Here is a 72,089-nt window from a genome sequence, read left to right as displayed (position 1 = left end):
CAGACGATTGTTTTTTTCTATAGGTTTTTAAACCATCAGATAATTTTAAAACAAGTTCCTAGTTTTTTGACTGATGGATAAAAATACTATGGGGCCCACACACGATAGGTTAGTCTAATGAAAAAGGTCCATCAGACGAACTGATCGTGTGTACGCAGCATTACTTGTTAACCAGAGAACTGTCAATTAAAAAGGTGTCACACAAAAGGCCTTCTATTCATCATGAAATAAAGACGAGTTTGAAACAATAAAAATATCTACTATTTGTTTTCAAAAAACATTATTTGAAGATATTTACATGCAAAAAAAGAAGAGGTGCCTCTCTGGGGTCTATTTAATGACTGGAGACAACTCCGCAGGAAAGAATACAGAACCTTACAGAATACAGACACCAAGGGAACTGTGGAAGACCGGTCATGTGGAGGACGTGGAATCTGAAAAAACTGATTAAGGTAAAATACTAGATTGGCAGATAAACAATTCAAACTTCTTTCATAAACCGTTCCACCTTTTATAATAAATGCCAATATTTTCACCTTTGTCTGCCTCGTCTGAAAGGACATTGAGCAAATAATTGCTTACAGGTACTATAAAAAAGATACCAGTAATTTATTCAGCTTTGAATTAAGTTGTGGCTTTTGAGAGTGAGGCCCCATACACACGAGAGGATTTATCCGCAGATACGGTCCAGCGGACCGTATCCGCGGATAAATCCTCTCGAGGATTTCAGAGGATTTCAATGCGATGGCGTGTACACACCATCGCATTGAAATCCGCGCTGAAATCCTCTGCCGATGACGTGTCGCGCCGTCGCCGCTATTATGACGCGGCGACGGGCGCGACGCTGTCATATAAGGAATTCCACGCATGCGTCAAATCATTACGACGCATGCGGGGAATCCCTTTAGACGGATGGATCCGGTAAGTCTGTACAGACGAGCGGATCCATCCGTTGGAATGGATTCCAGCAGATGGATTTGTTGTGCATGTCAGCAAATATCCATCTGCTGGAAATCCATCCCAGGGGAGATTTCTCTGCGGATAAATATCCGTTGGCGTGTACACACCATAGGATCTATCCGCAGAAACCCATTTGATGGGATTTATCTGCGGATAGATTCTATGGTGTGTATGGGGCCTAAGGAGACAAGTCCAAATATAAACTAGTCCAAATATAAACTAATCTGTGAACTATTAAGACTTTTAAAGAATGGCATTTTAAAATATCACAACAAACTACAACAACATTTTAAAAGGAACTCGTTGATGTGATTTAACTTGCTGTTGAAAAACAAATCATAGATAAGGACACAACCACTCTTCTTAGGCCCCGTCCAGACGACCGAACATGTTTGCTGAAACTGGTCCGCGGACCAGTTTCAGCAGACATGTTCGGTCGTCTGTACAGCCGAGCGGACAGGATTCCAGCGTACATTTGCCTGCCAGACCGTTTTCGAGCAGGCAAATGTTTCTAAACTTGCTTAGAAACATGCCCGCTGGAATCCTGTCCGTCGGACATGTTCGGTCGTCTGTACAGACTTACCGTACATGTCCGAGCGGCCGCCATCCCTCGCATGCGTCGAATGACTTTGACGCATGCGTGGAAGCATTGAACTGCCAGGGCCGCGCACGTCGCCGCGTCATTGTCGCGGCGACGGCGCGGCCTCGTCGCCACGTATCGTGTACGTGCGGATTTCTGTATGATGGTGTGTACAGCCATCATACAGAAATCCCCGGGCGGGCATGTACGCTAATAACGGTCCGGTGGACCGTTTTCATCGTACATGTTTGCCCGTCTGTACGAGGCCTTAAAGGTGATAGTCCAACATTGTCTAGGTTTTATGCTCTGCTCAAGGTACACAAATCGGTAACCAATCCACAGGAAGGCCAGTTACAGTATGTCAGGCTGTGAATCCCTTACTAAAAGTCAGTCAGTATTTAGATATTTTCTTAAACAGCATGTATGACATTACCCTCATATATCATGGATACTCCCCATTTTCTCCAGTTGTTTCAAAATGTAAGTGCTTTGCGAGAGACACTTATGGTGTCTCTGGATGCCAAATTATTTCTCAATCATACATAATGGCACACAGATGCAGTATTCAGGTATTTCGGGTTATGCTGCCTATATAAAAATTGAACACTGACCAACAAGACCTGTAGGGACAACCCAGTATAACCTTTGCTACTCACTGCGTGTCTCTGTTTTTGCTAGTTTCCTTAGGAGAATGCACACCTTCCTTTTGCTTTGAGAGAAGCAAACCATTTCCTATTTCTCTTTTGATTTATATCAAGATTGTTTATCTACTATCAATATTCTTTAGTTGCTGCAGAGCCACTATGTAGATCTAAGGACTCATCTGGCTTCTGGCAGGCAGTCAATGGGCTCATTTGGATCTTCTGTCTCAAGGGCCAGTTTACCACTCTACTTCTTGATCACTGGCTATAACAAGCCCAGTTCATGAGGGACAGATACATATTGGATTCTGTCATCTCTACACTCTTCAAGGCTGTGAAATCAATGGTTCACAAAGTCTATCATTGCACTGGAATAAAAGTTCAATCCCAGGAACTTATTGGTGGGACACATCCTGTCTTTTATCCAGTCTGATCTGGATCAATGTTTGGTTTGGGTCTCAAACAGGCAGCCCTCCAGCTATTGCGAACCTACAAGTCCCATGAGGCATTGCAAGGCAGTGGAAAGCATGACTCCCACAGGCAGAGGCATAATGGGACTTGTAGTTTTTCAACAGCTGGAGGGCCACCAGTTTGAGACCCCTGCTCTAGAGTAACATTTTGGCCTTTGCAGATCAGACTGAGACTGAGACTTATTGCCCTTCATTTCTTAGTGAAGCCCTTCATAGAGATTGTCACTTGCTGCCCCTGTATGTTCCCCAATGTCTCCATGGGATCTCAGCCTGGCTCTGTCAGTTCTTCAAAAACCTTTGAAGATATTAAGGATGCCCCTTTTGCCGCGTACACACTATCAGTCCATCCGATGAGAACGGACCGATGGACCATTTTCATCGGTTAACCGATGAAGCTGACTGATGGTCCGTCACGCCTACACACCATCAGTTAAAAAACCGATCGTGTCAGAATGCGGTGACGTAAAACACAACGACGTGCTGAAAAAAATGAAGTTCAATGCTTCCAAGCATGCGTCGACTTGATTCTGAGCATGCGTGGATTTTTAACCAATGGTCGTGCCTACTAACGATCGGTTTTGTCCTATCGGTTAGGAATCCATTGGTTATTTTAAAACAAGTTGCCTTTTTTTTAACCGATGGTTAACTAACCGATGGCGCCCACACACGATCGGTTTTGACCGATGAAAACGGTCCATCAGACCATTCTCATCGGTTTAATCGATTGTGTGTATGCAGCATTAGTCTTTCCTTACGCACAAGATGCCGTTCTTGTTGCCATAATTTTTTCTCTTGGTTGGTGGCCTTAACCTGTAAAGAAACTTTTCTTGTGACAAGGTTGTTTTGAGGCCCAGGAACTAATTTCTTCCCAGGGTTCTATTGTCCACCTTGCCCAGAAAATTATTCTACCATCTTCTGTTCTGCTCTAAAACATGCTTAAGAGATTTTTCTTCATTGTCTGAATGTGGCACATGCTATTCAAGTCTATCTCTCAGCTACAGCTTTATGTTTGTTGTTTCTGAAGGCCCATACAGGACAGCCAGCATCTCTTTACTAGGTGGATTAAACAGGTTGTCATTCAAGCTTATGACCTCAAAAAACAGCCAGATCAGTTAGTGCAGATTGCAAGACTGACATCTGGGCTTCCGTTCACTTTTTTCTTAAGTTATATTCAGGTCTCTGCTAATGCTGGTTTTGGTAGTAAGGTTCTTCGGGCAGCTCTGTTAGCTTTTGAGCTTCCTCTTGGTTCTAAGGAGGCAGTTAGTCTTCATTTACTCTGTTACCTACCCCTCACTTGGAATATTATGTTCTTGAATACCTCTTTCTTTGTCTCATAATGCACATGCTTAAGAATAGGATTTTTGACTTACAATAAAATCTTTTACTTGGAGTGCATTATGGAACACAGACTCCTCTCTCCTGTTTCTCATTTCTACTACTATTGCTTGCTACAAACCTGGGGCATACTGAGAGTGAGAGGGGTTATACTGGGCTGTCCTTATAGCTGTTTTTTGCCAGTGTCCAATATGCCAAAGGCTGCAGTATAACCTTAACCTCCTTAGCGGTATTCCTGAGTGTGGCTCTGGGTGAATTTTCAGTACCAAAAGCTGTAACCCCTAGCCACAATCAGGATCACATCACAGGATCCATGTACAGCTCGATTCACAGTGCCGAGCTTCATTTCCTGCGAGCGTTGTGACGCATGGGGACGGACCTTGGCGCCAAATTCAAAAAGTAAGAAAACACAGTAAACATACAGTACATTGTAATCTTACAGATTACAGTACTGTTTAAAAAAAGTGTCACATCCCCTTTGTCCCTAGTGGTCTGCCTGGAAACTGGAGATTGTCCATAGCAACCAAAAAGTGTCTCCTTATGTCAAAAGTGGTTTTAGACCAGCTAGAAAACAGCGATAATAAATTAGAATCACTTGCAGAATTAGGCGATAGCGATTTGTGGGAAATTCATCATCAAACACTGAAAGCGACAATTCTGTAACTGAGCAAATTTCAGTGTTTTTGATTTGATTACATTATTGAATAATTTTTATTATTATTATATTATTATTTGTTATAATTATTTATAATTGTTTAAGTGAGTTATTTCTAAGAATTAAAGGCCTACAATAAAAACGCCAAATTCCCATGCAAAACATTGTACAGCTTTCAGCATAAAAAATCTGACATAATCATACCGCCAGGGAGGTTAAGAATCTGAATACTTCTCCTGTATCCTATAATCTAGTCCATGAAAGGGATTTTTATGGTACGTCAAAAATCTTGTTATATAGAGGGGTTGAAGCAGAATATCTTCAGCAGTGTTGACTTGTCCATATTCTTGTGCACAGGCACATGTACATAGTTTGTGACCTGTTTTTGGAGGGTCATTAAATCTAGAGGATTTTATGAAAATCTTGAACACCAATAAGGACAATTTAGGATTTACAATGATATGAGATAAACGATGTCTGATCTCTTTAGATGTAGTTGTGGCAAAAGAACCATAGACCGATTCCTACTTCACTGTACCACAAACTAAAGGCATTTAATACACTCCCACAGACAAAAGGTTTTCATCCACTAGCCCCCCCCCCCCAAAAGGCATTTCCATTGGTCAATACCAAAGGGTTTCTAGAAATTGCTCAAAGGACAGCATATTTGAAATGGAATATGGAAGGAAAGATATTACAAGTAGGATTCAAAGAAATCAGTTATAAAGATAAAGACTTAAAGCAATACTGAACGTCCGATTTATTTTTTTATATATATAAAAATAACAATCATATCTATACTTACCTGCTCTGTGTAATGGTTTTGCACAGAATAGCCGGACCCTCTTCTTCTGGGGTCCCATATCGTTGCTCTAGGTCCCTCTTCTTCATTGGGTGCTTTCCCTGGAGGCACCCATGCAGGCTTGCTGCAGAGTCTTGCTGCTGCGTCCATTGACACAGACAGCTGGACTCAGACCTGCCCCCCACTCCTGTGTCACAGCTTTTGATTGACAGCAGCAGGTGCTAATGGCCAATCTGTCCAATAAGGAGAGTGACAGTGGCTGGAGACGCTGTGCTCGTGCATATCGCTGGATCAGATCGGGCTCAGGTAAGAAAAAGGGGGGGGTCTGGGAAGGCAGGTGCAGCACAGAAGGTTTTTCATCCTAATGCATTAAATGCATAAATGTGAAACACCTTAAAGCTTTACAACCACCAGAAGAGCCTATCAGAAAACTAAAAAATGAGACACAGATGTAAATCTGACGGTCTTGTTTGAAAGAACAAATAAACCCCTAGTTTCTTTATTACTAGGTTTTTGGGACAGTCTAACTTCTTTTAAATAATTTTTAGTCAGCATTGGCATTGGTTCATGAAGTTACTGTAATTCTACTCCTAATTCCTTTAATTATTGTTTAAGGCAATACAAATAAATTGAGGGAAGACATGCCTCAATTGAACTGATATAACGTAGTGGTCATCTCCCTATGTAAAACTATGTAAATTTTTCTTTGCCTTTTTAATGAGACCCTTTGCAGTAGTTTATGTGACATGTATTATTATTTGCATTTACAACCTGTGCTATGACCTTCAATGGTCCCAGGATTGATTTATCTTTTAATTCAAAGGTGCAATTACAATTTGAGAATGCACTATCTTTTGTAATAAATAGTTCCTATTGATATAGGAGGCACTTGGTGTTTCTTGGCCGATCTGTAGCAGTAAATCTGTTATAGGGCTGTTGTGAAGTGGTTAAAGCCCCCCTGCACACACTTTAATTCAAACAAATAGGGTGAGCATGTGTATACAAACACAAACCATGTAACACATGTTTGAGAACAATAATTCTATGGCCATAATAAAAACCTCAAAAGGCATCACCATGGACAATTTTAGGTTCCATAGTTTTTTTGTGATTTCACAGGCATGCCCAATTTTAACATGTTTAGTATCTATTCATATAATAGTATCTATTTAGTATAATACTGTGTTTGTTTGCACTAAAAATAATTCTAGTGTATTTGTTGTCTAAAAATATGTGTTTGATAAATAGCTGGGCCTATATAGGATAACATAAAAAAATTGCAACTACCAGCATTTTAACCACTTTACAACCGGAGGCCGTCTTTTAACGGCCTCTGCTTTGTGCGGCTTTGTGCGGTGATATCTGAATGATATCTGAATGACGTTTTGACGTCACCGCATCACGTGATCAGACCCGGAAGATACTGGCTGCACGTTCTGGAAGCCGGCTGGCTCGATATTCAAATGCTCCTTGATTTTATGGATGATGTCTGGGAAGCATAGAGATGACTGGTGACCAGATGGTCGCCAGTCATATCTATGACCGTCGGAGGCCCGGGCGCGACGTTATGACATCACGCCCGGTACCCGCAAGTAAACAAAGCTGCAATTGCGGCTGTCGGCATGTGATCGGTGAATTTTTTTTCACCGATTTCATGCTTGTAAGCCTGGAAGAGAGATGTGGGGTCTTATTGACCCCATATCTCTCCATAAAGAGGACCTGTCACAGTGATTCCTATTACAAGAGATGTTTACATTCCTTGTAATAGGAATAAAAGTGATCAAAAAAATAAAATGTAAAAAAAAGTGTAACAATAAAAAAAGAAGTAAAATAATACATATTACATATGTAAACGCCGTTCAAACCCCACATGTGAGGTATCGTCGCGTGCGACAGTTCTAGCACTAGACCTCCTCTGTAACTCGAAAATATTAACCTGTTAAAAAATTTTAAGCGTCGCCTATGGAGATTTTTAAGTACCGAAGTTTGAAGCCATTCCATGAGTGTGCACAATTTTAAAATGTGACATGTTAGGTATCTATTTACTCGGCGTAACATCATCTTTCACATTATACAAAAAAATTGGGCTAACTTTACTGTTTTGTTAATTTTTAATTCATGAAACTGTTTTTTTCCCTAAAAAAAGGCGTTTGAAAAATTATTGAGCAAATACCGTGCGAGAAAAAAAGTTGCAATGACCGCCATTTTATTCCCTAGGGTGTCTGTTAAAAAAATATATATAATGTTTGGGGGTTCTGATCAATTTTCTAGCAAAAAAAATGTGATTTTTACATGAAGGAGAGTGCCAAAGGAAGTGCCAAAATAGGCCCGGTTGTCAAGTGGTTAATCTCAGGTTCTCTTCTTTTAAAAAAAAATATATATAATATAACATAACTTGCAAAAAATAATGCAGATTTAAGCATGTGTGCGACAAGTTTACAAATTCCCCAGATAGTCAAGTGGTTAAAGCACATCTAAACTTCAAAACAAAAATGTATTATATTGCAACTTACCAGTTATAGTAACTGGTGACTGTGTCAGTTTTCTTTTTTCATTCTAAGACCATTTTTAGAATGTACAGCAAATACATGTTAATCTTGCCAGAAATGTGGTGTCATTCTCACTTCCTGTGGACTCAAAATATTGCACAAAAACCTTATCTTTCTTGTGAAAACGAGTAATCCTATCAATTCACCATGTACAGTAATCAGGATGAACAAAGGCAGCCATATTTGAAATCCAGCCTTCATGATAACCATGACTGTCCCCATAGGTGCAGCGGAGAAAAAAAACATAGATATGAAGGGATAGAAAGTGTGGTATTCACAGAATCACCAAGTGAAAAAAAAAGGAATTAACCTTTAAAATTATAAAATAAATAACAAATAAATAAATAAATTACAATTAATGCAGCCATTAAAGTGTAACTCCACTTCTTTTGAGAAAAAAAGTACATTACAAGGATTTTGACAATCTTTGTTGCAGATTCCTACATTTTGTTATTCTGAAGAAATCCCTGTGTGTTTCTATGTGTCCATGGGCAGAAGTGAGACCAATAGGAGTGGTTTCTAAAATATCAACCAGCTACAGCACCTGCAAAGCTCGAATGAGGAAAATTGCATCCCTTTAGACATGATTTCCTATTGGGAGTATCTTATCAAAAATTTAATTTTTATTGTAGGGAATGCCTGAAATCGGACTTGTATCTTAGTGCAGACTTCTGGGGAAATCTGTGAGCCAATCACACAAGCAGGAAATTATGTTTGTGGGGGGCAGTATGCACACATTCTGTGTACAGAACACTTCCAGTTAGCCATATTGCATTAGATTTTACAGACAATTACAGAACTTCAGATTGAAAAGGAGAGGTAATTTTTAATAACATTCAATTACAATATGACTTGTATCACAATTGTATACGCTATATCATTTTTTTCTTTATTTGCTATTTTTTCACCCCACTAAAGTGGAGTTACCCTTTAAGTCTAAAAACTAGTAAGCTACAATATAAAAAATTGTAGTTTTGGGGTTTAGATACATTTTCATGTTATATAACCTTTATTTTATTTTTTTGTGTGTTACCGATGTACTTACTTTGCCTCTGAGTTTCTCAAAAAGAACTGAAACGAATTAAAAAGACATGGTGTGATATCACAAGATACTACCGGTAATTGTCTAGAACAGAACAAAATTTGAGCCATTAGCTACACCCCAGTTATTATCATTGAAAAGTATAATTAATAACCTCATCTTTGGCATACTCAATGTGAGTATGGGTTAATTATATTTCCATTACATATAGAGTTATCCTTCACAGAGCTTTGGCCTCCCTAGGTGTGGTTCAAAGGAAAAAGAGGGCCAACCATTAATCCCCTAACAGTGAAAGATAATGTCATCAAGTATGTGTTTATTTCTAAACTACACATTACTGAATCAGTCTGTGTGGTTAGTTTGGAAAGCAAACTGAGAAAACTGGTTGGCCAACACCAACAATGATTCAGCCTTTTAACTTGTGCCAGGGCACCTGGACTCCCATCATATGTGCTGATATTTTTTTTAGTATTCCAACATACATCATGTATTTATTTGTGGTATTTCTATCATGTCAGCTATGTGGAACCTTATGTTTCAGGATTTTTCAGTATAAAGCAGTGTTAGTGGCTTCCATGAAATACTGGCACCTCATCACCAGAGATGAAGAATTTTGCCTAGACAGGTTTTGCATTTCATGCAGCTCTACTGTTTACCTTCCTTCCTTGAAGAGATTGGAACATGATTCTGCCTATAAACTGGATTTTTGTACTTACCTGTAAAATCCATTTCTTGGAGTACATCACAGGTGTGAAATGAAGACAAGGTTGCAGCCTTGCGTACCTGTTGCACTAAGGCCTGATGATGGATTGCCAAATAAATACCTACAATCCTAATAGAGTGAGCTGCCACACAAAAAGGGAAGGACCCTTCAAGCCATAGGCTTGAGAAATCTGCTGCTGAATCCACTGACAAACAATTGACTTGACACACCTGTGTATTAGACAGCTAACCCTTTCTTGGACCTTCTGGAAGGGTAAATAGCAAGTCTGATCGCCTAAGTAGGAAGCACTAATAGAAGACTTCGGATCAGCTCAAATGGTGGCTTCTGCAAGACTGACAAAACCAATTTGAGGTCTCACAGGGGTAATGGAGACCTAATTGGAGGAACCATATATGAGAATCCTTGAATAAATGCTTGTACCAGAGGATGGGAAGCAATTGGCCTCTGGAAAAAAAATGACAAAGTCAAAACCTGGTACTTCTGCAGCCCAAGGAGCTCAAAGGATCTCTGGCCCACTTTGCTTCACCTGTAACATCTTCACCAGTCCCCACTGCTGTTTTACCTGAGAGAAGGAGCTATTACAAGGTCTACAACCCCTGGGAGACCTGGAGTCATCCTTACACAGAGGAAGAGGAGGGGGGGGGACAAACAGTGACAAAGAGACCCCAAACGCTCACCATCCTATCGGCCCCCAGAAGCGAGCAGAGAGTAAGGAAATCCAGCAGCCTTGGCTGCACCCTAGGCCTTGTTCACCTAGCACGGTAGCGTCGCTCCTGCTTAGAGCTATCAATCAGATACAGGCTTTCAGTGCAGTTACACCAACCTTTTATCGATGGACAATCCTTTCAACCGATAACATTTAAATATTAGATAAAATTGCCTCAATTCACAAAGCTTCAACATGAGACAAAGGATTTTTTATTTTAGCCTTGCAACTGTAATTCCAAAATCCCATTGTACTCAGCTTTCACTCTTTAAAAATAGATGCTTTTTATGTTGTGTTAGTTTTGTGACGTGAGCCTTATGTCTCAAGCCCTGTTAAGTTGTAGGACATTTAACTAAAGATTAAGCATCTCTTTAATTTAGATTTTATGGCTGTATATTTTAATAAATGTTTAATCGTGCAAACAACTGGGAATAAACAAACAGACATTCACTGATGCATGTTAATAAATGAATATATGTCCTAAACTAACCTCTGATCAAATAATATCCTGGACATTATCCATATCAAGACACATACAACAGATTATTCTGTGTTATATTAATTGTACAACAAAATATGCATAGGGCTAAACATCTCTGACCTTTTTTGCTCGGTATGTATATACTGTCTACTTTCACATACCACATGACAGTATCTTGGCTGAGTCTTGTCACTCTCTCATATGGGGAATGTCTAATGTTTATGATACCTTAAAGTTTTTCTTGGCTGTTATAATTACAAGTTTCTACCTTCATGGAATATTAGGAAAAATACAGATTTAAATGTAGTTTACTAAGAATATGGAAAATTACCATTGTTTGGCAGTGTGTAGTAATGTTATATGTTGTACATTCCCCCTTTAGCCGCAGTGGTTTACCAAAACTATTTCTTCTGCTACCTTAAAGTATGTGTACGATTTCTGAGCTACAAAAATCATCTATGGTGTCACATGACTGAATGTGACATAATGAATTCTGATACAGCTTCTAGTTTGGATAGGTAAAACAACGGTTTGTTTCCATAAGGCTTCTAGTTGTTTTGATAGATTAATTTAATTTCTCTCATGATTTTAATGCCTATCCAAAAGCAATGATTGATACAAAACTGTCCAAAGATTATTGCTGACTAAACTAAATATTCAATAGGATGTATATTCCAAATTACACATATGCATGAATTTTGTACCAGAAATGAGAAAATGTAATCATGGGTTGGTTATTGACACTACTAAGCCACTGTTCAAATTACTGTATTATAAGCCAGTTGTGTCACCATCAGCCTAATTATTGGATATTTTTATGATGTTACTGGCAGCAAAATACATTTTTAGCCACCCACTATACAGTAGCACACTGGGAAACATTTTCATTTTACACTGTATCTTCAACTTGTAACATATCATGCAGTCCATGATTTTGGCGACCTAAATCAGTGGTATCCAAAATGCAGCCTGCGGGCCGGATGTGGCCCTTTGCTTGCCTTTATCCGGCCCTCGGGGAACCATACCATCCACTGACACAATAACAGGGCACCATTCCTCGATCAGACACCAATGATGGGGCACTATTCCTCCCACTGACACCACTGATGGGGCACTATTCTTCCCACTGACACCAACAATGAGGCCCTATTCCTTCTACTAACACCAATGATGGGACACTATTCCTTCCACTGACACCAATGTTGGGACACTATTCCTCCCACTGACACCAGTGATGGGACACTATTCCTTCCACTGACACCAGTGATGGGACACTATTCCTCTCACTGACACCAATGATCGGACACTATTCCTCCCACTGACACCAATGATGGGACACTATTTCTTTCACTGACACCAATGATGGAACACTATTCCTTTCACTGACATCAATGATTGGACACTATTGATCTTTTATTGAAAAGAATCAAGCAACCAATTTTATACAAAAGTAAAAAACAAAACTATAGTACAAAACTTCAAACATAAATCCAAGGAATACACATCCAGGTTCAGAATATATACAATATATACAATATACACCACTACCAAAACATTACTACAAAACTATTTACACAAAGCAGCAGAGAGGGCCTAAGAGGCACAACCCGTCACCTATGTACGCAGCCATTTATCAAAAATGTATCAAAAATAATAATCTAGGGTGATAAGAGACAGACAGCCACACCCGGGAAAGAGACTCCTGGCAGTCAGGGAGGCTTGAAACCCCTCCACGCCTTCAGCCAAGCCCCCTGACCCCGCTTGTCTCTCTCAAGCCCCCGAATCTTCCCCACCTCATGCACAATGTCATACACCACCACCTCAACAGGAAGGATTTTTTGCCGAATGCTGACCTGACACCGTGCGTTCCAGGTGAAATAACGGACCACTAGGCTAACTAAAAAAAGTGTATCCAAACAAAAACCTCCACCGGTACTGAATGCTCCGTACACCCACTCGGCATAACCCAGCCTGGAGAGGAAAGGAACACCGAGGGCCCGCCCCACCTGTTTGTACACTTCTATGTTAAAAGGGCAACGAAGCAGAAAATGGTCCATAGTCTCCTCCTCACCTGCACACTCCTCCCGAGGACAGCTACGATCCACCCCACTGCGGAATTTCAAATTGCCCCGAACATAGAGCCTCCCATGGAAGCACAACCAGGCCAGATCCCTAAATTTAGGAGGTATTCTATCCAAATTAATTAGTCTCAACCCCACCCTCAAAACTGGGCCTGGGCAATCCCTTAAGGCCAGTGGGTCATGAAAGACTTCGCTCAAGACTCGACTCATAAGGTCTTTCCTCGGAACCGATCTGAGATCTTCAGCCGACAATCGCCACTGCCGCAGTAACTTCAGGCACTGAGCTACATAGGCTGGTAGCTGACCACGATGACCCCTGCGATTCTTCACTTGGCCACCTTCTTCCCAAAGTCGCAGAAAAGGCCTAAACCAAGATCTAAATATGCCTGCCCATCCAGGAGGTTCCACTGCAAGCATACTACCAATGTTAAACTTGAGAAATAGCAGTGAAAAGAAAAGAACTGGGTTGACCATACCTAAGCCACCCTCCCTCCTGGATAGGTAGGTGACATTCCTCTTGATGGGGTTCAGTCTGTTCCCCCACAGCATCTGGAAAAACACACTACTGACCCTAGCATAGAGAGACACTGGCAAGATGCAGACAAAGCTGACATACAAGAAGATCGGAATCAGGTAGGTCTTAATCAGATCAACCCTTTCCCTCATAGATAACTTCCATCTCTTCCAGTTGACCACCTTAGCATTGGCAATTTCCAGTCTGCCTTCCCAGTTTTTGAGGCCATAATCGCCGGGTCCAAATTCAATGCCTAGTATCTTAATTCTTTCCCGGGGCACTGGAAAGGTGTCCGGGAGATCAAACCCCTCACCTTCCTTTCCCATCCAGAAAACGTCGCTCTTTTCCTGATTGATCTTGGAGCCTGATGCTTCAGAATACCGTGATGTCAGAGAGGCCACCTCCTCCGCCTCATCCGTCCCAGTGACAATCACCGATACATCGTCCGCATAAGCAACAACCCTCAATGGCGGCTCACCCGGGAGCCCCACTGGTACCCCACACAACATGCCGCTCTCTAGCCTCCTGATGAAGGGGTCGATTGCAAACACATAGAGCAGGGGACTCAGGGGACAACCCTGGCGCACCCCGGAGCCAACCTCAAAGGACTGCCCAACCCAACCATTAACAAGAGGGAAGCTTTCTGCCCCCTTCTACAAGACTTTCAGCCAATCAACAAAACCACCCGGCAGACCGTACTTACTAAGGAGCAACCACAGGTACTCATGGTTAACACGATCAAAAGCCTTTGCCTGATCCAATGTCAGCAAGTACTTTCCCCAGCCTGCAGCCCTGCACCGCTCCAAGGCCTCCCGGACAGCTAACACGGCTGTGAAGGTGCTCCTACCCTGGACCGAACAGTGCTGATGGCGAGAAAGCAAAGACTCTGCTACTGACGACAGGCGCCAGAAAAATATCTTCGCCAGTATCTTTCTATCGACATTAAGAAGGCTGATGGGGCGCCAATTCTCAATCATCGAAGGATCTTTACCCTTTGACAGAAGAATCACAGCCGAGTGCCTCATGGAAGGGGATAGCACCCCCTCAGCAAGACAACTGTTAAAAACCTCTACCAAATGTGGGGCCAGAATAGACTTAAAGGCTTTGTAGAACTCAGCCGTCAAGCCATCCGGTCCGGGTGACTTTTTGATGGCAAGCTGTTCAATTGCCCTCATCACCTCTTCAAACGTGATCTCCTCTGTCAAATTCATCAATGGAACATCTCCACCATTTAGACCCGGAGTAGAGTCCAAAAAGCTTTCCATCTTGTCACGGTCAAGCTCTTTCCTTCCAAGAAGGTCGGCATAAAAGGACCTCACGACCTCCAGAATCCCTGACCTGGACTTTGTCACGGAACCTGTACTGTCCTTAAGGCCAACGACCGCTTTAACAGCTACACCTTGTTTGCAGTTCTGGTAAGGGTCAGGCGAGTGGTACTTCCCATAGTCCCTCTCCAGAACCAAAGAGGCATGCCGGTCATATTGACACTTCCTGAGAAGGAGTTTCACTTCGGAGATTGCCCCAGGATCTCCTCCTCTCGAGACAAGAATATCCAGCTTCCTCCGCAAACGTTGGTAGGTCATGTATTTATTAAACTGTGTTCTATTGACTAGGCCCCTGAAGAATCCAGCGATCCTCTTTTTGGTCAGCTCCCACCACTCAGCCTTGCTGCTACAAAAGTCCAGGAGGGTCACCTGTGCCTGAAAGAATTCCTCAAAGGATTGTCTAACATGTTCTTCCTTGAGTAGAGTCGAATTCAATCTCCAGATGCCCTTTCCTCTCTGAGGGGCGTCTGAAGCATTCAGGGCCACAGATAGCATACAGTGATCAGAGAACTCTACTGCCTGCACCACTGGGGGTGAGAAAGCAGAGGCCTCCTTCAAAAAAAACCTGTCTATCCTACTCTGACTATTACCACGATGAAAGGTGAACCCGGTGTCATCCGGGAGGTGCGCAATGTGCACATCCACAAGACCAGCATCCCTAACCATACTATTTAAAAAAACGCTATCATATCCCAGCCTGTCCTTGAAGTCCTTCCTGTCCTTGGGCCTAATTACTGTATTAAAGTCACCTCCAAAGACCACTTGCCGGGATGTAAAAAGAAATGGCTTGATCCTTGTAAAAAGGCATTTCCTGTCCCACTTTGTGTGCGGCCCATAGATATTAATTAGGCGCAGGTCCTGCCCTCCCACAAGGACGTCTAAGACCATACATCTCCCAATCTCCACCTCAATAACCCGCCGGACAGTTACCATGCCGGTTTTAAACAACACCGCCACACCGCCGTAAGGCTCGGCCGCAAGAGACCAGTAAGATGGACCATACCTCCACTCTCTCTTGGCCATATGAATATCTGCCAAGGAGGTGAGCCTAGTCTCTTGCAAAAATAAAATTTCAGCATCTAATTGGCTGAACAAAAAGAAGGCCATAGAACGAGCTCTCACTGACTTAATGCTGGCGACATTTATTGTCGCCACTTTTAACGGAGGGGGAACCGCCATTTGGGTTATTGGGTGGATTGCTTCTTAGCTCCCCTCTGCTGCTCATCACCAGAAGCCTCCCTCTTTCTTGAGGCCGCCTCCAACTCCATCTCTGACTCAGAGCTCAGCTCTGAAGAAGCGCCAGATGACGAAATGTCCCACCTAGAGGACCTACGACGGGTGGAGACATGCACCGGAGCTTCCTGTCCCCGTTCCGTCCTCACCGCTTGCTTCTTCCGCCGCCCAACCTTCCTTCTCTCCTCCAGGTACTTGAGGTCAGCCTCAGAGATGCCCTCATCCCTTGTTTTTTTCTTTGAAGCGACCTTTTTAGTACCCGCTACCACTCCTGGTGGGGGGGGGTAAATCCGACTTAACAGGGATAGACTTCTGGGGGGTAACTGACTCAGGGGGCACAGACTTGGAAGGTTCTGACACAAGAGGAGCGGGTACAGTAGGCTGGGGGGACACAGATACAGATACAGAAGGAGTACTTACAGACACAGAAGGGGTGGTCACAGGAACTGGGGAGGGAACTGGGGAGGAAACTGGGGAGAATGTCATTGTCATTTTTTAAACGTGTCTCTTGCTGCATTGCAGCCTCAGCAGGAACATTATTACTGCATACATTCTGATTATTAGTCACATTATCAGTCATTGATGGTACATACATAGTCTTATCCACAACATGGGGCTTAGCTGGCTTCACTTTATCAGGTACATCATCTGCAATATCTTCATCATTGAAAACCATCTGATCCCCCTGCACAGGAGACTCCATTACCTGGATCACCCTCAGCATGCCTCCTGAGTCCTGGGAAGGCATTGGGGTGCTTACCTCTCCCTGGGGGGGCAGGGGGTCAGAACTGGGGGTCTCCTCCTCCTCCACCTCCATCTTTGTCACCTTTGCAAACCTCTTGTCGTTGGAGAACTTTTCCTTGAAAGGACCATCCCTTCCTTCCATTATGGCCACGATGGTCTCTTGATGGTCCACACGGACCTTGGCCAATTGGATCTCTGGATCCATGGATCCGCGTTTCTGACTATGCAAGCCTTCACGTTGCCTTCTCAGGCGCTTCAGCTCCGCACGTAGCTTGTACAGCTTGTCCCTCTCCCGGTTTAGGACTTTTATCCCGGCCACCACTCGCTCCCGAATGGCCTCCGAGCCTTCATCCACACCAGGGGCAGAGAGATCACCAGCTGAGGCTTGTAGAGGGGCAGACATGCCAGGAGATGGCCCAGGAGATGGCTGAGAGCCTCCAGCAGGGGAGGCCCCACTGCCCTCCATAGCTTCCCCAGAAAGGGGCCAGGAGAGCTGGGATAGATTTCCAGGCAACTCCCTTCTCACACAGCAGCTTCTCACACACCTTCCTCCTCACACACCTGTGCTCCAATGGTGGGTGGGGCACTATTCCTCCCACTGACACCAATGATGGGACACTATTCCTTCCACTGACACCAGTGATGGGACACTATTCCTTCCACTGACACCAGTGATGGGACACTATTCCTCCCACTGACACCAATGATCGGACACTATTCCTTCCACTGACACCAATGATGGGACACTATTCCTCTCACTGACACCAATGATCGGACACTATTCCTCCCACTGACACCAATGATGGGACACTATTTCTTTCACTGACACCAATGATGGAACACTATTCCTTTCACTGACATCAATGATTGGACACTATTCCTTCCACTGACACCAATGATGGGGCCCTATTCCTCCCAATGACAGCAATGATGAGGCCCTATTCCTCCCACTGACACCAATGATGGGGCCATATTCCTTCCACTAAAACCAATGGTGGGACACTGGGGTTGATTTACTAAAGGCAAATCCACTGTGCACTACAAGTGCGCCTCCAAGTGCACTGCAAGTGCACTTGGAAGTGCAGTCGCTGTAGATCCGAGGGGAAGATCTGAAATGAGGGGAAGCTGTGCTGATTTCTATCATCCAATCATGTGCAGACAAAAATGCTGTTTTTTTATTGTCCTTGCATGTCCCCCTCAGATCTACAATGACTGCACTTCCAAGTGCACTTGCAGTGCACAGTGGATTTGCCTTTAGTAAATAACCCCCCACTGTTTGCTCTCGGCAACACTGCAGTGTTTTCTAATCCCATTGGCCACAAATTTGCCCCTTTAAAGCCTCAATGACAGTAAACTGGCCCTTAGTTTAGAAAGTTTGGAGACCCCTGAGCTAAATGAATGTGATTGTTTCACATAATTGTATCAATAAATATGTTTATAGCCATGTTTATAGCCACGGATCGGCTGCACAGACCAGGCTGTCAACAATGCTGCAGCCATCCACACACATCCGGTGCTGCAGTTTTTCTTTCCTTCCCCAGCCACCAGGAAGCAGAGGAATGACTGTAAAAGAGAGAGACAGAACATTGAACAACTGCAGGGCTGTGTGCAGCCACAGAGAGAGCTAGAGTAGAGCCATGTCCACTAGCAGGAAAAGCAGAGGAAGCTCTAATGGAATGCCATTTACCCTGGGAGAGGACGAACCCTGGACAAACCCAGAACTTCTGTAGGAGACTGAGCTTTGAAATGCAGAGCTTTTTGACTACATGTCCCAGCAAGACCAGCGATCTGCAAAGGAGTAAAAGGAGGAGAGTTCCTGAGCTTGAGGCAGTCATGCAAAGGATGGTGTGGAGTACACAGTGAATCAGGATGTCTACTGAAAAAATGAACGCAGTGTCGGAAATACGGAGAGGTTTGGCCACTGACATCTGCAGGTCTGTGGAATAGTCATCATTGAGTCTGGTGTGGCTGCTAAGTCTGTAAGTAATCACCATCATTAAGGTCTGTGGTCTGCCAGGTCTGTGGAGAGGATGTCATTACTGAGTTGTGTTAACATTGTGCAGCCAGATGTAGGGCGGAAGGAGGCAAGTCCCCAACTATGACCTGTTTGGGATTCATTTTGAGAATCTATAACCCCTTTTGTGGGACTTGCGTGCGTTGAGCACTCCGATGCCATACATTTGGGCCCCAACATACACCAACTCACTGGCCAGAAGGAGGGGATTTGACAGAGACTAAGGCCCCATACACACAATAGAATCCATCCGCAGATAAATCCCAGCAAATGGGTTTCTGCGGATAGATCCTATGGTGTGTACACGCCAGCGGATCTGTTTCCGCGGAGAAATCTCCTCTGGGATGGATTCCAGCAGATCGGATATTTGCTGACATGCACAACAAATCCATCTGCTGGAATCCATTCCAACGGATGGATCCGCTCGTCTGTACAGACTCACCGGATCCATCCGTCCAAAGGGATTCCCCGCACGCGTCGTAATGATTTGACGCATTCGTGGAATTCCTTATATGACAGCGTCGCGCCCGTCGCCGCGTCATAATCGCGGCGACGGCGCGACACGTCATCGCCAGAGGATTTCCGCGCGGATTTCAATGCGATGGTGTGTACACTCCATCGCATAGAAATCTGCGGAAATCTTTGAGAGGATTTATCCGTGGAAACGGTCCGCTGGACCGTATCCGCGGATAAATTCTCTCGTGTGTATGGGGCCTAACGGAATAGATATGTGCAAAATAATTTTGTTCCAAATTTGGACAACATTTTGTTATTGAGAGATTCGAATGTATCTGAATTCCCAAATCACAACGGTAACAAATTTCAATGGATCCAAAATAAATTATAACAAAACGAATTATCTGAAATTGAATCCTAAAATGAATTTGAATTTGAAATGGAAACATATTGCAATAAATGCAGTAAGATATAAAATGTAAATAAGATGATTCCTACTTAGGTTGCTTTAGAGAACAGAATAAAAACAGAAGATAATAGACAATACAAGAATAGAATAGAATAACGCAGAATATAATATAATAAACTAGAATAGAAAATAAAGGAACAGGTTATAATTTTATTTAGAACAAAATATATTCTACTATATTTGCTATTTTTTTCAATTCTATTTGATATTTTATATTCTATTCCTTTCTCTTTTATTCAATATTTTCTATCCTATTGTATATATTATATTCTATACAATATTTTCTATTCTATTCAACTCAATATTTTTTTCTAGTCTATATTTTCTATTCCATTCTATCATATATTTTCTATTCTGTTCTATTTGATATTTTCTATTCTAATCTATTCTTCATTTTCTATTCTATTCTCTTCTATTATTTTCTATTTTATAAGGCAGCCTAAGTAAGAATCATCATCTTATTTCACTTTTATAACTTACTGTATTTATTGCAATATGGTTTAATTTCAAATTCAAATGCATTTACAAATTCAAATTCATATGTATTCTTCTACATATGTTTGGTAAAGAAAATCACAATAAGCATATATTAATTGGTTTGCGCAAAAGTTATAGCATCTACAAAATAGAGCAGGGATATGCAATTAGCGGACCTCCAGCTGTTGCCAAACTACAAGTCCCATGAGGCATAGCGAGACTCTGACAGCATCAAGCATGATACCCAGAGGCAGAGGCATGATGGGACTTGTAGTTTGGCAACAGCTGGAGGTCCGCTAATTGCATATCCCTGAAATAGAGGATAGATTTATGTCATTTTTATTATTTATTTACTTTTTACTAGTAATGGCGGCGATCAGCAATTTTTAGCGGGACTGCCACATTGCAGCGGACAGATCGGAAACTTTTGACACTTTTTTGGGATCAGTGACATTTATACAGTGATCAGAGTTGAAAATAGCCACTCATTACTGTATAAATGTCACTGGCAGGAAAGGGGTTAAAACTAGGGGATGATCAAGGGGTTAAGTGTTCCCTGGGGAGGTGTTTCTTACTGTGGGGGGATAAGACAGACTGAAGGGGGAGAGAGATCGCTGTTCCTGATCACTAGGAACAGCAGATCTGTCAGAACAGGGATCTGTTTGTTTACATACACAGATCCCTGTTCTGGTTCTCTGTGGAGCGATCACGGTTGGCCGGCAGACATCGCGGCCGACGGCCATGCTCAACGTCTCCGTAATTGCGCTGGCGTCAAGATCGTGCCATGCCCTCTTTTGCTCCTAAAGCAGCCGACTTGCACCTATGGCGATCCATGCAATCGTGCCAGCCTGCCGCAGTATAATGACGGTGGCTGATCGGCAAGCGGTTAAGCGTGTATAATTTGTGTGTTTATTTTAAGTGTGTTACTAAAATCACAGGGCCAGATCCACAAATAGCGTTAGTTAGTGCCCGATCCACAAAGCACTTACCTAGAAATTTGCAGCTGTGTAACTTAAATCTGTCCGGCACAAGGCGTGCCCAATCTAATGGGGCGAGTTCCATTTAAATTAGGTGCGCTCCCGCGCCAGACGTACTGCGCATTCTCCCGACGCGATTTTCCCAACGTGCTTTGCGCGAAGTTACGTTGCGCCGAGTTTTGAGAATCGCGACGGGTGTAAAAGAAAAAAAAAGAGTTTCGGCGGAAAAAAAAAAATTTAAAAAAAAATTTGACAGCGACGCGGGAAAGAAGGGTATACTTTTACATGGTGTACTAAGTTTACACTTTGTAAAAGCAGCCCTAATTTTGCGACGGCAAACTAACACTTACAGAAAAAAAACGAAGGGAAAAAGCTTTGTGGATCTCCGTAAGTGGTAATTTGCATACCCGACGCGGAATTTCGACGAGAAATGCCCCCAGCGGCGGCCGAGGTACTGCATCCTAAGATCCGACAGTGTAAAACTATTACACCTGCCGGATCTTAGGAATAGGTATCTTTAGATACGCCTAATTAGATACCTAATCTTAGGTAATAGGTAATAGGTAATAGGTATCAGTAGGTATCAGTAGATACGCCTGCGTATCCCTTTTGTGGATATGGCCCAGAGTGTATATATGGGCATGTCTGTTCTGCAGTGGTTACCAGGCTGCCTTCAAACTGATCCGCAAGTGCAGCGCAGTGTTACCTCCACTGAACTATAGACTTTGGCCCGGATTCACGTAGAATCGCGTATCTTTGTGCGGGCGTAACGTATCCTATTTACGTTACGCCTCTGCAACTTTTACAGGCAAGTGCCGTATTCTCAAACGAAAGTTGCGTCGGTGTAGCGTAAATAGGCCGGCGTAAGCCTGCCTAATTCAAATGTGGTAGATGTGGGTGTGTGTTATGTAAATTTTATGTGACCCCACGTAAATGACGCTTTTTACGAACGGCGCATGCGCCGTCCGTGAAAGTATCCCAGTGCGCATGCTCCAAATTAACCTGCAAGAAGCCAATGCTTTCAACGTGAAAGTAAATGACGCCCAGCCCTATTCGCGAACGACTTACGCAAACGACGTAAAATTTTCTAAATTCAACGCGGGAACGACGTCCATACTTAACATTGGTATGCCTCACCTATGCCTCATATAGCAGGGGTAACTTTACGCTGGGAAAAGCCTAACGTAAACGGCGTATCTGTACTGCGTCGGCCGGGCGTACGTTCGTGAATTGGCGTATCTAGCTGATTTACATATTTCTAGGCATAAATCAGCGTACACGCCCCTAGTGGCCAGCGTAAATATGCAGTTAAGATACGACGGCGTAAGAGACTTACGCCGGTTGGATCTAATACAAATCTATGCGTAACTGATTCTAAGAATCAGGCGCATAGATACGACGGCTCGGACTCAGAGTTACGACGGCGTATCTGGAGATACGCCGGCGTAACTCGTACGTGAACCCGGGCCTTTGTTTTTACCTGCGGGTTTGGTGCCTTGTAAAAAGTGCATCACACCTGCAGACTAAAGGGCCCATAGAGTGGGCTGTGTCCATGTCCGCTCTGCATATGGGGTGTGGACACAGACCTGTCATCCGTCTGCTCCGCTCATTGTGACCCACGACCGGTGACCCTCGCTCTTCAAAAAGTTGGGCACCCCTGTTTTGAACCTTCCCTTGAGCACAGTAGTTGCTACTAGGTCCAGAGTCAAATGATTTCTAAAAACAATAGAATTTGTGCATCCCTCATTTTCATATCATCATAGTTATAATAGAGGTGTATGAATGACAGAAATACAATACTTGCAAAGGAAGTGTTAATCATTTTTTGATTTTTATCCATGGGATTGTAATTACTGATATTGGAGAAAGACACAGAGAGCATAAGATCCCTTTCTTTTGGCAGTAATTACTAAAGCAGCTGTTGTTGTGAACAAAAAAAACACTATGCTAACTTTGTCTTGAGGTAAATAAAATAAAAAAAAACATTTTTATTGTCAATCTAAGACATGTGTTCCTTCTTTTTTTAGGCTTATATATTCTTTTACCCTACTTTGTATTTTTACTTTATACAAATCATTGTTTTTAGGAATTTAGAATGACATGGCTCAGCTATGACTGACTTAAAGGAGTTGTATAGAATTTTTTTTTCACCTTAATGCAATCTATGCCTTAAGGTGAAAACACATTGGATGCTGCCCCCCCAAGCCCCCATTATACTTACCTGACCCTTCGAAAGTCCCGCGCGGTCCTGAGATGCTCTTCGCAGCTCAGCCTGGCCGCTGATTGGCTAGAGCGGATGGATTGAGAGCAGTGCAGCCATTGATAACATTTTTATCTTTAAGGCCTCGTACAGACGACCGGACAGTCCGCTGAAAACGGTCCGCCGGACCGTTTTCAGCGGACATGTCCGGCCGGAGATTTCTGTATGATGGTTGTACACACCATCATACAGAAATCCGTGCGTACACGATACGCGGTGACGAGGCCGCGCCGTCGCCGCGACGATGACGCGGCGACGTGCGCGGCCTTGGAAGTTCAATGCTTCCACGCATGCGTCAAAGTGATTCGACGCATGCGAGGGATGGCGGCCGCTCGGACATGTACGGCGAGTCTGTACAGACGACCGAACATGTCCGATGGACAGGATTCCAGCGGACATGTTTCTTAGCATGCTAAGAAACATTTGTCCGCTGCAAAACGGTCGGCTGGACAAATGTCCGCTGGAAACCTGTCCGGTTGGCCGTACACACGACCGAACATGTGTGCTGAAACTGGTCCGCGGACCAGTTTCAGCAGACATGTTCGGTCGTGTGTACGGGGCCTAAGAGCTCCTCTGGGTTCTAATGCTATCTTTTTGACTAAGCTGGAACTGGGTTCTAAGAACAACAGGGTTATATGAACTCACATAGAAGACTGACAATTACGTTTCCAAGTGCTGGTTAATCACCTCCAGTCAGAATGTTGTTTTACCAACATTTAGGACATCGTAATTGTTTTTTCTGAAATCACACAATATTTCACCCAAGTCCATTCCATTACCTAATGTACTCTAGTTCTTTCACTTCACTGTCTCAACAAAAATGTCTTTGTGCATAAGCCCAATCCGTATAACAGCTGTTTTTCAGCATTCAGCATTAATTGTTAAGGCAAATCAATCAGAAGCTTGTATGATGCAATTTTAATTCAAGTTATTAATCATTTAAGCATTGTAGCTGTTAAAAAGGGAGATTATTTTCTTTCCAGAATTGTCAGAGGACTACTCGAGCCCTCTGCTGTTTTCTTTCACCGTATCTGAGGTTGTAAACGCATTCTTTGAGAAATATAGCTAGTATATTGTGGACTGAATTCAGTACTCCATGGTACGAGCCCTCCAAAGAGGCAGATGAGGGACCCCAGGAATTCACAAAATCATTGTAAATGGGAAATCCATACAAGACATAGCATTCCCAACAGCCTGAGCCAATCTCATCTAGAAATATTTGGCAAGCAGCTTCATGCTTTAATTTCTTGAACTTTGTTAGTATAAAGCACATTTGTTTAAAGAGGAAATAATAAAGAAATTACTCTTTAAACAAGTTCATAGACTTTTTAACAACTTCAGCCCCGGAAGGATTGCGATACTGCGTCGCTTTAACTGACAATTGCACGGGCGTCGGACATTGTATCAAAACAAAATTGATGTCCTTTGTTCTTTTTTTTTCACAAATAGAGATTTCTTTTGGTGGTATTTGATCACCTCTGCCGTTTTTATTTTTTGAGTTATAAACAAAAAAAGTGATACAATTTCGATTTTTTTTTTTTTTTTACTTTCTGCTATAATTCATATCCAAAATAAAATATATAAGTGTAGCGCCTGTGTAATTTATGGTATCGGTGCTAGTTAAATTTAGAAGTAGATCAGAGTGTAGTTAAACTCTGATCCAGATTGTTAAGTGCAAAACAGGGTCTCTGTCTCAGCTGGGCTGTGCTGTGGGCTATTCTGTTGCGCTGGGGTGTTCTTCCAACCCCGGTGCTGCAGGTGGCAGCAGTGGAGTCAAGGTTTGGGTGCTCTTTCCCAGCAGCCAATCAGGAGGGTTTGACCTCGCTGTGCATGCTGGGGAGAGTTATCTTTCTGAGGCTCACCGAGGAGGGTCTGTGGCAGAGACTTTTCCCCAATTTCAAGTTCACCAAGGAGGGTCTGTGGCAGAGACTTTATCCTACAATTGTCCGAGTGATACTCCGGCTGCCAGGTCAGTGAGAGAGGCCTGTCAGGGTACACTAAACCCACTCACGCAGGAGTGGCGCAGAGAAGTGTTACGCTTGGGAGCAGGACTGTTTCCCTATCATCACGCCTGAATCTGCTGTTCTCTCTTCTTCTCCAACTTTACTTTCCTCACCACAAGTTTTATTGTTTTTACCTGGCTGGGTAATAAAGAGCACATCAAAGAACACCTGTTGCGGACATTCCTTTACTTCTACCAAATGCAATAAGCATCATTCACCCCTAGGAATTCGGGGGAGCCATGAGGTAAATGTGCCACCCAAAACAACCAGCAGTTCGTCAGGGGGTAATGCTACATAAGAAAACAAACATATTCAACAGTTTAGGCCAAAATGTATTCTTCTACATATTTTTGGTAAAAAAAAATCGCAATAGGCGTATATTGATTTATTTGCGTAAAAGTTATTGCGTTTACAAACTATGGGATAGATTCAGGGACTTTTTTTTATTATTGTTTTTTTTTCAAAAAGTTTTTATTGGTTTATATAAAAGATCATACAGAAAACCAAAAGCATAACACAGAAAGGGGAAAAAAGTAGTTGCAGATGTAACAACATATTAAAGACAAACGTAAATGGAGTATGATTGTGTAATCCAGGTACCCAAAAAAAATGAGCCATAATAGGATAACTAGACATATATATCGTAAGATATCAAACAGTAGTATCTACCGTCAAAAAGCAGGCAACTGGAAGGATCTTATAGTGCACTACAATCCTAGGATTACAGAGGAGTAACAAAGGAGCAAGATATAAAACAATACCAAGAGGGGGGAGGAGGGGGGCACCAAGTCCAGCGTAGCGGTATCAGGAGCGATAATCCTTCTTCCCTGAGGAAGTAGGGACAATTGGGGTGGAGACTGGAAGATTGGAAAAGGGGCATCAAAATCTAAGTAGCTCAGGTAACATATAGCGGTTATTCAGTCGATGGTGGTGGGTTGGCCATCATGGGAGGCTGCTTCTCCTGAGTATGAAGGTGCAGAAGACTTGAAATACTTGAAGGAGTAATGCTCTGAGTTGGCAAAGTCCTCTGGAGATAATGCTGAGAGCATAAAGGGTTCCCACATGGCGAGAAAGCGAGCTTTAGAGGTTTTACGTGTTGGCTCGTTCTCTGAATAGAAGGAGAAGGAGCTCCCGTTGGATTTGGGTGATAGAAGGGCAACGAGAAGAAGTCCAATTTTTCAGAATGGCCCTTCGTGCAACTAGAAGGCAAATTAGAGACCAGTCCTTGTAGGCGTGAGAAGGGTTTGGGAGACCAGTGGTAGTTGAACTAGCTGTTCGAGACCATTGCAGTAGTAGGGGGTCCCAGTATCCAAAGATGAAGAGTAGTGGGTCTTTAGGCAGTTTCAGCAGAGTAATTCCAAAAATGTAGGCTAGTACCTGTTCCCAGAAGGAAGAGATGTAAGAGCACTCCCAGAAGCGGTGGGTTAAAGAAGGTCTCGGTTGGTGGCACAAGGGGCATTTAGCGCCGTTCTGATCTGTTGCAGAATGGAGGAAGGGTATGTGAGCTCAGTGGATGATTTTCAGTTGAGTTTCTTTCCATATTTCATTGGGGGCTATACGATGAACTTTGTTGAAGCCCTTTAGCATCTTGTCTATTAAGTCATCATCCGGAAAGTCTCTCCCCCAGTTGGCTGCAGATGAGGAAGTCAGAGGGGGGTAGTCCTTTGAAGTAAAGGTTTGTAAATGTCCGAAATTTTATAGGATCCTTCCAAAAGTAGCTGGTCTATGAAGTTAGGTGAAAATCGCTTACAGACCTCATTGCAGGTAACCTTCAAATAGCTGGTGCATTGCCAAAAATGAAATACATGGGATTGGGGTAATGAAGAAGTTGCGGTGACAGTCGCGAAAGATAAAGGGCGCCCCGTGGAGGTATCACATAGAGATGAGAACTTTGTGAGTCCCTTTTCCTGCCAGATTTTGAAAGGTTATGGTCCAGACCAGGAGATAAACTAGATTCCCCTGTATTGGTAGGTGTCTTGACATGAATGGGGATAACTTGAGTTTTTTTCTGATTTCTCTCCAGGCGATGACTGTGTCTCTCAGCAGCAGGTTATGTTGGTATAAAGGAGGGATCGACTTCCACTTGCAGTGGAGAAGGGCCACTAGGGAGAAAGGGTGTGCCATTGCAGTCTCCAAGGAGTAGTTTGAATACTGTGAGGATTGTGATATCCAGTCTAAGCCAGTTCTCAATAGGCATGATAAATTATAGGTTCTAACATTTGGGAGATTAACACCCCCCTCGGGTCTGGGAAGAAATAATTTCTTTAAGGCTATACGTTGTCTCTTGCCCTGCCAAATAAATTTGGAAATAGCTGATTCAATGAGTTTAACGTCTTTGTGACGGAGGAGCAGAGGAATAGTTTGCATTGGATATAATAGTCTAGCAAAACTGACCATTTTTACAAGTTGACATCTTCCCAGAAGTTTACCAGTTCCTGAGAGATTTTTGTAATCAGGGGGGGTAGTTTAGATGGTACAAAGAGGAAAGCAATTTCCCAATTTTGATGCAGAGATAGGTGATATGGGATCTAGCGACAGAGAAGATGGAGTGATGGATCCAGGGGGGGTCGGGCAGAGTTCCTAAGGGGAGAATTTCACTTTTACCATAACTTATGCGGAGACCTGAGCAGGACCTGAATTTATCGAATACCTTTTTGATGGTGGACATGTCAGATGAGGGATCCGCCGAAAATATAAGGACGTTGTCCGCAAAGAGGGAGGAGCGCAGATCATGTTTGCCAATTTGGATACCGTGGAGGGGTGCTTCTTGAGTGAGGTGTCTGGATAGGGGTTCTAAGGCAATATTGAAGAAGAGCGGGGATAAAGGGCAGCCCTGTCATGTGCCTTTGTGGAGGCGAAATTCATCTGAGAGTAGGCCCGCAGCCCCCAATTTAGCCGTAGGGGTTGTGTACATGGCCCATTTTTCCATAGACATGGAGAGCCAATCAAAGCTGACTGTCATGATCTGTGTCATAGCTTTGGTCACCTGCTGGTGGCACTGTTTCTCCCAGTAACAGGGGTGCAGTTCTGGTGTCCACCAGCGGGTGTCTCCCATGGGATGACTCCTCTCAATTAAGGTGAACTGCTACAGGTATATAATCCCGCCCTTCACTACAGTTCAGGGCTTCAGTATTTTGCTTGTCAGCCTGTTCCCTGCCTGATCTGTTAGCTGTTGCCAACCTGTCCCTGCTTCGCCTCCCTGCCCTGGACTCTGTCGCTTATTGACCCCGGCTTGTATTTTTGGACTTTGCTTCTCTCTCCAATCCTTGACCTCTGGCTTAACCTTGGACTCGCTTGTGTCTTATCCCTGCATTACCTGCTTGGTGGGTTTTGGTTTGCTGTGTCATTATTGCTTATCTTGGGGGTTTTCTGTTTGTTTTTCACGTGTGCTTTTACTTTAATAAAACATATATTTTTCACTATTTTGGTGCCTGTTTCCATTAGTGCAGCCCATTGACCTGTTACTCAGTACTCGGATGCCTGCGTGGGCATCCCCTGACATAATACTGAAGCCCTATAAACAGGTTGGCTGCACTTGGGAAATTGGCTTTGGGCATTTGCTATTATAAAAATGCATCTGGAAGATATTTTGTACATGTCACTCCTGGCAACAGATGACAGAGATTTCTGCTATCAGGAATTAAGTGAATACACTAGTGAGCAGTTATTGGAATGTATCCGTATGGCTCATGTTTTTGTTGATCAGGGCAGTTTTTTGTTTGAGGATGTGCAGCCATTGATTCGGGTCTGCACAGAGTTGGCTCAGTCTGATGCTGCTAGTGAACGTGATGATTACACACCTCCTTTTAGTGCAGCTCAGGTAGAGTCTTTGGTGTGGCTGTTGGAAGATGATTCAGCCTTTTTTCATGAGCAGTACTCAGTTTGTCCTCAACAGGTGATTGCAGCATGCATTGATTCTGTGCAGTCTCTGGTCAGACAAGCTGTGTGCAAACCTGATTTTGTGCAACCATTATTACAAGCTTGGTCTAGTTTGTTGTACTCAGCCCCTGTCAGCTCCCAACCATCCATTTCTAGTTACCAACCTGCTGGGATGTCTTTTTCTTTACCCCCAATTCCCACTTTTGCTGAACAATACACCCTGCTAACAACAAAGTACCAGTCCTCTGTTTCCTCCTGCTGCACTTACCCTGCCTTTAACCCTTTTGCTGCTTCTCAACTGCCTCCGTTTGTTCCACCAAAATCCTCTTCAAGGTCGGGACCCTCTGTTTCACCACCCCTCCGCTCTTCACCCCTACCAGCTGTATCCATTACCTCCAACCCTATACCCATATACAAATCCTCAGTGGTGAAACCAAAGAAGAAGAAAAAGTTTTTTCCAACCCACTCGATCCTGCCACTAACCCAATCTGCATCCACTTCAGCCAACCTGCTTCAGCCTGTTCCAGTGCCAGCCGCTCAGCTTGTTGTACCTGCTGCCCAGTTTAAAGTTCCAGTACCTGCTATCCAGTCCGATGCACCTGCTGTTCTTCCTGTTGTGCCAGCACCTGCTGTTCTGTCTGATGTGCCAGTGTCTGTACCCGTTCAGTCCAGAGTTCCAGTACCTGCTGTCCAGCTCAAAGTTCCAGTACCTGCTATCCAGTCCGATGCACCTGCTGTTCTGTTTGATGTGCCAGTGCCTGTGCCCGTTGCCCAGTCTACAGTTCCAGTACCTGCTGCCCAGTTTAAAGTTCCAGTACCTGCTATCCAGTCCGATGCACCTGCTGTTCTTCCTGTTGTGCCAGCACCTGCTGTTCTGTCTGATGTGCCAGTGCCTGTGCCCGTTGCCCAGTCTACAGTTCCAGTACCTTCTGTCCAGTTTAAAGTTCCAGTGCCTGCTATCCAGTCCGAAGCACCTGCTGTTCTGTCTGATGTGCCAGTGTCTGTGCCCGTTGCCCAGTCTACAGTTCCAGTACCTGCTGCCCAGTTTAAAGTTCCAGTACCTGCTATCCAGTCCGATGCACCTGCTGTTCTTCCTGTTGTGCCAGCACCTGCTGTTCTGTCTGATGTGCCAGTGCCTGTGCCCGTTGCCCAGTCTACAGTTCCAGTACCTTCTGTCCAGTTTAAAGTTCCAGTGCCTGCTATCCAGTCCGAAGCACCTGCTGTTCTGTCTGATGTGCCAGTGTCTGTGCCCGTTGCCCAGTCTACAGTTCCAGTACCTTCTTCCCAGTTTAAAGTTCCAGTACCTGCTATCCAGTCCGATGCACCTGCTGTTCTGTTTGATGTGCCAGTGTCTGTGCCCGTTGCCCAGTCTACAGTTCCAGTACCTTCTGCCCAGTTTAAAGTTCCAGTACCTGCTATCCAGTCCGATGCACCTGCTGTTCTGTTTGATGTGCCAGTGTCTGTGCCTGTTGCCCAGTCTAAAGTTCCAGTACCTGCTGCCCGGTTTGAAATTCCAGTACCTGTTATCCAGTCCGATACACCTGCTGTTCTTCCTGTTGAGCCACCGTCTGCTGCCCAGCCTGATCTGCCACCGTCTGCTGCCCAGCCTGATCTGCCACCGTCTGCTGCCCAGCCTGATCTGCCACCGTCTGCTGCCCAGCCTGATCTGCCACCGTCTGCTGCCCAGCCTGATCTGCCACCGTCTGCTGCCCAGCCTGATCTGCCACCATCTGCTGCCCAGCCTGATCTGCCACCGTCTGCTGCCCAGCCTGATCTGCCACCGTCTGCTGCCCAGCTTGATCTGCCACCGTCTGCTGCCCAGCCTGGCGGCCCGGTTCTTGCTTTCCAGCCTGGTGTCCTGGTTCCTGCTTTCCAGTCTGACGTGCCTAGCTTCCAGTCTGACATGCCTGGCTTCCAGTCTGACGTGCCTAGCTTCCAGTCTGACATGCCTGGCTTCCAGTCTGACGTGCCCGGCTTCCAGTCTGACGTGCCCGGCTTCCAGTCTGACGTGCCCGGCTTCCAGTCTGATGTTCCGATGCCTGCCTTCCAGTTCGATGTGTCACCTTCCCAGCCTGATGACTCGGAGCTCGCTACCCAGCCTTATGATCCGGTGCCCTCCGCCCAGTCTGATGTCTTGGTACCTATTAAACCAGTTCCGGATGCTCAGCTTGCCGCTGATTCTTCCCTGTCCTATCTTCAGCCTGATTATGATGCTCTTGTGTTGTCGGCCCCCGAGAGGTTTATACATGTTGCCCTGCCTGTTTTCACCTCCAGATCCAAACTTCCAGACCCTGGTGGTGGTAGGATGCATGCTCTGTTTTCGGACTCGGGGGGCTTGTCTCCCAATGGGTTAAGAGACTTTAACCGGAAGACTTTTTGGGACCTTTCCGCATCTACATGCACTACCAGGGCAAGGGCAGAATGGAGTGTCCAGAGGCCACTCCTTGGGGGGGGGGGGGGAACTGTCATGATCTGTGTCATAGCTTTGGTCACCTGCTGGTGGCACTGTTTCTCCCAGTAACAGGGGTGCAGTTCTGGTGTCCACCAGCGGGTGTCTCCCATGGGATGACTCCTCTCAATTAAGGTGAACTGCTACAGGTATATAATCCCGCCCTTCACTACAGTTCAGGGCTTCAGTATTTTGCTTGTCAGCCTGTTCTCTGCCTGATCTGTTAGCTGTTGCCAACCTGTCCCTGCTTCGCCTCCCTGCCCTGGACTCTGTCGCTTATTGACCCCGGCTTGTATTTTTGGACTTTGCTGCTCTCTCCAATCCTTGACCTCTGGCTTAACCTTGGACTCGCTTGTGTCTTATCCCTGCATTACCTGCTTGGTGGGTTTTGGTTTGCTGTGTCATTATTGCTTATCTTGGGGGTTTTCTGTTTGTTTTTCACGTGTGCTTTTACTTTAATAAAACATATATTTTTCACTATTTTGGTGCCTGTTTCCGTTAGTGCAGCCCATTGACCTGTTACTCAGTACTCGGATGCCTGCGTGGGCATCCCCTGACACTGACATTGTCGAAGGCTTTCTCTGCATCTAATGTAATGATGGCAAAGTCGCCATCTGGATTTTGTTTAGCATGTTCCAAGGCCAGCATGACTTTGCGGATATTTAGAATGGCTGTTCTGCCTCTCACAAAACCAGATTGCGCTGGATGTATCAGGGAGGGGATGATGTCAGCGAGCCTATTTGCCACGATTTTGGATAGGATTTTGACATCCAGGTTCAGTAGGGAGATGGGTCTATAAGACCCTGGGTCCTGGGGGTCCTTACCCTTTTGTGAAAGTAATTTAATAATGGCCAGGTTTCCCGATGGTAGGTAAGGGCCGCCAGACCATATGCCGCTATAGACCTTGGGAGTTGTTTATTATGTTCAATAAAATAAAAATTTCTGATACTAATTTTTTTTTGCCAATCATCCTACTGCTGCTGTAAACTAGAATAATTAAAATATACAAAAAGTAAAGAGGACCATTAATGTATACCAAATCCTGTAACACTGGCAGTCAGAGACAGCAAAACTTTGAATGATCTCACACTGCAGAAGAGTATAGGTATCCTCACAAACTAGGAAGTGCTACTTTTCATGAAGAAACTTAAAGTGAATGTAAATCTACTCTCATCCTTTCTAATCTCCTGCCATAGTGGTGATCTATAAGGATATACATGCCTCCTGCTTGTATCCTTACCTGTCAAATGTCTCCCCTCTGTCTATTATGAGAGCTGAAAAACTGCAGATTCTGTGGGTAGGTCTGTTGTCTGGAGCTCGGTGGGTGGGGTTGTGATGTCAGTAGACTCCCTGCCCTCCTCTACACTCCCCTTGTCAGCATGCATTTTCTTCTGTGTATTTCTTACACTAAATTCTGCTATGATCATTAAAATTCAGTCAAAACCCAGAAAACTTCTCAGTCTTGTGCATGAGATATGTAAATCACCTGTCACTCACAGCAGGGGAAGAACAGATAGGGTTTTCTCCATTTGTCTGTTTTATCTCACTGAAAAAATAAAAGAGGATTGCTCAGAACTGGATTAACTCTTTGAGGCAAAACTGGGCACAGATGATCTTAAATCCTATACTATACATTGTGCCAGCCAAACGAAAAAAACAATTTCGGGTTTACCTCCACTTTAGGGCAAAACGTAAATTTTTTGGGGTATTTTTCGGGTATTACTTAGGAAAAATTCTATATATTTTCTGTAAGATAACATGACCAGTGTAGATAAGATGTTCCACCTTGTTTTGTGTCTGCCCGACCATGAGTACTCACCATCCCTCTTGCTATTAACTAAATTAATGAGACCACACATGAATTGGAGTACAAATGGCCAGCAGCCTTTTTATTAACAAAATTAACCTGTTGGTCTTATGACGGCACCCAGAATTCCAACTTGTTCCACTTGTAACACTGCGGGACCTTTTACCATACCAGGCCTCCAACCATGACACACCAGTTTCGAGACAACCCATACCTGCAGTGCAACCATTACCGTATTCCAGCGAACCTTAGTAACTGTAATACACCAGAGGGGCACATACCACCGATGAGCCCCCCACACTTCCATCTCAACCGTATTTTCTTCCACCATCAAAGGACCAACCACCGCCACATGATCAGCTGCCATGACGTCCTTTGATAATTTCGCACCTGCAAAGAGATAAAGCAAACCAACCAAACAAAACAACACACACAAACTGCCTGCTTGTCACCTGTCCCTTCTCTGCTGTCCAGGAGACCCCACCTATCCTTTAACTAACTACCACAAAACTCTCCTCATCCTGTTGTTCCAACCAATCCACCTCTCCCCCATTCTCCACCTACAATCCTTAACCCCATAGTTCAGAGTTTTTTTCAAAGAGGGCTAGATTTGATGAAGTGAATATGTGTGAGGGCCGACCATTTTGCCTGACATTCTTTGAACCATTAAAATTTGGTCTAAGTGTGTTTGTCCGAGCACTAATACACTGCCCTACAAGAATTCTCTTGCCTTTGTGTGTGGTAAAGAGACAATCTTGAGCGTGTTATTTGGATAGTCCGTATTTATGGGCGTATAACACGCACCTTCACTTTAAGATGTAAGTTTCAGGATTTCCTGTGAAGCAAATTAGCGGTCAGTGCCCATCAGTGCAGCCTAATAAGTGTCCATCTGCAGCCTCACCATTGCCATGAATGCAGACCCACCGTTGCCATGAATGCAGACCCACCGTTGCCATCAGTGAAGCCTGATCGATGCCGATCTGCAGCCTCGGAGGGGACAGAGAGGGGGGCAGGATGAGTGCCAACAGATTACATACAGGAGAATCTCCTGTTTACACGGCAGCCTCTTTAATACAAAGTCCCACCTCCTATGATAGACAGAACAGTCGTCCAATGGCAGCCCAGGAGACGGGACTTCCTATTACAGATGCCACTGAGAAAACAGGAGATTCTCATGTATGTAATCTGAAGGCGCTCTTCCTGGGGGCCACAAAAGATATATATATATATATATATATATATATATATATATATATATATATATATCCAAATCACCAGGGGGGCCATACTAAACTGGAATGGGGGCTGCGTTTGGCCCGCGGGCCGGACTTTGGACATGCTTGCCACATTTGCTTTCCCTCCTCACACTGTCATGCCGGTCCTGTACTATCTTTTTATTTTATTCTCTCTCGCTCAGGGCCTTACTTATCTTTATTTTTCAGTATTGGTCCACTCTAAACCAGAGTTATTTCCTTTTATAACTAGCATTAGTAAAGCCCCCCATAGACTGCTTGAATTTCAGCTGATTCTTGTTAAATAATTTGACTTTCAAGCACCACCATTCTTGATGACACATTTGACAAGCCAGCACCACCTGGCTTTACAAAAGTCAATATAAAAATTGACTAAGCTGGGTGAACAATTATTCAGATGCAGTCTCTGATTGGCAGTGCCAGTGTACTAAGTCAGCTGCAGGTGCCACAGCTGCCTGATTACAACAGCCGGCAGTGGAAATCTCACCATCCATGCTGTTAGCAAGGATGGGGTAATTGATTTATGTTCTCTTGTTCAGCCTTCCTAATGCTAGGTGTGCAGACAAACTCCAGAATGTACCACAGCAGGTAAACAAACTATTCAGTCTTCATCTTGCATCTGATAATGCATATGCTCTTTTATTAGAAACTCAGTCTGACAAGCTGCTTTCAGTGCTGCCCTGTGGAGTAATTGTAGTAAGTATGACATTTCTATTATGGCTCTAAATGGATAAAACATAGGTGAAATGAACTTCTACATGTGGATTTGTTTCCTTATACTTTACAAGTTCACTGAACCCAAAAGAGACCTCCGGTGCATTTCTGGAATGTTATAAATAGTTACAGAAATATCTTTTCCAGGGAAATAGTATTGAAAATTAATCAGCATTTTTATTTTTGTGATTATCAGAAGTAAAATACCAAAAAAGGTAAATTATTCTGCAGACACATGGTTAGAATGATTATGGCTACTGATTATACTGAACTGATTACAGAATAGTTTACAGAATACCATTAGTTCTTTATAAAAATGTGGAGTGCTTTTTAGTGTGGATAATAAAAAAAAAACGCTTCTTGTTAACATGCTGCCTATACAAAAACAGGTGTAAAATCCATTCTCATATACTAAACTGTGATTAGCAGTTCGCCATTAGATGATAGCATTATGAAAGTATTATGTTTGGGTTTGTTTAATGTAATAAAGAGGAAATCCCTACATTAATCTCGAAGGGAGAGTGTGTGAAAGCAAGGGGGATTTTAAAGTGACAAAAACTATATCAACTACTATAGTATAGATTTTAAAAGATTTATCTAGATGTTATTCATACAAAAAATATAAAAAAAAAACATGTATGATATCAAAATGACAATGACTTGAACAGTATACAGTCATTCTGAACAAGCAATGTGGAATTAATGGATCATGGATCAACGCATTTTGCCCGAAGAGGGGGCTTCTTCAGGATCCAGTTTGGCATATCTAGTATACAAAGAACGGAACTCAGATAGTTGAATAATGTATATGAAGGGCTGACGAAAAATTAATTCAGTATAAAAAATACTGTGCAAATAACAAAGGCCAAATCCACAAAAATGGGAAACAGGAGGGGGAAGCAAAAAGAAAAGGTTACCCCTATTTCAAATATGCCAATGCAATACAGCTGTGTTGGCGGATTGTATGTGCAGCGTGGTATGATGACGCCATTTGTTTAATGTAATGTTCTTCTAGGTATGATGCAATTTCCTGTATATATGTTCCTGCAGTGCTGGTGCAAGGGCTTTTGACTAGTGTTGCTCACGAATATTCGCATTGCGAATATTCGACTCGAATATAGCATATTCGAGAAATCGCGCTATATTTCGAATTTCGCGGTGAATATTCGCAATTCCGAATATTCGCATTTTTTCAATTTGATTTTTAAAACAGATCACATCCTATCGACGTCTAAAAGCATTGCTGGTATGATTAGAGACCCTGGGCCGAGTAGCTAAGCTGAGGCGATCCTATTATGTTGCCAAATTGAAAAAAAAAAAATTGCGATTTTTCGCTATTGCGAATGCGAAAATGATTGCGAATTTTCGATAACTGTGGTAGGAGAACTCTGATTGTCTCTGATGCAAAAGGGGGGGGCTTTGTGTATGTGTATGTGTATGTTATGAATATTTGTATGTTTGATATTATTATTTTTTGTAAGAAGGAAAAAATTGCGCATACCTTAAAAAAGGGGAGAATACAGCAGCAACTCAAAAATGTTATACAACATAAATTAATACAAGACAGAAAATGGAGTCGCTCTACAAGAATAAAAAATATGTCTAGTGACAAGACATGTGGGCAAATTATAAAATAAGCAAGCGCAAATAACTTGTGAAATACACAGTGAAACAAATATATAAAGAAATATAGTCCCAATAATAGAAAAATAATCTTTCATAAAAATGTCTTTGATATGTGAAGTGAAAAAAAGTCCAAAGCATGCAGCATGAACGTGTTCAATCTTTAAGGTGTTTGATTGACAAACGGCTGTGACAGATGGATAGAGTAAAGAATCACCACCAATGCAAAACACTTTTTATTTTCTATTGTAAAATATCAAGAATATTCTGAGCCAATCAGAGTGCTCCTTCCGCATTTGCCGAATATTCGCAATTATTTTGTATTGTAAAATATCAAGAATATTCTGAGCCAATCAGAGTGCTCCTTCTGCATTTGCCGAATATTCGCAATTATTTTGTATTGTAAAATATCAAGAATATTCTGAGCCAATCAGAGTGCTCCTTCCGCATTTGCCGAATATTCGCAATTATTTTGTATTGTAAAATATCACGAATATTCTGAGCCAATCAGAGTGCTCCTACAGCATTTCTCGAAATTGCGCAATAAATATCGCATTCGCATGTTGCGATATTTCGATAAAATATCACGAATATTCTGAGCCAATCAGAGCGCTCCTCCAGCATTTCTCGAAATTGCGCAATAAATATCGCATTCGCATGTTGCGATATTTCGATAAAATATCACGAATATTCTGAGCCAATCAGAGTGCTCCTACCGCAGTTATCAAAAAATCGCAATTATTTTCGCATTCGCAATAGCGAAAAATCGCAATCATTTACTTTCGATAAAATATCACGAATATTCGAATTTAGCGAATATATCTCGAATATTCGAATATATATTCGAGATATATCGCGAAATCGAATATGGCATATTCTGCTCAACACTACTTTTGACACCCTAGACAAGGGCTCTCCAAACTACGGCCCTCCAGATGTTGAGGAACTATACCATGCCATGAGGCCCTGTAAAACTCTGACATTCACAGACATGACTAGGCATGATGAGCATTGTAGTTCCTGAACAACTGGAAGGCCATAGTTTGGAGACCCCTGCCCTAGACTAAACCTAATTTTGCCGTCCCCTTGGCTCCTCCTTGACTCCACCCCATTTGCCCTGCCCATGTATATGGTGGAGGTGCAGGGGTGGAGATTTTTGTGTCTCTCCACCTATTTCCACAATTAGTGGTGATTAAATACCACCAAAAGAAAGCTCTTTTGTGTGAAAAAAGAATAATAATGTCATATGGGTATAGTGTTGCATGACCATGCAATTGTCATTCAAAGTGTGACAGTTCATTCAAAGTGTGATAGTTCTGAAAGATAAAAATTGGCCTGGGCAGGAAGGGAGTGAAAGTGCCTGGTAGGCAAGTGGTTGTTAAAGCATATATATATATATGTATATATATATATATATATATATATATATATATATATATATATATATATATATATATATATAAAAATATAAAAATATTACATTTTTTAGGGATTCAAGCAGGCAGTGAGGAGGTGATACAACGCCTTCTCAATGTCTGTCTATTGCTCTCTGGAGAGTGATCTAGATGTGGATTGCTCTTCATAGAGCAAAGCTAGTGTGAATGAACTGTAATGCCACGTACACACGATCGGTTCATCCGATGAAAACGGACCGATAGATTTTTTCATCAGATATCCGATGAAGCTGACTTTCATCAGTCTTGCCTACACACCATCAGTTAAAAATCCGATAGTGTCCAACGCGGTGATGTAAAAAACAACGATGTGCAGAGAAAAATTAAGTTCAATGCCTCCGAGCATGCATCGACTTGATTCTGAGCATGCGTGGATTTTTGACCGATGGATTTCCCCATAGACGATCGTTTTTTTTCTATTGTTTTTTCAACCATCAGAACATTTTAAAACAGGTTCTATTTTTTTTCACCGATGGGAAAAAAAAACGATGGGGCCCACACACAATCGGTTCGTCCGATGAAAGCGGTCCATCGGACCGTTTTCATCGGACAAACCGATCGTGTGTAGAGGGCATTAGAGTTAAACATTAAGCAAGTAGAGGGAGGGATGGACAGAACGCACAGACATCATGCAAAAAAAGTGACAATTCTTCTGCTAGAAACCAAGAAAAAAGCTGTTTCCACATGCTTCACTGATCTACAGCAATAGTGCTCCCACCACCATGTGCAATGCTCGCTCACCTCATTACAAGACCCGACAAGGGGTCAAACACACCTTTGCAGACAGTACACTTTTCCTATGTGGAATGTTCCACAGTAATCCTGGATGGTTCCTTATGGTCAATCAAAATAGATATAGCTCCACAGCAAATACAAATACCTCCCTGTGGACTGATTCAACTCTGGCTCCCCAATCTTTGCCGGTAGTTCCACAGCAACATATAAAAACAAATATGCCTCCAATAGTGCATTACCAAGGGGATTAAGAAAACAAAACCTCACTACCAGGCTCCACCTCTACTAGTTATGCCACCTCCCGTGTGGCTTCATCTAGAGGTGGAACTTGTCGCAATCAAGTGAGCTATATCTGATGGAATTGTATATATCCTAGTTGAATATTAGTGGGGGTGGTGAGGTTTTGTTTTATTAAACCCCTTAATCTGCATCTAAGCCTCTCACAGCTCCTATACACAGCTCTGTAGAATTGCCCTAAGTAGACTGCGGAGTGTGTGCACTTGCGAAGGAGTGACATGGGGCCATGAGCATGCTCTGCTTCTTCACAGATTCACAGAACACACTATGCCAACTCCTGTGCATGCAGTTTATTCTCCCCTGGCGGTGGGTTTACATCCACTTTAAACAATTATTTAAGCCAACAAGTAATGGCTTAACTTTCAAGATAAACTGTCTCACACACCCAATACATATTCAGAGCCCCTAATATGTGTGTGCTGATCCATATGGCACTAGTAGCTTCAGTCCTTTTGAAGAAAAGATAAGGGGGCATATCCACAAAAGATCTGCCCCGGCGCATCGTATATGAGATACGCTACGCTGCCGTACCTTACCTGGCTTAAGTTAGAATCCATAAAGATTTTGCGCCGTAAGTTACGGCGGCGTAGTGTATCTCAAGCGGCGTAACGGCGCGTAATTTAAATCGGCGATTAGGGGGCGTGTTTCATTTAAATGAAGCGCGTCCACGCGCCGAACGAACTGCGCATGCGCCGTCCCTAAATTTCTCGCCGTGCATAGCGCTAAATGACGTCGCAAGGACGACATTTTTTTTAACATAGACGTGAATTGCGTCCATCCAGATTCACCGACAACTTACGCAAAAAAAAAACAAAAAATTGAAATTAAACGCGGGAACGACGGCCATACTTAACATAGCAGGTGTAACTATAAGCCACGAAATAGCAGCTTTAACTATACGCCAAAAAAAGCCGACTAGAGACGACGTTAAAAAATGCGACGGCCGCTCGTACGTTTGTGGATCGTCGGAAATAGCTAATTTGCATACTCGACGCGGAAAACGACGCAAACTCCACCCAGCGGACGCAGAAGAATTGCATCTTAGATCCGAAGGCGTACGAAGACGTATGCCTGTCGGATCTAACCCAAATGCCGTCGTATCTTATTTTGAGGATTCAAAACAGAAATACGACGCGGGTAATTTGAAAGTACGCCGGCGTATCAGTAGATACGCCGGCGTACTCGCTCTGTGGATCTGCCCCAAGATCTTCAGCTCTCGTTGGTGCACGGTGATGCTCTTGCAATCATTTGCCTATACTCCATTTTAATTACAAGCTTGTTTTATAGGATTTGCTGTAAGTGTAAACCCCCTTTTTTATCATTAAATGTCATACAGTATTACACTATGTGTGGATAATTTTTTTTTTTTTTCAATTCTTTATTTTAAAGTTTTTTTTTCACAAAGATACACATACATCTTTACAAATAAACCATCTTATGCATATATTCTTCTTATTATATTCTTAATCATATTTAATTTCTCCTATCTCTACTTTCTACTATATCTATGAACTTATATTATTTTAACTCTATCCTTAGTTATATCCTTGTGATTTAGCTATCCTTCCAACCCTTCCACTACGTACGAAGGATACGTCCGTACGTATTGATCATTTGTTTTTCATGCACCTCATTTGATGTGATTCATTGCATGTTTTGGAGTCCATCATGCATATCTGACAGTCCTCATTCAACTTTGGGTGGAACCCTTCTTACCGTTTTTTCCAGTGGTGGGAGCTGTTTGAGGTCATTCCCTCAAGAGTGCCTAAAAGAACAACTCACAACTATGCCATTAGTGGGCCTATTTTCTCCAAAACCTTACCCAGAGTGCCTTATCACACAGTGGCATGGCCTCATTCTGCCACAGTACCCACAGTACATTATTGTGAATCAGCAGTGACAATGATGATAGCCATGTCGCCTGCAAAATTAGTCATGCCACTGAGTACAAGGAGTCATAGCCTACATAAGAGTGACAACTCTGCTCTGAATTCAGAAGCAGTGCAGCACTGCTTCCACACCGTCACAGGAAGCTAAATTAGGTGGACTTCACTGGCAGGATCAAAAGATATTTGTAAAACTTTGCAGGGGTACTAAGAGAGAACTGTACCTCGAACGTAGATGTACTTATAATTACATGCTACAGCACATATTTTTAATAAGAGGGCATAGCTCATTTTTAACAAGCTGGACATTTACAGTACTGTATATGCAGACCAGATTTATTTGTCTCATTCACTGAATAAAAAATCTTGGCTGCACAGTATAGTCCAATAAAACAATATTCATGCAGCGTATTCTGCTGACATGAAACCCTTGCAAATGATTTCTCAGTTTATTTCACTCTTGGTTGATAGGTTCCAAAAGTAGGAAAGGGCAGGCTGTCACAATAATGTCGTCACCAGCTCCCAGCTTCAAAAGCCTCTGCAGTGTTTGACTTGTCATTTATAACTTGGATCTGAAACGACCCACAATTCCCTGGACAACATAGAGAAATTGATAACAGACCTCAAGCCTCTTTTATGACTTTGAGGAGGCAACTCCAATCACATGATCATTGGCAGTCAATATTATTGCTTGACATGGCTGTAAAAACTATAAAGGAGCTTATGGCATTTGTTTAGATGAGAGATGGGCTCTCAAGCTGTGCACGATCTTGCAGAGCCAGATTAGAGAGGGACCCAGGGAATATAATGTTTGCAAACAGGAGATGCCTTCTCTATAAGTGTGGCTTTCATACAGCAGTCCCAAGGGTAGGCTCTGCAGACAGCAGAAAATTCCACATTTATCAAAAAATAATATGGCAATCTTCCAGTGCCAGGTTTTACAAAAACAACCGCGTATATATGCAAAGCTAAATCTTTACATTATAAAGGGAGGAGCTGCTGAGGAGTCAAAACAACACTCAGCGTGAAACAAGGCATGCACAGTATAAATCTCAAAGTTTTGGCTATATGGGAGAAAAGAGGCATGTCACAAATATTGCACATAGTCTGGGTTTCATTAAAACACATTTTCTCTTTCCCATTTATCTTTTGAGAATATATGGGATTTTTTTTAACAGCCTTTGAAAACTTCATCCAAGTTTGCAGAACTTCTGACCATTTGTGTTATTATAAGCTGTGACTTTATGTTTCTCTCTGGAGAGAAAAAAACAAGTTTTTCTAAATATTAGTGTTGAGATTGTAGATAGTGTATGTTTTTGTTTTTATTATTTGTGGTCAAGCCGTGATATATATACAGTTTATGCAAGAAGGCATAGTAGAACAGTTCCATACATCCTTGGGTTTCCTCCAGAATATCTTATTTTCTCTAACATTCCTATCTGTAAATTTAATAATTTAATAGACGTGTCTTGTTCAGTGGCAAATCCTGAATGACAGCATTAGTAAATAAATCTCACAGGAAGCAGAGCACTGATTGCAGTATCTAGGGTTTTTGGAAGCTCCTGGAGTGAAGGAGCTTGGTGACATGTGGATAGTGGAAATACAGGACACAGGAACGTAAATGTAAGGACAGAGACAGAGAGAGATGGGGTATATATAATGTTGGTATCTGGGGATAAATGGCGCTCAACAGAGTGTAGGGAACAGTGGACCTGGTCTTCACTCTTTACACCTAAGCCCCGGGCCCTTTTGCGATTTGGCACTGCATTGCTTTAACTGACAATTACACAGTCGTGCAACGTGGCTCCCAAACAAAATTTACGTATTTTTTTCCAACAAATAGAGCTTTGTTTTGGTGGTATTTGATCACCTCTGCGGTTTTTATTTTTTGCGCTATAAACAAAAATAGAGCGACAATTTAGAAAAAACAACAACAATATTTTTTACTTTTTGCTATAATAAATATCCCCCAAAAATATAAAAAAAAAACTTTTTTTTTTTCCCCTCAGTTTAGGCCAACATGTATTCTTCTACATATTTTTGGTAAAAAAAATCACATACAAAAAAATGTGGAGTAGCGCTTACAAAAATAATAATTGAAGGCCTCCAAATGACAAAAGGCTGTTGTGAAAATGTCAATCAAGATACTGTAGTACATGTGAATAAAGTCAATCCGGGAGACAGATATAAGAAAGCTTTGGTAAAGATTGTAAATAAAGGCTTTCGTCTTAACATTTTGAATAAGAAGGAAAAAGCATTTCTGGTTCCTAAGGCTCCTCGGGTGCCTATAATGTATTACCTTCCTAAGATACATAAAGACCCCGTTTGCCCCCCGGGACGCCCTATAGTCAGCGGAATTGATTCCGTGACGTCCCGGGTGGGCAAATACATCGACTTCTTTCTCCAGCCTCTGGTGAAGAACATGCCTTCCTATTTAAAGGACACCAGACAGGTCATTAATCTGTTGTCTGATATTCAACCTACACCAGATTTATGGCTGGTGACTGCAGATGTCACTTCCTTGTATACGGTGATCCCACACGATCTGGGGTTGGAAGCTGTCTCATTTTTTCTTGAAAGAGACTCAGGTCTTCCGACTGCTCAAATCTCCTTCATCATGGAGTTACTGCAATATGCCGCATCTCACAACTTTTTTTGGCATGATGGCCAATATTACAGGCAGGATAAGGGAGTGGCGATGGGGGCCAAATATGCCCCGAGTCTGGCCAATCTATTTATGGCCAAATGGGAGGAGGATGTCGTCTGTGTTGGTACTAGGCCCCATATTCGGTTATGGGCGCGGTACATAGACGACATCCTCCTCCTTTGGACAGGGTCTGAGAATGAGTTATCCACCTTCATGACATTCCTCAATACCAACAACAGGGGGATTATACTTAAATATGAGGCCAGTAAGCAAAAAATTTATTTTTTGGATCTTACCATTTCTGCAGACATTGATGCTTTCACCACTGCCACCTACTTTAAGAGTACTGACAGAAATGCCTTTATTCCAAGTGACAGTTGTCATCATGTCACTTGGCTTAGAGCTGTGCCCAAGGGGCAATTCCTTCGCTTGAAAAGGAACTGTAGTAAACATAACGTTTTCCTTGATCAGGCTAAGGTCCTCACTGAACGTTTTGTCGAAAAGGGTTATGACCGTGGTTCCTTGATTGACACTTTGGATTTGGTGACCCAAACTAATCGTGAGGATTTACTTTGTATTAAACCCCGAGATGATCAAAGTGGCAGTTACAAAACTCCTTTTGTGACAGATTATTGCTGTCAACATGCCAGTGTTAAACATATCATCAGTAAACATTGGCATGTGCTCAAGAGTGATACAATTTTGGGTGCAATATTACCAGATAAACCCCGTGTCATCTTTAGGGGTTCAACATCCTTGAAGGATAAGTTGGCCCCTAATGTCCTGGATCCACCCAGGATCCCTTCCATGTTTTTATCTGGTTTGGTGGGTTTTTTCAAATGTGGCAAATGTAATGTTTGTGCGGTCAATCGTCAAATCTCTAAGAAAACCACTAGCTTTGGCTCTAGACATTCAAACAAGAGGTTCCCAATAGAAACATTCATCACCTGCTCTACGGTGGGAGTGGTATACCTACTTCAATGTCCTTGCGGACTCCAATATGTGGGAAGGACTAAACGTCCCCTCCACATACGTTTGAATGAACACCTCACGAACATCTGTAATGGCTTCCCTAATCATTCTGTGTCCAAACATTATTTGTTGGCTCACAATAAGGACCCTGTGGGCACAATTTTTCTAGGAATTGAAAAATTTCAGGCACACTGGAGAGGGAGTGATTTGGTGAGGAGCATCTCAAGATCTGAGATGATGTGGATTCACCAATTAAAATGTTATGAACCTCATGGTATGAACATAGAGGTAGATGTTAATTGTTTCATCGATAACGCTTAGGTGCAGGATACCCACCTCATTTGTTTTTCATATTTGAATATTTTTGTCTTTTTTAACCTTTTTTATATGCCTTTTAACAATATAATATGTTTCACATGTTTTATATATGTTTTTTATCAAACACTGCATACTTTCAATTTTTTGCAGTTTTTTTAACTGGGTCATTGTTGGCAGGCAATGGTCCCTTTACATTTGTCTTACTGTATCTATATCATTTATAATACCATTAATAGATATTAATGATGGTGCTATTTAGGTTACTGAATGAAGCACCAGGGTCAGAGGACATGTATCAGTTTTTTCTGGCAGTGTTCAGACTGTTATCATGTCTTCTTTGATTTTATATATCTTCTGATTGCATTTTATAATAATGTTGCCATTGCGCTGGCCAAACAGACATCAGTCTCTGAGGATGTATATTACCGTTTTTAGATCATCTTCCCTTTTGTTTATTTTGTTTATTAGTTTCGTTTTTTGAGTGTTGCATATTTAGTATTCCCTCCACGGTCCCTTGAAGAGATAATATCTAAGGTTCCGTTGTTAGGATACGTTCCCATAACAGCTTAGGTTCTTATATATGCAATAATATTCGTTTCCCTGACTGTTGCCCTCAAGTAAGATGGCGGACGGGTGATCTTCAGAGACTGCTGTCTGGTTGATTCCCCGCCCTTTTTTCGTATATATGCGGTGACGCAGAACGTCTCCTCATTCCCGTGACCACGTCTAGAGCAGACGAAACGTAGGGAGGCGACGTGCTGACGTCACCGCGAATTGAGGATTTGTTTTGTCACGCCGGCCGGCTTTTTCTCTCTGCTGACATTTCTGTACCTAACTGTAAGTGATACTATTTTTTTAATAAATATCCATACGATATCACGCCATGTGAGTTCTCTTTCCTCCCCTTATACTTTGGATTTACTGCATCTCCTGTTCCAACATCGGCTGAGACGCTCCATTGCTGCTCACTGTGTATGTTCCTTATGCTCTGACTGATCCTGATGGATCCTATGCTCTGGTAAGGGTCAGTGTGTGTACTGGTGGTGGTTTTTATGTTCACACTGTCTGTTGCCAGTCACAGGGTGATACACTTAGGTGTATATTTCAACACAGATTTACACTATATGAGTTTTCTTTTTTTCTGGTTACTTTAATTATGGATTTATGACCTCGGGAGGGACCTTCTACACAGACTAGTCCTTTCTTCAATACACTCAGCGATTCCAGCTTGACTAGGTCCGTTGGGACCTTCGTTTGTGGTAAGGGTCAGCAAGTTGCATTTATCCACATTGGAGCCAGATCCTATTTATCGCCTGGGGCGTCACGCTCCTATTTTTGTTTTTCACTTGGACTATTGATTGTTTGATTAATTGACTTTATTCACATGTACTACAGTATCTTGATTGACATTTTCACAACAGCCTTTTGTCATTTGGAGGCCTTCAATTATTATTTTTGTAAGCGCTACTCCACATTTTTTTGTATAAGATTTTATGTTAGTATAACATTTTTGAGTTAGCAGCTTGTTCACTATTCGTATTTAATTTTATTGGTAAGCGCACTTTTTCCCTTTTTTCACAAAAAAAATCACAATAAGCGTATATTGATTGGTTTGCGCAAAAGTTATAGCGTCTACAAAATAGGGGATAGAATTATGGCATTTTTATTATTATTATTTTTTTTTACTAGTAATGGCGGCGATCTGCTATAAAAATGCACTGATTACTGTGAAAATGACACTGGCAGTGAAGGGGTTATCCACTAGGTGGCGCTGAAGGGGTTAAGTGTGCCTAGGGATGTGTTCTAACTGTAGGGGGGATGGACTATGTGTGACACGACAGTGATCACAGCTTCCGATTACAGGAAGCTGTGTACACTGTCCTGTCATTAGGAAGACTGGGGAAATGCTTGTTTACATAAGCATTTTCCCCTTCTTCCTCAATTCCTTCCTGTTCTGTGAGCTGAGGAAATGTAGATTGTGAGTTCCTAATATCTAGGAACCACGATCTGTAATTTCCTCTAGGTCAGTCCCATCCTCCTTGGGTTAGAACACACATTATGGAACACAATTAACCCCTTCCCTGGCAGTGAAATTTTTACTGTAATCATTGCATTTTTATAGCACTGATCGCTGTATAAATACCATTGGTCCCAAAAATGTGTCAAAAGTGTCCGAAGTGTCCGCCAAATGTCGCAGTCCAGATAAAAATCTCAGATCGTCGCCATTACGATTTTTTTTTTTTAATAATAATAAAAATTATATAAATCTATCCCCTATTTTGTCGCTATAACTTTTGCGCAATCCATACAATATACGTTTATTACGATTTATTTTACCAAAATATGTAGATGAATACATATCGGCCTATACTAAGAAAAAGATACTTTTTTTTTTTTAAATAGAGATATTTATTATAGCAAAAAGTAAAAAATATTGTGTTGTTTTCAAAATTGTAGCTCTTTTTGTGTTTATAGCGCAAAAATATTAAATCGCAGAGATGATCAAATACCACCAAAAGAAAGGTCTATTTATGGGGGGAAAAAAACGTAAATTTTGTTTGGGTACAGCGTTGTACGACCGCGCAGTTAAAGCAACACATTGCTGAATCGCAAAAAATGGCCCTGTCATTGGGCAGCCAAATCTTCCGGGGTTGAAGTGTTTAAATATACAAACAACATACTTGGGGTGCACACCCTAAAAATGAGTTTAAATTCAAGATGGTGCTGCTATAAGACCATCAAACAGAACAAAATATATTACAGTGCACACATACAAAAATTACATTTAACCTGAACATATTAAAAAATATGTGGATTTGGTCACACTATATAGTCACATAGCGCTAAGGCCACTTACTGCGTCAAAGTAACCCAGTGGCTCCTACACTATTAATAGAATGAAAGATCATATGTCTCAACCATGGGAGACAAGCTCAGGGATCTGGTCAGGACCCTTACAATATACAAACAACATACTTGGGGGGGGGGCACACCCTAAAAATGTGTTTACATGTGTTTACTCTCAGTTTAAATAGGCTGCTGGGCACCAAAATTTGAGGATGAATGCGTGCGCCTTCGTGTACGTGCACGTGCCTGCATGTATACACCAATGCGCATCTTGGGCTTCTATGTGTATGACTCTTCACATGAGCATAAAAATCGTCCCCTGCTGCATGGGAATAAGCACCTGCTGCAAGGGAATGAGCATCTTCTGAACAGGAATGAGCACCTGCTAAAAGAAATCCCTGACAGGGGGAAAAACAGGTAACCAGTTCTAAAAACTTTCTAAAAAAGTGTCTGAATGCTGTCACTATTTTGCCTAAACTCGGGGCAGATGTTCACAAACCTACTGTATGTCAGAGGTACCTGGCAACTCACCATTAGCAGTCAGAGTTGTGGATATAGAGGAGACAGCCCCAATGTTAAAACGAATGCCCTGTACACACGGTCGGAATTTCCGATGGAAAAGGACAGATGGGAGATTTTCATCGGATATTCCGACTGAGTGTATGCCCCATCTGACTTTTTCCGACGGAAATTCAGCCGGAAATTTTTTTTATCGGCAAATCCAATCGTCTGTATGGAATTCCGACGAAAAAAAAAACATGCATGCTCAGAAACAATTCGACGCATGCTCAGAAGCATTGAACTTCATTTTTCTTGGCTCGTCATAGTATTACGTCAGCGCATTCTTGACGGTCGGAATTGGGTGTGACCGTGTGTATGCAAGCCAAGCTTGAGTGGAATTCTGTCAGAAAAACCACCCGTTTTTTTTCCCAACTGAAAATCGTGTGTACGCGGCATTACAGAAAAGATGATAAACAGGGTACTTCAGGAGCCAGAAGTTAGCATTGTACATACGTGTACAATGCAGCAGGGTTACCCAGTGACATGTACGGGTGACCCCGCCCCACTCTGACGCAACAGGGGTTTCCCGTGGCGTCAGAGGGGTGCCGGTGATCTGCCAAGCTTGTTCCAGCTATGGTATTTGTTCAACTTAACAGCTGATGATCAGCTGTTACTTTCGGCTATTTTCGTAGCCTGCTCATAGCCTATTACTGCGCATGCCCGGAGTCTGCGCAGTTGGGTGTGGAAGTGGAACAAGGATGTTAAGTCACCGGACGCTAGTGAGTGAAGATCCACTAGCCACTTCACAGTAACATATGCAAACCCTCAGTATTTTTCTCTGTTCTCTGTATTTTTTTTTAAAGTCCCGCGATTCGCGGCACCCGCCCCCCCCTTTTCAGTCCCGCGATTCGCGGCACTAACGCCCCCCCCCCTCCCCCGTTCTCAGTAATTTTCTTAAAAGTCCCGCGATTCGCGGCACCCGCGGACCCCCCCCCCCTTCTCAGTCCCGCGATTCGCGGCACTAACGCCCCCCTCCCCCTTCTCTGTTCTCGGTAATTTTTTTAAAAGTCCCGCGATTCGCCGCACACAGCCCCCCCTCTCCGATGCCCACCCTTCCTGCAATATGTCAGACGGGGAAAGCATGTAGAAGGGGATGGTAGGTGTTGTGTAGGACGGCGGTGTGCTCAGTCCATACAGAGGGGGATCCTCTCTCCTCCCCATCACACAACAGATGCCCCTTCTCTCTGCTCTGCATCCTGATCTGCCGAGCTGTGTTCCTCTTAACAGCTGACGATCAGCTGTTTCGTTCGGCTATTTCCGTAGCCTGCCCATAGCCTATTACTGCGCATGCCCGGAGTCTGCGCAGTTGGGTGTGGAACTTCCCATATGGTGGAACAAGGATGTTAAGTCACCGGGTCACCTGTGACGCCGCAGGGAAATCGATGGAAAGCCCCATTGCGTCAGAGTGGGGCGGAGTCACCCACGCACGTCATTGTTGGCCACACCCCCAGCTATTTAAGAGCTGTCATGGCGGGTCTAGCGTCACTCAGCGTGCGACTCCCATGGAGGCGGAATCGAGTGGTGGCGGCGTGTTTTTCCGTATCCCGGGTCGAATAAGGATTACATCGCTGGATTTTTTTTATTTTTTAATGGACCAAGCTGTGGCTGTGTTTTTTTAACATTTTTGACACTTTTTTGTGAAATTGTAGGGGTACAATGTACCCCGTTACCAATTCACATGGGGGGCGGGATCTGGGGTCCCCTTTGTTAAAGGGGTTTCCAGATTCCCATAAGCCCCCCCGCCCGCAGACCCCCCGGGCAAGGGTTGTGGGGATGAGGCCCTTGTCCGCATCCACATGGGTACATTCTCCCCATGTTGAGGGCATGTGGCCTGGTACGGTTCAGAAGGGGGCACTCTCTCGTCCCCCTATTTTCCTGCAGTCTGCAGGTTGCGTGCTCGGATAAGGGTCTGGTATGGAGTTTTGGGGGGACCCCCACGCCATTTAAAAAAAATAAATGGTGCATGGTGTCAGGGCTGGGCTCAGCTCTTTCTTCTCTGTGCTGGCAGCTCAGCTGTCAGCTAATTGCCAGCTCCCATCTCTCCACAGTGATCCACCTGTTGATGACCCTGCTCGTCAGCTCTGCCTGCTTAAAGCCTTCCAGTTCATTTGCTCTTTGCCTTCGCCTGTGTTAACATCACAAGAGACTTTCTCCTGCGTTCCTGTGGAAGACCTGCTTGACTGACGTTCCCTCTGGCTACAGATCCTGCTTGCTGTACCTTTATCGCTGGCTCTTGGACATTGGTTTGGCCGACTACCTGATCCGGTTACTGAACTCTGGCTATGTTTTGACTACGCCTACTCTGTTTACCTTTTTATTTTTATTATTAAACATGTGTGATTTAACTGTTTTTCTGTCTCGGTCTGATTCATGGTTTCTGACACAGGGTTCCCCTTAATATCCTTCAGGTCTGGTATGGAATTTGGGGGGGACCCCCACGCAATTTTTTTTTAAATTTTGGTTTGGGGTTCCCCTTAATATTCATACCAGACCCAAAGGGCGTGGTAATGGACCCATGCATTTTTTTTCAATTACTTTTATGGGACCCGACAATTCATTATAGCCGCGAGTAGTTTTAAATTACTTTTTTCCTTTAGAAATGTCATTTTGTGCAGGAACTTTTCTAAGCACGGGAAACATGCACTACTTTACAGGCATACTATAGACACCCCCCAGGTACAATATTTAAAGGAATATTTAACTTTTATTGTTTCACTTTAAGCATTATTAAAATCAATGCTCCTGAAAAACTTCGGTTTTTAAAACTTTTTTTTAATTGATACATGTCCCCTGGGGCAGGACCCGTGTCCCCAAACACTTTTTATGACAATAACTTGCATATTAACATTTAAAATTAGCACTTTTGATTTCTCCCATAGACTTTTAAAGGGTGTTCTGCGGCTCGAATTTGCCGTGAACACCCCAAATTGTTCGCTATTCGGCAAACAGGCGAACATCAGGCTCATCCCTAGTAGAGCTGCACGATTAATTGTCAAGAATCGTTATCGCGATCTTTTTCCCATTGCGATCTTGACACAGGGTTTCACAATCTTTGGTATGCAAAGAATTTTCTCTCTGCACTTTGGTATGCAAAGAATTCCCCCGCTGCCAAAAGTCAAAGTCTGGGCAGTCTGACAAGTTTTGAAAACATTCTTTATCAGTGGAATGTTAAGTCTAAACATTGTATCAATTTGACTTTTACATCAAAGTATTAGACTTCTGTATGTAAATTAGGAACATTTAACAACTTAAACACCAAACCTTTTTCTGACAGCTCTTTTCAAGTTAAAATAATTTTTTTTTTTGCTAGAAAATTTCTTCGAACCCCCAAACATTATATATATATATATATATATATATATATATATATATATATATATATATATATATATATATATATATATATATATATATATATTGTAACAGTAGGAGCTACTGTGATGGTAAAATGGACCCAGGGTATGCACACTTGAGATGTGCAAAACTACAGAGCATAGCTGTGGACTGGAGAAGACTGCTTTTGCAGCTTTCTCCAGGCTATGTTCATTACCAGCAGGGTGTGTGTGCTCAGGTGAGCACAGCCCTTTATAATGAATGTGTGGGAAGACCTCATGGCTCCCAGTTGGAGACAGCTCCTGGAAGAGACAGGAGGTCTCCAGGAATCAGAGAGGCTGTAGGAGACAGCCAGAACGGTGACTGCAAGAGGCAGAGCTGTAGACGCTGAAGGGAAGCGGTCTATGTTGAGGAGTCCGCTGGTCTGGGCAACCAGGATAAAGAGCAGAGGTACTGCTACAGAGAGCCAGAGGTGGACTAGCATTTTCTGTTGTATATTTGATGGAGAAGAACCCCTGCGTGGGAAAACGTTTGTTTGGACTTATTTTTGCCTTTTTTAATAAAAATGGGCTACCATGCCCTTAACCATAGTTCCTGGCTGGAGTGAATCGCTGAAAAAAACGCCCATACCACGAGAGCTAATAACCCCCAACCTTACAATATATATATATATTAGTAGAGACCCCAGAGAATAAAATGGCGGTTGTTGCGCTGTCTTTGCGCAGCGGTCTTTCAAATGCAATTTTTTGGGAAAAAATTACTTTAATGAATAAAAAGAAACTAACCAGTAAAGTTAGCCCAATTTGTTTGTATAAATGTAAAAGATTTTATGCCGTGAGAATCGTGATCTTTATTCTAAGCAAAAAAAAGGGATTCTCATTTTGGACAGAATCGTGCAGCTCTAATCCCTAGCAGTGATAAGAGATACTGACTGGTTACATACTGTAAACAAAGCATTACAGTGCCACCATTGTGACACTGCACTACTCTGGGGAGGTGATTAGGATTTGTTTTATACTTTGAATGCTTATTATAGTGATGATCACAGTAATGAGCAATCTTTAGCACTGTTCCATGGTTTCATTCCAAGGTTGGTTACAGGGATCCCATGGTACTGAGTCATGCACAGTGGCCCAGTACATTAAATTGTGTCCTACAGTGTCCACCGGACACAGCAGGTCACACGAATAGGAGAAAATCATAAACCTCCTGGTATAACAGTGCTCTCGCCTTTTTTTATTATTATAGGCCAGACGGAAGGTGGTTAAAGTCTGCCCTTAAGTGGACGTCTTGGATAACAAAATGCATTGGGTTGGCATAATACTGAATATTTCTAAAGGAAAAAAAGTAATTTAAAACTACTCATGGCTATTAATGAATTGTCGGGTCCCGGCAATACAGATTAAAGTCATTGAAAAAAACGCAATTTAAAAAAATTACAATGTAGCCCGTTACCAATTCACATGGGGGCGGGATCTGGGGGTCCCCTTTGTTAAAGGGGGCTTCCAGATTCCAATAAGCCCCCACCCGCAGACCCCCACAACCACTGGGCTAGGGTTGTGGGGATGAGGCCCTTGTCCCTATCAACATGGGGACATCCTCCCCATGTTGAGGGCATGTGGCCTAGTACGGTTCAGGAGTGCCAGGTTGCATGCTTGGATAAGGGTCTAGTATGGATTTTGGGGGGGGAACCCCGTCCCATTTTTTTTTATTTTGGTGCAGGGTTTCCCTTAAAACCATACCAGACCTGAAGGGTCTGGTATGGATTTTTGGGGGGAACCACGCACCATTTTTTTTTAAATGGCGCAGGGTTCCCCTTAATATCCATACCAGACCTGAAGGTCCTGATATGGAATTTGGGGCGGAACCCCACGCTTTTTTTTGGTTCGGGTATTACCTTAAGGGCCTGGTAATGGACTGGGGGGAACCCCTGCCATTTTTTTCAATGACTTTGATCTGTATTGCCAGGACTCGACAATTCATGAATTGCCGCGAGTAGTTTTAAATGACTTTTTTCCTTTAGAAATTAAATTTTGTGCAGGGACAGTTCTAAACACGGGAAACATGTGCTGCTTTACAGGTGTACTATAGACAGCCCCCAGGTACAAAATTTAAAAGAATATTTCACTTTTATTGTTTCACTTTAAGCATTATTAAAATTACTGCTTGTGAAAAACTTTTTTTGCATTGATACATGTCCCCTGGGGAAGGACCCAGGTCCCCAAACACTTTTTATGACATTAACTTACATATTAACCTTTAAATTTAACACTTTAGATTTTTCATGTTCGTGTCCAATAGACTTTAACGGTGTTTGCGTGTTCGAACAATTTTTTTGCCTGTTCGCACCCGGGGGGTGTTTGGCTCATCCCTATTCATGACCATTATAATATTTGGTCCACTATATCTGGTAAGAGGAGTATGCTGATTGCTGGTGCTCAGTAGTGGATTTCATCATTTAATTCCATTTGTACGTTTTCACTTTTTGGACACTTCATGTCGTTTTCATATATTGGAAGGACTTTCTTACATATGTGTTTCATACACTCTTAAATTTTTTTTTCACTTTTTTCACTTGTGTATTATGTGTAGATATATGAATTTGCATAATTTTTTTATATAGATAATTTTTCCCTTTGCACTTTGACCTTTGCCCTTTATGGCCCAGATTCTAGTAGACGCGCCTATCTATAGGCGGGCGTAGCTTATCTCAGATACACTACGCCGCCATAACTTAGTGAGGCAGGTCCCGTATTCACAAAGAACTTGCGCCCAAAGTTACGGTGGCGTAGTGTAACTGTGCCGGCGTAAGCCTGCGTAATTCAAAGTAGGCTGGTGTGGGCGTGTTTTATGGTAATGAATAGTGACCCGACGTGATTGACGCTTTTAATGATCGGCGCATGCGCCGTCCGTGAACGTATGCCAGTGCGCATGCTCAAAATTACGCCGCAAATAGTCAATGCTTTCGACGTGAACGTAACTTACGTCCAGCCCCATTCAAGGACGACTTACACAAGCAACGTAAAATACGGCGCTGTTTGTACGTTTCCGATGTCCGTACCTAACATGACGTCGCATGCTTTATGAGGGGTAACTTTATGCCGGCGTATGTCTTACGTAAACGACATATCTTGATACGCCGGGCCCACGTACGTTCGTGAATTGGCGTATCTAGCTAATTTGCATATTCGACGTGAAAATCTATGGAAGCACCACCTAGCGGCCAGCGTAAATATGCAACTAAGATACGACGGCGTAAGAGACTTACGTCGCTCGTATCTAAGCCGAATTTATGCGTAACTGATTCTAAGAATCAGGCGCATAGATACGACGGCTCTCATTCGGACTTACGACGGCGTACATGTCGATACGCCGTCGTAGGTCCTTTGAGAATCTGGGCCTTTGTGTCTATATTTAAGTTGATGTTTTAGCGCATCTTTCTATTTTTTATCTTAAAGTCTGTATAGAGTTGTATACTTCAAAACGAGAATCAGAATGGAGGGAAGAGGAGTTATTTACTTGCATGTAGATGTAGAAAAAAGTGTTTTTCACACATTTACCTAACTATACAGTAGATATATAAATAGAGATATATAGTCCCTAAATATCTTTTTTTACAAAATGTTCTGTCTCAAGGACATTCAGCTAAACCTTCTTATCCCATAAACTTCAGATACCATATTTCTTTGATCTCAGTTTATTAGAACAAGCTAGGTGAAACTACAAAATAACAGAAATAGACCTCAATAAGTACACTATTGCATACAATACAGCATACATAGCAGAAACAAGATGCAATAGTAAAAACGTACTTTTTACGTTCTCTAAGGGGGGATGGTGATAGTTTGAGCAAGACATGTCCTGCTCCCTGCAGTGTCTTCTCAGAGCATGGTGGCTGTTCACTTCCTGTGAAGATTCTACACAGAATTCCCTGCTTACTAACAACTTCCTTAACTACACACACAGTAATTAAATAAACAGAACTGAAGCAATACCAAAACAGAACACTAAATGGAGCCTGCACTCCACATATGATTGTCTTATGTAAATTACAAACTTTACATGTTATTTTCACAACACAGATACAGATAATCAGAATATAAGTCTGGTGGACAGAACACAAAATGCTTGGGTTCACGTAAGCTGTAGACAAGATGGATACAACATACCATCTATTAAGCTGGCCATAGATGGGTAGAGTATTGTATTACATTTTGAGAGAATGGAACAATCATTTGATTATGTTATGGTTAGTGTGCTCAATTTGACTATCAATATCCAATTCTTTATGGAAAAATTGAGCATTCATGTTAAAAATTTGATTTAAACAAATTATTTTCTAAGTGTGAGTAGTGAAATTGGTCAAAATACTTTCAAAGCATAATGTGGATAAGCCTGTCAAATATTTAACCCAAATCGAGCAAATTGCTGAAAATGAACAGAAATATGTAGATGATAGGGGGAAATGTTTTGATACAGTGATGGGTGAATTGAATGTGCTATTAAACTATTTCTATTTTCAAATGATTTTTCGTTCAATTTTCTAACCAAGCAGCTTTTGAGAAAATATTGTTTACAATATTATATCACCATACAGCACAATTATAAACCTATAGACACAATTCAAATATATAACATGAATATAATGTGACAGACATATCATAGACTGTCCTGAATCATTTATGCCTATCAGTCACTCTGTCAGTTCTTCAGCTGCTGTCAACAGCCTCTTGATTTGATTTCCCCGGTCACCTACTGCCCGTCTGGTCATCAGGCCATCTGAAGCATGCTGACATTTGTGACAGGGGGCTGTTGATAAGTAAAAGTCTAATATTACAATTTGCATGCATGCCATTATTAAAAGGGACATTTCACTAAAAGTTTATTTATCATGAAAACACATCCATTACGTTTCTATAGTCCTTTTCTTGCTAGAAGACATAATAATGTTTTACTGCTGAATTTTTGATAAGATGTCAGTTCTGAGAAAATTTTAAATGATCACTTTAAGACAGGGGATTCCATACATTGCGTTCATACAATGGTATAAATATGATATAAATAACCTACCCAGGGGTTCCAAAGTGGATTTCAACAGATTTATAAATGTCCTGCCAAATGGAAAGAACCTCAACATTTGTATTTTGGTTAATGTATAGACCAGGGATAAGCAATTAGCGGACCTCCAGCTGTTGCCAAACTACAAGTCCCATCATGCCTCTGCCTCTGGGTGTCATACTTGGTGCTGTCAGAGTCTCGCAATGCCTCATGGGACTTGTAGTTTGGCAACAGCTGGAGGTCCGCTAATTGCATATCCCTGGTATAGACTGTAAGCAGCATCAATAAAATCGATATATAGGCATATACAGTATGTAAGCTGCACTGAAGATTGTGTGTATCGGTCTCTTTATGTTTGCGCAGTAAAATAAGCACTTTTACTAAAAAGCGATTGAGTCAGTTACAGCACCCGACAAGGCCCACAGATTTGCTTAAAAAAAGGAGGATCACAAAAGCACAATTACTGTGCAGGACCACTAAACAGGAAGAACAAGAAGTATTTGCTTTAAAGGGTAACTCCACTTTTGTGGGGGGGGGGGAGAGCAAATAAAGTAAAAATAATATAGCATGTACAATTGCGATACAAGTCATATTGTAATTGAATGTGATTAAAAATTACTTTCCCTTTTCAATTGGCAGCCACTGCAATTTTGTATAAATGCAAAGCAATATGGCTACATGGAGTACACAGAATATGTACTGACCACTCCCCAGAAACATAATTTCCTGCTTGTGTGATTGGCTCACCAATTTACCCAGACGTCTGCTTAAGTCAGATTTCAGGCATCACCTGTAACGAAATGTAATTTTTGATGAGATATTTCCAATAAGAAAACATCTAAAGGGATGCAGGCCCTGTAGCTTTCCTCATTAGTGCCCTGCAGGTGCACAGCTGACTGATAATTATGAAACCACTCCCATTAGACCCACTTGGCGCAGAGGCACAGACAAACACATGGATTTCTTCAGAATAACAAGAGGTAGGAATCTGCAACAAAGGATGTTTACTCCGTATTTGCATGGACTTTTTTTTCAATTAAGGTATTTAGTTCGAGTGCGGCCATCCAGATCTTCTTTGCTCATACAATTCTGTACTTCTTTTTTTTAAGATGTATTTTTAAGATGTATTTTATCATGTTAAGTTTAAGCAGGCTAAGCAATGTATATGTGTAATGCCTATTTATTACCTCTCACAAAGATCACAGTACTTCTCCTGAAAATGCTTTCCTTGGCTTTTCTTATCAGAAGAACAGTTCTATCTTTGTTTCAGCATTATTCAGTGTCAGTATCTGCTTCCTGGACTAAAATCCTGGCTAATGCCCCATACACACAACCGGTTTTCCCGTCGGATAAAAAAAGAATGGTTTTCCCGATGGAATTCCTCTCAAGCCTGCCTTGCATACACATGGCCACACAAAAGTCCGGTGAACTTTTGACTACCAAGACCACGGTGAGGTAAAAGACTACAACAAGCCAAGAAAATGAAGTTCAATGCTTCTGAGCATGCGTCAAATTGTTTCTGAGCATGTGCGTTTTTTTCCTCGGAAAAGCATACAGACGAACGGTCTTCCCACCAGAATTTTTTCCCAAGGGGAAAAAAGAGATCCTGCTCTCTTTTTTTGTCTGGCAGTTTTCCTGTTGGAAAAACTGCGATGGAGCATACACACGGCCGGGATTCCCGATGAAAAGCTCTCATAGCAGTTTTCTCGTCGAAAAAAAAAACAGTCATATGTACGAGGCATTTGAGATGCCACATTCCTGTAATTCCTGTTTTTTTTTTTTTACTGTGTTTACAAATGGCTGACACAGATCAGTCCCCTGTGGAAGGAAAGAGACTAAGGAAATGCTTCCTCCAGCATGCAGCAGACTGATTGCATTTTCTTAGCCAATGTCACTTGACTGGAGCTCAAGGACTGCTTTTCAATGATAAAGGTTTTTCTAAACATTACAGTATACAGTGGCTGTATCAGGGCTCGAGTCCTGCGGTAACACGTGGGAACGGTGTCCCTGCACTTTTTTTCACAGCAGGAACGCCGTTCCCTTTGCAGGACATGAGCCGCCCAGGCCGATCCTTCACTAAGCGGCAATTCCTCAATGCCGCAATGTCTCCTGGGAGCTGATTTGAAGCCAGTACGCACATGTACTCTGTACTGACACCTCTTGCAGGCACAGGTCCTGGCTAGGGAGTAGGTGCTACTCAGATACAATGGCGATGTTTGCCCTTTTATATGCATACAGTGCCTGCCGCTGAGAATGTGTTTTTAGCACGACAGCATCACGCTGATTCTCGGCGACATGGTGCCGACATCTCGCACTCGCTGGAATAATAAAAGCACATTCCAGCGAGCGCGTCATAGAAGCGACGGGGATTCGACTTGGATTCCCGCCAATTCTACACGTGGGTGGCGTTTGGTATGAATCCTGAGGGGGAACTCTTTAAATAAAAATCCAGCATGGGTTCCCCCCTCAGGAGCATACCGGGCCCTTAGGTCTGGTATGGGTTGTAAGGAGACCCCCCCACACCGAAAAAACGGCGTAGGGGGTCCCCCTACAATCCATACCAGACCCGTATCCAAAGCACGCTACCCGGCCGGTCAGGAAAGGAGTGGGGATGAGCAAACGCCCCCCCTCCTGAGCCGTACCAGGCTGCATGCCCTCAACATGGGGGGGTCAGGTGCTCTGGGGCAGGGGGCGCACTGCGGGGTCCCCCCACCCCAGAGCACCCTGTCCCCATGTTGATAAGGACAGGGCCCCTTCCCGACAACCCTGGCCGTTGGTTGTCGGGGTATGCGGGTGGGAGGCTTATCGGAATCTGGGAGCCCCCTTTAATAAGGGGGCCCCCAGATACCGGCCCCCCCACCCTAAGTGAATGAGTATGGGGTACATCGTACCCCTATCCATTCACCTGCAAGCAAAGTGTAAACACAAATAAACAACACAGGGTATTAAAATATTTTATTAGTCTGCTCCGGGGCCCCCCTCTCTTTAGCTCTTTCACGAGGGGGGCTTGCTTCTTTGACGTCTTCGGGTGGGGGCCACTCTTCTTCCCATCATCTGGTTCTCTTCTGCCGCCGGGGGGGGGTCGCTTTTATAAAAGCGTCCTGCCCCCCGGCGGGCTTCCTCCGACGTCTTCGGCGGGGGGGTGGGTGCCGCTCTTCTTCGCCGCCATCTGGTTCTCGTCCGCCGCCGGGGGGGTCGCTTTTATAAAAGCGCCCTGCCCCCCGGCGGGCTTCCTCCGACATCTTCGGTGGGGGGTGGTGTGCTTCTGTCGGCTTCTGTCTTCTTCTTCTGTCTTCTTTCTTGCTTCTTCTTCTGTCGCCTTCTGCTGTCTTCATTTCTTCTTTGCTTTAAGGTGTTGACACGTCGCTTCCTCCCGCTGCAATGCCGGGTGCGGCAGCTCGCACCGACTTATATAGGCCACCTACGACGTCACAGTCCCATCATGCTCCGGTACCTACCCACGTGATACCTACCCACGTGGGTAGGTACCGGAACATGATGGGACTGTGAGGCCTATATAAGTCGGATGCAAGCCGCGCACCTGTCATTGCAGCGAGAAGAGGCGTCAGGTCAACATCGGAAGAAGGGAGAAGAAGGGAAGTGAAGAAGAATACATCATAGAAGAGCGTGCTGGCCACCTCCTAGTAACTGAGCTTCACACGAAGATAGTGGGCAGCCAGCGCTGAAGGAGAAGGCACCGGACATCGGGAGAAGAACCGGGGTGCGCCGAGTCAACAGCGGAGAGGGGCGACGATAGAAGAAGACCCCCCCGGAGAGCGGAGAAGCCCCCCGAGAGCGGAGAAGACCCCCCGGAGAGCAGAAGACCCCCCGGAGAGCGAAAGAAGAAGCCCCCCCTGGTGAAAGAGCTAAAGAAGACAGGGGGGGTCTCTGGAGCAGACTAATAAATTATTTTAAAAACCATGTGTCGTGTTTTTATTAACTTTAACACTTTGCCTCCAGGTGAATGGGTAGGGGTACGATGTACCCCATATCCATTCACTTAGGGTGGGGGGCCGGTATCTGGGGGCCCCCTTATTTGAGGGGGCTCCCGGATTCCGATAATCCCTCCGCCCGCAGACCCCGACAACCAATGGCCAGGGTTGTCAGGAAGAGGCCCTGTCCTTATCAACATGGGGACAGGGTGCTCTGGGGTGGGGGGACCCCGCAGTGCGCCCCCCTGCCCCAGAGCACCTGACCCCTCCATGTTGAGGGCATGCAGCCTGGTACGGCTCAGGAGGGGGGGCCGCTCGCTCGTCCCCACTCCTTTCCTGACCGGCCGGGTAGCGTGTTTTGGATACGGGTCTGGTATGGATTGTAGGGGGACCCCCTACGCCGAAAAACCGATGTAGGGGGTCCCCCTACAATCCATACCAGACCTAAGGGCCTGGTGTGCTCCTGGGGGGGGAACCCATGCCGTTTTTTTATTTAAAAATTGGAGTGGAGTTCTCCCTCTCAGAATGCATACCAAATGCCGGCTAGAATTGGCGGGAATCCAAGTCGGATCTCCCGTCGCTTCTATGACGGCTTTGTCTCCATCGCGGCAAGCCAGCTCGGTGCTGGCTCCCGCGATGGGGCTCGTAGGTGGTCAATCTCGCAGAGAAAGGGAGCGAGATTGACACAATATCGCGGTCACCCACTGTATGTGCGTATCATTATTATTTTTGATGGGGGAGTGGATCTTGGGTAGGAGTTCCCCACACTTTTTTCCCCAGGACTTAACCCCTGGGTTGTATATTGTTACATATCAGGAATGTATTCATGAAGTCTGAAAGGTCTGTTTTAATGTTCACATTAAAAACCAAGGTAAATAATGTTGTACTTTATTTTAATGTTAAAAATAACTATAACATAAGCAGGAAGCTGCACCTAACCTGTGAAAATATATTAAACATATTTTAAAATCGTATATAAAAAATAAAAAATATTTTCAGCTAGTTAATATTTGTTCTCAAAAGTGTGAAATAGCTATGCAGTGAAACACACACTTTGTAATTACTGTTTTGCAAAAGTCTTCTAAAAATTCAGAATGTGAGGCACTGAAGAGCTTAGTTCTTGTGTCTAAAAAAATAGTGTTTTCATACTGAGTTTATGCTTACTGGCAGTGCACACTACCATGGGACTCTCCAGTTCATACCTCTGAATTGGCTGAACTAAGTCTCTTGGATTTAGGTTCTTTCAGTAAATATATTGATTACAACCTAAAGGGTAAGTCCATCCAAAACTGACATTCCAGTTACAGAGGTAGTCTGGTGGAGTCACTCACTGGTTTATTATATTTCTCCTGGGACTCCAGTGGCAAGACCTCCATTGTACTTGGCTCTGTTTCTGCCCACCTTGAAGTTTTTGAGTTCCCGCTCCATTCCTTCTGTTGTGTTTTTCCATAATTTCAAATAAAATATGAATTCAAGGAGAAGAGTAGGGTCATCATATAAGACTGCAGTAAATGTGCAGGCCTAAGAAGTCAAGTGCAGACATTCTATCAAAGGGGTTCTCAAGATTTTTGTGAAAATTATGATTTAACTATCTATCAAAAACAGAGATGTCAGCTACAGGTGAGCCGACCCATTACCCAATCCACAAAAAATGTATGGTGTCATACTTAAGTTTCCTTTGTTTAAAGATTTTTACTTATATGTTTACCTGAAAATCTGGGTAGTTCCATGAATCCTCTATAGCAGTGGTTCTCAACCTCTGTCCTCAGGACCCACTAACAGACAAGATTTTAAGTACTACCTTGGGGAGATGCAGACTAGAATTCTGCAATCACCGGGCAGAAAATTATATCACCTGTGATGTATTTCAGTTATCTTGCAAACCTTGCCTGTTAGTGGGTCCTGAGGACAGGTTTTGAGAACCACTGGTCTATAGTGATGAGCTTGAGAGTGTTCATAGGATCCAAACCCACATTTGCGTACCTGCCAGAAAGCTGTCACCTGTATGGGTCAATTATCTAGGGTCAAATATAGAGATACACTACGAAGAGTGTGATTCCTCAAATGGGACTTTAATTGAGTGACTTTGTTAGCAGATTGGTTAAAAGGGCGCAGAGATTATAGTTGAATTAACAGCCAAGACCATATTGTTTGCCTCAAAGTGGGACCAGGAGGGGGCAGCAACCCAGACCAAGATGTTATATAACCCAGTCGCTGCTGACTCACAAAGGGCGTGGAAAAAGTCCAGTACTTCCATGACAATGTACATGCAGCCTAGTTGCATATATATGGGGAGACCCCCTAGGATTAAAACGTGCCTAAAGTAATAATGTTATCCCACTAGAGTCACACTATGAAAAGGCCAGGATGGACAAATTGATATAAAGCTTTCTTGGTTCATAGGGATAAGGATCCCAGTTGTATCCTAATTGCATAGCAAAAGGAGAGTGTATATCTATAGCTGTGTCTTCAAGGTCAACAGACCTCTCTCTGAAGCAAGGCTTCAAAACAACATTCACCTTGGAGACTACTTTTGCTCCCTGCAAATTAAAAGCATAATGGGCTAGTATGCATCGCATACTAGCCCATTATGTGACACTTACCTGCAAACAAATCCAGCACTGTCCCCTGTGCAGGCTGCATCCATCTTCTTACCCCTCTTCTTTCTGGGGTTGTGGACTCCAGCTCTGTGATTGGCAGGACACGCGTTACGTCACTCCTGTGCATGCGTGCGGGAGCTGCCAGTAATGGCACACACTAGGGAAAAAATGGCACGGAGGTTAGTTTCTCCATAGTGCATGCGCCGATTACACCATCGGCACACTACAAGTGAAATATCTCCTAAATGGTGCACGTTTAGGAGATATTTCCACGAACCTATAGGTAAGCCTTATTCTAGGCTTACCTATAGGTAAAACTCACACAAAGGGTTTATAACCACTTTAAGAACCAATAATACCTGGCTCATCGACTGAACTCTGATAAAACCAAAGACACTGCAAGTATTCTTCCTTCTCAACTCTGTTTTATTTCTCTGTTGCTGTGATATCTCTTTATTTCTTTGTAAAACCCTTTTTTTTCTGTAACTATTTTATTTGCTCCAATTTGACCTTTTCATTATTAAACCTTATTTTGAAAAGTGATAACCTTGTGCATAAGCTTTTAATGCAATCTAAAAGAATCACTGTCTCTTAAAGCAGGCTACAGTATGCAATAAATTGCTGAACATACCTGTCTGTGGTGATAGTATGTGTTACATATGTTTATTCTAAAATCATAATTGGTATTGCTAAGATTATGAGTTTCCATCTTTCTGTCAAAAGGTGGTGGTGGTAGCTAAAGAGTTAATTGTTTAATTAATGTAGCCCAGTGACAATCACTCTTAGGTTGCTGGAACCTAGATTGTGGGGCAGTGAGCTGGAAAATCTTTGTGCTGGGTGAAGCTAAGTGTGACATTGTTAGATAAGTGACAGCGCGGGGTGAGATTGGCTAGTCCTTTGTCACAAGTTGGTGAGGAGGGCAGGGATCTGATATACACTTTCATCACAGGCTTTATTCACAAATACACACACACAAAAAAAAGCATTATGTTCACATCTCTGAAAACCCATGTCAACTACCTACTCTATTTCAGTGCTGTAGCCTCTGTCAGGGTCTTTGGCATTTGGCGCTCCTGACAGTGTTCAATGCAAGTGTTTCCCCTGCAACGAGCTGTACATTCTTCCTCCAAATCCTATGACACTGCAGAATTTTATTGCAAGGTAGGGGATGGAAAAGGGGACCATGGCACATGGAGAAGGAAACATTCTTTCCACACTCCAGGATGTGTTGAATGCCAAAGACACAGACTGAAGCTGTAATGTTGAAATAAAGGGGAGGTAGGACACACAGGCCACTGAGGAAGTGAATATAATGGCTCATCTCTTCCAGGAACTTGAGGGTTTGATTTCTTTAGAGACCTGGCAGGGCTTGTTTAAAGTGTGTTTGTCATACATAGGCATCACGCTACTCGTTGGGACAGACATGCACACTGGAAGTGATGTTGGAATACAAGCTCGCTGCTCGTTGATTACAAGTTTTTATTTCAAGTCTTTTGAGTACATCAGCTGTCGTCTTTGAATAAATATTGTTGCTTTTGCATACTACATTATCTGGGACCCCTTCTTTATTTCTATATACCTTATGGGAATGACTGCAAGAACATTTATCCATCCTAAAGAAGTATACTGTATATATTATGCTCATCCCAGTGGGAATCATCAACCAGGATAATAAATCTCCCCCTCCCCCATAGCGGAAGTTGTTTTATGCATCCAAAGGAGCCTACAGCGAGACTGATTACATCATCTAGGATCTTCAATTATATCCACATGCAGTTGCAATAAAAAGTATGTGAACCCTTTTGGAATGATATGGATTTCTGCACAAATTGGTCATAAAATGTGATCTGATCTTCATCTAAGTCACAACAATAGACAATCACAGTCTGCTTAAACTAATAACACACAAAGAATTAAATGTTACCATGTTTTTATTGAACACACCATGTAAACATTCACAGTGCAGGTGGAAAAAGTATGTGAACCCTTGGATATAATAACTGGTTGAACCTCCTTTGGCAGCAATAACTTCAACCAAACGTTTCCTGTAGTTGCAGATCAGACGTTCACAACGGTCAGGAGTAATTCTTCCCCATTCCTCTTTACAGAACTGTTTCAGTTCAGCAATAATCTTGGGATGTCTGATGTGAATCGTTTTCTTGATGTCATGCCACAGCATCTCAATCGGGTTGAGGTCAGGACTCTGACTGGGCCACTCCAGAAAGCGTATTTTCTTCTGTTTAAGCCATTCTGTTGTTGATTTACTTCTATGCTCTGGGCCGTTGTCCTGTTGCAACACCCATCTTCTGTTGAGCTAAATGTCTTGATAAATTTGGGAATTCATTTTTTCTTCAATGATAGCAATCTGTTCAGACCCTGACGCAGCAAAGCAGCCCCAAACAATGATTCCCCCACCACCCACCACCATACTTCACAGTTGGGATGAGGTTTTGATGTTGGTGTGCTGTACTTTTTTTTCTCCACACATAGTGTTGTGTGTTTCTTCCAAACAACTCAACTTTGGTTTCATCTGTCCACAGAATATTTTGCCAGTACTGCTGTGGAACATCCAGGTTCTCTTGTGCAAACTGTAAACGTGCAGCAATGTTTGTTTTGGACAGCAGTGGCTTCCTCTGTGTTATCCTCCATTCTTGTTTAGTGTTTTACGTATCGTAGATTCGCTAACAGGGATGTTAGCATATGCCAGAGACTTTTGTAAGTCTTTAGCTTACACTCTAGGATTCTTTTTCACCTCATTGAGCAGTCTGTGCTGTGCTCTTGCAGTCATATTTACAGGACGGCCACTCCTAGGGAGAGTAGCAGCAGTGCTGAACTTTCTCTATTCATAGACAATTTGTCTTACCATGAACTGATGAACAGCAAGGTTTTTGGAGATACTTTTATAACCCTTTCCAGCTTCATACAAGTCAACAATTCTTAATCATAGGTCTTCTGAGAGCTCTTTTGTGCGAGGCATCATTCACATCAGGCAATGCTTCTTGTGAAAAGCAAACCCAGAACTTGTGTGTGATTTTTATAGGGCAGGGCAGCTGGAACCAACACCTACAATCTCATCTCATTGATTGGACTCCAGTTGGCTAACACCTCACTCCAATTAGCTCTTGGAGATGTCATTAGTCTAGGGGTTCACATACTTTTTCCACCTGCACTGTGAACGTTTACATGGTTTACATGGTGTGTTCAATAATAACATTTAATTATTTGTGTGTTATTAGTTTAAGCGGACTGTGATTGTCTATTGTTGTGACTTAGATGAAGATCAGATCATATTTTATGACCAATTTGTGCAAAAATCCATATCATTCCAAAAGGGTTCACATACTTTTTATTGCAACTGTATACCGTTACCTTACAGCAGTAGGGTGAGAGGCCACCCTGCACTTAGGTGTCACTTTATAGCAGGGATATGCAATTAGCGGACCTCCAGATGTTGCAAAACTACAAGTCCCATCATGCCTCTGACTCTGGGTGTCATGCATGTGGCTGTCAGAGTCTTGCTATGCCTCATGGGACTTTTAGTTCTGCAACAGCTGGAGGTCTGATATTTGCATATCCCTGCTATATAGGAAGAAAAACACACCCGTCTTTACTGTTTATCTGCACAGAGTGAAAGAGGGGTTATATCACTCCACTCCACCGCACTGCCACTTAGGACTTTATTTGTGTCACAATATTATGTTCACTATTTATTTTGCATGAGTTCCTATTTGTTTTAGTGCAAAAATTGCACTTTTGGAAATTTTTCTACTTTATACCTGGTTATTGGTTTGCTGCTCAGCCACATGATATGTTTATGTTTTTTGGCAGTTTATTGCCCTAACACTTTGCACAGTGTTTTATCTATCTGATAAGTTTATTTATATGTTTCAAGTTTATTCTACTTACCTTTAACAGCACAGCACCACACACTTATCATTTATTATCTACTTTTGGCCACAGATTAACCACATCAGTGATTGCAGCAGTTAGCCCCTTTTTTCTGTTTATTGCTAGTGCGGGAATATCACTTAATTTGTATATATTTGTCACATACATATTGTAGATCAATTGTATAAAAACTACATTATAGACTCATCATGTCCTCTATAGTGCTACAGCATTTCTCAGCAAACCAGCAGTTAATTTGCATAAAACCGTCCATAAATATACAAGGGGAATGGAAGGGCTTAAGAAAGGACAGTAAGAAATATTTAGTGTTCTCTGACAAGACAGGAGAAAAGTCAGCAGATCAGATGTCCCAAATTTACATCTAGTATAATGTATTGTATAGATGAAGCTTAAACACTTAATATTAGTTTGTAATAGTAATAAACACTGTCTATTCTCATCGTTAGAACCTTGTGATTTTTTTCTCAGCTGAATTAATCCTCACAAAAGATACTGGAGTCGCCTAGGATGGTGCAGACAGGAAATGTGTAGGAGGAACACAGTCCTCAGCCAAAGAAGTGCATAGGGATCTCCAAGACAAATAACAATGTTATTTAAGGGATCCCAGAAAAATATTAGAAAGTAGGAGTTGAAAGTTAACTATCTGATATCTCTAATAAAGTCAATTATCATTTTTCATATAAAGGAATACTCTTTTTTTTTTAACTGAAAGTAGATAAAACAATTAAGTGTGTGGAAAATGAATGATGGTTAAAATGACTTGTTTTCATGACTTCATGCCAGTTGGTTTGCATTTTTATTAAATTAAAACACTGCCAGGCTAGGAATAAAAGGAAAGCACTTGCATTAAAGCACTATGGGACAGTTGAAATAGAGAAGAGACAGAAGGAAATGTATTATTTGTGGACTTTTTATGGTTTTATTTAAAAAATACAGTTAAAAATAAGCCTTGGTTGTAAAATGAGCTTAGGCCCAGATTGTCAAAGAAGTTACGCCAGCGTATCCCGAGACGCGCGGCGTAAGTGTATATATACGCCAGCGTATCTATGCGCCATACCCACAGAACCAGATACGCCTGAAAATAGGCTTCTTCCGACCGGCGTAACTTTTCTACGCCGGCATAGCGTAGGCGCATATTTACGCTGGGCGCATCTTGCGCTCCCATTGATTTCCTATTCAAATATGCAAATGAGGGAGATACGCCGATTCCCGAACGTACGTCCGCCCGACGCAGGCTACGCGCGGTGTGCGTAAGCTGTTCGTCCGGCCTAAACTTGCCCCTCATAAAGCAGGGGCAACTTTGCACCAGACGTGTGCAGGTCAGCTGGAGAGCAGCTTCAGCAGCACCGTTATGGACGACACATCTGTATGCCAACATGCCAGGGGCAGGCATGGTCATAGCTATACTAGTGTGTGCCCAGGCGCGTAGAAGGAGGAGGGCACGGGAGAGGATATACCGAACGCACATAAACGTATTTGGCATGGGGGATTTGGAGGTGTATCGCATCTTCAGATTCAACACTGATGCCATCCTGGATTTAGCCACAACCCTGCAGGATGACATCACCAGCCAGACAGATCGCTCACATGCAGTGCAGCCACACTAGTCAAGGTACTGGCAACACTGCATTTCCTCGCCACTGGATCTTTTCAGCGTACAAGTGGAGTTGTGGCTGGGATGTCACAAACCAGCATGAGCAGATGTGTGCACTAGGTTGTCCCCGCAATCCTCAGACGCATGTCCCACCACATCATCAGACCCACCCAGGAGCACCTGCGGAATAAGGCAATGGCGGATTTTGTCAGAATTGCAGGATTCCCATGCACCGTGGGGGCCATTGATTACACACATGTGGCACTACGGCCCCCCCCGTGACACAGAGCACATATACCGCAATCGGAAGCACTGGCATTCCATCAATGTACAGGAGATAGCCGATGCCCAAGGCCTCATATGGCACGTCCGGCACGTGCCAAACACCCAGGATCCAGCCACGACAGCTACATATACCGTCAAAGCACCATCCCAACAGAATTTGAACAAAACGTGTATGGGGACAGCTGGCTGGTTGGTGAGTGACATGGGTGTCAGGCATGACTGTCTGACCCCATGATGCAGACATCACAAGGGGCACATGCACGGCTAACATCTCCTGTCTTTTCCCTTCCAGGTGACTCTGCATATGCACTTGGGCCCCATCTCATGACTCAATTCCGGGATCCCCAAACCACAGGAGAGCAAAACTACAATGCTGCACACATACGTACACGTGCAGTGGTGGAACGCACATTTGGCATCCTGAAGTCCCGTTTCTGATGCCTGGATAAGTCCGGGGGGACCCTATTGTATTCCCCAAACTTTGTGTGCCAGATCATCGGTGCATGTTGCATTCTGCACAACTTTGCAGAGAGAAAGGGCCTGGAGATTTACATACGTGATGACCTGACCCCCGAACCAGACATTCCCCCCCTGCCCGAGGATACCCCGTCTGCTGAGGGAACAGCAGTCAGAAGTTGTCTCGTGGAATGTATCTTTGCACGTTAAACACACACATTCATCGTGGCACAAGGAGAATACACGCATGCACACCACTGTGGTCCCTACCACACACCCCACATCCACATCACATTGGATTAGCCCAAGTCCAACATGCAGGACTTGGGAGCAGCAACGCCACGGCAAGGCTCCAATTATGTTGCTGACCATTCATACCACATCCACACGGGTCGTGGGGATAAATTCTCCCCAACGACCGAGGGTGACACCCCTTTGCTGGCAGGAGTGTCACCCCCACATTCACACACCAGTCACACTGTAATCTGCACACCTCACCGTGTAAATTATTAGAAAAAAATCATAATACTCTTAACCAGAGCCAAAAAAAACCCATAATACTCTTAACCAGAGCCCAAAAAAACATAATACTCTTAACCAGAGCACAAAAGAAATCATAATACTCTTAACCAGAGCAAAAAAAAAATCAAACACAAAATAATTAGTTGTCAGGTTCTCAGGCAGGAAGCTCGGAACCCCTCTGGTCTTCCTGGTTGTCTTCCTGGGGCCAGGAGAGGCTTCAGGCCTGGCATAGGGGGAGGGACTTGAGGGAGTGGGAGGGTTGGGGATGGATCCAGAGGGGCTTGATGATCGGAGGCTTGGAGTCCGGGATGGACCAGCCGATATGGAGGACTCCTCTAGATATAGGGATACCTCCTCACCCAGATGTTCGGCATCCTCCTCAATCACCTCCTCAGTGGAGGTCTGGGCACCACTCCCCTCCACCAATGCCTCTTGGCTTCCCAGGGGGTCAGGGGCAGGATCATCAGGGGATGATGGCGTGGGACGGGCAGAGGCACCAGATGGCCCAGCTCCCTCCTGGACATCTGCGGATGACACAAAACATTCACATGTTGGTGGACCCACACACTTGTCACTTATTCCCTTCCCCCCCTCACATGCTACACACCAGATAGTAGAAAAAACACACTTACCTGTCCTCAAGGGCGGCTCAACTGAGTCATAGCCCTCAACTCCCTCCACTTGCTCCCTATTAATGCAGCGGGCAACCACCTGCTCATCAGGAGTCAGATGAATGCGAGAGGCTGGTCCACCACCAGTGCCCCTGGCATGCCTCCTCATAATGGACAGCTTCTCCTTCACCCTCCTGTGCATATCGTTCATCTTTTTGGTGATGTCCTGGGGCCTCCTCACCTCAATGCCTACGGCATTCACCTGGCTGGTGATCCTCATCAGGATCTCATCCCTTCTGCCATTGCTCGTCTCCTTGCTCCGTGCCCCATTGAGGCGATCGTCATACCTCTCCATGGGCGCAAGGAAGATGGCCTTCTCCTCTGGGGAGAAGTTCTTCTTTCGATTTGCAGTACGCCTAGCAGACATGACAAGAGGTAGAGCGCAAAAGTACCTACACCTCAAGAAAGCAAACGGGTGTACTTTTGCGCTTGATGGGTGCATGTCTGGGCGTATTTATGCCCTGGGCGTAAACGGTGGGCTGGCGTAACTTAGGATTTACGACGGGCGTAGTTGTGAGCATGCGCAGAGGGGCGCGGGACATACGATCACATCACGGCGCATGCGCCATTCTTTCAGCCCTTTATTTGCATGGGGTCACGGTTCATTTAAATGGATCACACCCACTTCCTTCTTACTTTGAATTACGCCGTCTTACGCCGACGATTTTACGTTACGCCGGCACAAAATTGGACGCTTTTGCTTTGAGAATATGGAGCTTGCCTCTCTAAGTTACGTTGGCGTAACACATCTGAGATGCGCTACGCCGGCATAAAGATGCGCCGATCTAC

Source organism: Rana temporaria, chromosome 5, assembly GCF_905171775.1.
Source record: "Rana temporaria chromosome 5, aRanTem1.1, whole genome shotgun sequence".
Lineage (NCBI taxonomy): Eukaryota > Metazoa > Chordata > Amphibia > Anura > Ranidae > Rana > Rana temporaria.
The sequence above is the reverse complement of the archived record's forward strand: the minus strand, read 5'-3'. Positions refer to the sequence as shown.